The sequence below is a fragment of the Falco rusticolus genome, chromosome 1 (assembly GCF_015220075.1).
Source record: "Falco rusticolus isolate bFalRus1 chromosome 1, bFalRus1.pri, whole genome shotgun sequence".
Lineage (NCBI taxonomy): Eukaryota > Metazoa > Chordata > Aves > Falconiformes > Falconidae > Falco > Falco rusticolus.
This window is the reverse complement of record NC_051187.1, coordinates 4765820-4837908: the sequence shown is the minus strand read 5'-3', so window position 1 is coordinate 4837908 and position 72089 is coordinate 4765820.

Sequence of the window (72089 nt, the reverse complement as noted above, 5' to 3'; positions counted from 1 at the left end):
ACTCCAAAGCAGAGACAGCAAATCCCAATTAAAGACTTAAATTTAAATACCTCTCTCATGATTTTACAAAGGTAGCTTTGGTTTTGCAGGGGGTTTTTTTTTGTTCTTTTGTGGTTTTTTTAACATTTGAGCAAGATGGAAATTTGATAAGGCTCAAAACAAGTCAGAGAAAACAGCCGATGGGACAGGCAAGTAACTGCGAGTGATGAGGACAGCACAACACACAGCAGCCATGCCACAGGCACTTTACTCGCTGCTCAGCATTTTGCAGACATATCTAAGAGCATCTTAATAGGGGATTTCATGCTCTATTCCTTCATTGGACAACCACAAATTCCACTCATCTGCCATCAGAGCAGACCACTGACGATAGGCTCAGAAAAATGCTTTCACAGAGATCCCAATGAGAGCCTCTTCCTCATCCTGACATTACTTGGGTAATCAGCGTGACCCAGTGGTGACTGAGAGGGCCGAGGACATGCGGAAGACTTAAGCCCATGCTTAAGACTGAGCACAGGAACAGCTTTAGTGAAGTTAAGCACATTTATGAGTGATTTTGTAGAGATGGGCTGAACTCTGCAACTGCTCGGCATTTTTGCTGATTGCATCTGCATCAATAAAAGGATTGTTTCAAGAACAAGTATCAGCTCTGTGTTACATGGAAGGGAAAGGTGAAGAGAAGAGAAATCAAGGAGGAAAGTTGGTTGCTAAGGGAAAATCAGGGTCTGAAGAAAGACTTTTTGGCTCTTCCAGCAATTACAAAACCTCCCCAGCTCCCAGAAGGGAGAGCTCAAGTGAGCTGCCTGTCATAGTTGTGACTCTAGTGTTCATAAAGGTCAGCCTGGCCACAGGAAAACGCAGGCCCAGCCAAATGCCAGGCATTTGTTTGGCTTTAAGAGTCACTTACTGCTTTAAGAACTGCAAATGAAACACAGCAAGAAGCTAGAGCACACCAATACTTGAGCTTTCTCCAGCAGCATGGAGCACATGGCAAGCTGCCTCATGCCAGCAGTGCTTGTGGCTCACAGAGGTAAGGCCAGGCATGCATGTGGGCTCCTCACCTCCTCCCAGGCTGTTGCCCAGCCTGCATCACGCAGCGGCCTTAGGAACGCCGGTGAAGACTCAGTGACTTGACAGAGGTGCATCCATGGCAGAAGACAGAGGACAGGACGAGTTATTGATCTGAGATGTGGCACTGGGACCTGATGAGCGGAGCCAGGGCTCACAGGACCTGGTTTTTGTTCCTGGCCTGCCAGGTGATCATGTATAAAAGCTTGATTCCTCAGTTTCCCCCTCTGTAAAACTGTGTTAATGGTATTGACCCTTGTAAAGCTCTATCAGACAGAGATATTCTCATATTTCAGATGAGAGGCAACCATGCTATGCCTGGCATTTATTTACATGCTTTAGGGCATGAATGGCTTTTTCTCTGTGTGTGTGTGGTGCACCATATGATGGGCTGCTGTCTCCACTGGGCTCCGCAGAGCACCACTGAAACAGAAATCACCAGTTAAATGAACAGACACTGTGTGTTAGGGTCTGAACTATTGCATTTGGTCAGTTATTGGATAGATGACCAGATTGCAACAGAAATTTCTTCTTCTTTGAGGGCAGGCAGCCAAAAGATCAGCATTTACCAAACAACGTGCAAACAGGGCATCCCAAGCATTCCTCACGGGAAGCGTAAGCCTCTGCTCCAGCCTGTGCGTGCTGGGGCGGGCACAGCACCATGCAGGGTGCAGGCAGGCCAGGATGGGCCCACACAGGTCACCCAGAGACACGGAGATCGCACTTGACTCGCTGGGCCCAAGACTTGGCCCCATTCCCCATGAGGGTATCCAGAGCATCTGCAAGCAGTTGAAGGCACCGAGCAGGTCCCCAGCTCTCTCTGGCTGGCAGCCCCCCCGGCAGCTCAGCCCCCCCATGCAGGCACTGTACCAACGAACTGAACGACTTCTTCTCTCTCAATATTTTTAAAAACTTGTTTTCTGAGTATTTATTTTTTAAAAATCTTCGCTAATTGCTGTGACCCTTCAGTCCTTTCATGTTCTCCTCTAATTTTGGAAGTCCCAGGGGTCAGGTCCTGCAGGCCCACGGAGCTGGACAGCATCCATCCTCTGGAAGCCAAGTGAGGAGAGTGCGGATGGCAGGGCTGGAGAACACCGGCGAAATGCCCCGCTCCGTGGGGACCCTGGCAGCGGGAAGGCGACAACTCCCCGGCTTCCTCCAGCACCGCAGCTATTCCCAAGCGCTCCAGCCTCGGCAGCGTGCGAGAACCCTGCCATAAAGCTCAAGACAACCGGCTACACGCAAAGCCGGCAGGCAGAAGCCCTGCCACGGCTGGCCCGGGCTCAGCACCAGGGCCCGGACCCACGGCCCTGGGCCGGGGCACCTGCGGGTGCGCGGGGCGGCCGCCAGCCGGTCCTGCCTCCTCCCTCGCCGCCACGGGCAATTCCCGGGTGGGATAAGCCACCCCCTGCTCCAGAACAGACCGAACTGGGGCTCCAGTTTGCCACAAGAGGGAGCAAAGCTGTCGGCAGGGCCTGGCGGGGAGAGCTCAGCCCCCCGGCTGGGGACCCCGGGCTGGGGACCCCCGAGCTGCGGAGCCCTGCCAGCCCCCCGCCTCTGGCCGCACCTCCCGGAGGGCAACACGCGGCACTTCCAGCAGGCGACACAATTTCTACCAAAAAACCAAGGCTGCACAAATACAGAACAGGCCCTGGAATGAGCCATGAAAACCAATCACGCAGGGAAAGCCGATCAGCGTCTCCAGATTTCACAACTATGTATGCGTGTGTATGTATAAACGTATACATATATATAAACATATACATGTCTACATAAAATCTTCCATTATCCCTTAAGGCATTTGATTGTTTTGTTAATTCCCAGGATGTAATCTGTTTTGCATTAAGTGGGATGTTAAGCATCTAATTGTCAAGTGCTGATAAGCCATGGGAAATTTTATTACAAGATAGGCATCAGCTGAATGGAGATAAAACACATCAGATGTTACAGTGCGATTTCCAGGTGAGATCAGTCTAGGTACTTGTGAATACCACTACCCGGGGCATGCCAGGGATGAGCTGCAGAAGAGCTACAGGTGGAAATGGACAAATTGAGGAGTTACAGATCAGAATCTGCTATTACCAGCGGCTCCATGTTCCCAGCTGTGCACAGCACTAACAGTTTGCACCTGGGCTGATGTCATTTGGAAAAGGCCCCCGAACGTCATGCATTTCATGTAAAACCTGTCATTTACACCTACAAGTACCACAGCATCTAAAAATATCACCGAGCACCCATAAGTACCAGAGCAGAGACTGCAAACATGTTTTTCTGCTCCCTTTTATCTCTTCAAATGAGGCAGAATTCGCAGCTCAGCCCCAGCCTGCCATCTGGGAGCCAGTCCCTCACCAGCCAGCCCTGCCATGTGTAGTTCATGCCCTTGTAAGTTAAGTTCAGTCATATTTTTGCAATTCAAACTGAGCTTATTGTCAGCCCAAGTAATTGCTTGATCTTGCGATTGCCATTACCTTCTGCTTCCTCCTGCCTGCGTACATAGCACCATACCTTAGCACAGGCAGCAAGGTCTCTGAGCAGAGACTCTCTTCTCACGTCTGCCATAGGGGCCCCAAGGCTGCGTGACTCACAGCATGTGCCATCCATCTAGTACCAACAGCCAATATTAGGGTGTCACAGGCTACTCTGGGTCCTAGTCCATTGGTTTTACTATTAAAATTCTTTAATTATCAGTAGGCTGTTGAGCAACTTTGTCTGGAGCGGCACAAACCCAAGAGAAAGGAAAGTGTGTTCCCCTGGCACTGGCACTTGGGTAACAGCTCCTCTACCAGACAGAGTTGCGTCAGCTGGGTCCTACTTATCTCCATGACCTCCTGATACTTGCTGCTCTCTGCCATGATTTTGGAACGGCAGAAGCAGATGCAGAGATTGGGTTTTGTGATACTAATGCACTTTAAGCTTTTTAATGTCAAGTACTATTTGTTTTGCTTGGCACTTCCTCTATGGCCAACCACGCAGAGGTTGGTGCTCCGGAGCAGCCCTGCGGTTAGGAGCTTCCGACCAGAGACTGGAAGTGACTGTGAGCCTATCCCTCACCCGCCCCACCACGAGATCTCCGGCTCCTGTTTGATAAAAGCCCAACAGGTAAAGGCAAGGCCTTAGAAGTGCTGTGAACTTTGTGCATTTACTGGGAGGTAGAGAAGAAAAGCAGTATGCTCTGTCTGCCCCTGGCACCTGGCTGGGGCAGAGGCCACCTGCTTTAGCCACCATCCAGGCTCAGCAGGGACAAATCACCAGCTTGTACCCTGCAATGTTCGCACAGAAGTGGGAGATAAGGACCGTCAGGAAAACCTCACTAGCTCCCCCAGAGCTTCGAAGACCAGCCACAAGGGAAGCAGCACAGCTCTGGGGAAGAGGGAAGGAGGCTGTGAGAGCTCTCCTGGCACCCTCCACCTCTGGGAACACACCTTCACCCTCCTCACAGCACCTCAGCCAGCAACCGGTGGAAAGGTACCCCAGAAGCTTTGACAGGGGTAAGAAGGAAACACGTCAACTCTGACTTACGGAAGAGTCAGGAGCTTTAATCCATTGAAACAAAACTTGACACATCATTCTGCACTGCTGTTCACCCCATGTTATAACCTAAGCCCAGCCAAAATGATTCTGATTTCTTAATGTTTTACACCCCTTCACCCAGCTGGGAATGGCCACTGCAGGTCCCATGCTGGGCCATTTCAGGTCCCTGGCTATTTTGATGCCAACTGCATTAGCCCCTCCAGAAGCAGCAACTGCTGTTGATGAACTCACAAACAGCCCTTCCAGAGCATCCAGCTACTCCAGAACAAGTGCTTAGCACATCCCACCACTGCTTGAATCGCACCAGCGCAGTGGAGGGGTGCAAGCCCCAGTCTGGTGTGCTCCTGCGCTGCTGAAACCGAGGTCTCCTCAGCAGCCTCTGCCCTCTTGAGAAATTTCACACCAAGTGAGTCTCCATGTATTAAACCAAAATCATCTTCTCCTCCTCTCTCGACTGCCCTGACAATTTTATCATATTCTTTAGCGACTGGCTGGAATGTATTTCCTATGCACATCTTTTTATTTTATTATGTATAAAAGATGACCATGTTCAGGTTCCTGAAATTTCCTAATTATACACTGTTAAAAAGCAACTGGCAATAAGTTCACTTCTTGTTCTTAAGAAGCCGCTTTTTTTCTTCTACTTTCTTTTCCCGTTTTGCCACAGAAGGTGGGAGAGGAAACCAAGGAGGAAACATTGTAAAATTCCCACATATTTTAGGAACAAAAAGCAGTTGTCATTTCAGAAGGTATTTTTAAGAAACATTCACTTCATCAGTTGTCAGGCGATTCTGTTAGGCACAGTGCCACTGCAGGCAAAGTAACGACACAAGCCAGCATTATATTGTGTGTAAAAATAAGCTTATATTCCCAGCTGAATCAGAGCTGCCTTCAAACTAGGGCTCTGACAGTCCTGACTGGTACTCAGGGCTGGTGACTCAGCAGCTGCTGGTGACTCAGCACCCACGGAAATCGATGGAAGTGCCTCCAGCATTTTTTATAAGAGCTGAATCAGGCCCTAATTGCATTTTAGCCTGATAAGTGAAATGTGCTTCTGACAACTTAGCTTTGTAGCTTCAAGTCATTTTTTGTATCTGCTCTAAACTAGCTTCAACTGTTTTTTGACAAAGACAGCATTTCCCCACTGGCTTCTTGACCTGAAATGGGTTGAATTTCAACACTTGGAGCTATTTGAGCTCAGATCTTCTATGTGTTGCTTGCAATTACTGTAGGGATCTGAAAGACTTTTGACATGAAATCCTCTGGCTCCAAACCAGCATTTACGGACACAAACCCTTTTTTTCCCCTTTCTCTTCTTTTTTTTTTTTTTTTCTTTTTTCTCTTTCTTTTTTTTTTTTGCCTCAAGGTGGAATGTGCATTCTTTGGGTCAGAAAAAGCTATCTACTGCTATTAGGACTTGTGGTACATTGTTACTAAACAATGCAGTGGAGGTGTATGTCTGCCTCTCAGACATTTGCCAATTTTCTCTAGGATGAAATTCTTAGTGGTAAAAGAAGCTTGTTAAAAAATGTGAGGGGGAGGGAGGAAAAATATTCAGTTGCTTTGTAAATAATTTTGCTCTGCTTTATTGCTCCTTATGTTTCTGGCTGCCTGTCTGCAGCCCAGCTCTGTTTCTCTTCCTGATGTACCACCCACAGGAACCCCACAAGCAATGGCTCAATACTGAGGTTACCCTGAGTCAGTTCTGGTAACCCCACAGTTCAAGGGCAAAGCACCACCACAGTGGTGGGCTCCTGAAAGCCATGTGTGATACCTGAGGCCATCCTGAAGAATCATCCTCCTGAGTTACTGACCACCTTTGGCTCCAGATGGAGATCACTGAGGACCTGGCATCAGTTTTTGCTCTGCCAGGGAGGAGCAGCAGCAGCCAGGAGGCAGGGATGCCGCCTCTTCTGCTATTTAAATCAGCAAGGCCCAGCCCGTGTGTTTTGGGCAGCCCCTTGTGCAGATACCAGCCCGGCCACTCCGTGCCAATGCTCACCACTCAGCATGCATGTGGGAAAAACACAGCACACCCACACTCAGAGTCACAGGCTCCAGTCCCAGCTGAGTCAACTCAGCCCCTTATTTTTGCAGAGGAGGTACACAGAATCTGATGGAGCTTATCACGTGTGTAAGGGGCAGGGAGTGGCTCCTTGGCTTCAAAGGGCAGATAAAGCCATCAAAGTGATTGCCATCTTTAAACGCTGCCTACTTGCTCACTAGACCTGATCACCTCTTGAATGAAGACTCAAAGCCTCTCACTCCAGTAACCACGTGGATGCATTTACTGCTTGCCACTCCTGTTCGCTTGCAGAGTCAGCGCAGCCCTGGGGAGAGGAGAGTCATTCCTGCTTTCTGCTTATGCATCAGCAGCACCTCGGTTAGAATGTTTGCCCTGAGATGCAACTGTTGTACCTACACAGTGTAGTACAAGGAGCCTGGGGAGCAGGAGCCCTGGGAGGACCGCCAGCAGTGGGCTTCCTGCCCTTCTGTTCCCCGAGAACATCACATGGATATGTTTGGGAAGTAAAGCAGTTATGTCAGGACACACTGCAGGTCTAGGCGGCAAAGACGGCCGCCTGGGAAGCAGAAGAGTCCTGTTTAATTCCAGGGACCCGTTCGGCAGTGCAAGTGGAAAGAACTAACCAGGCAAGATGACAAGTTCCCCGCCCTGGTGTGAACAGGAGATGGGAGGCACCACCCTTGGAGGCAGACAGGATGCCAGAGGGGAGGCAGAAGTAGATGAAACCAAAATGAACCTTCTTGGTTGACTCAGGGGCAGGAGTAGGGACAAGACAATCTCCTGCCAAGGGCTCCGTTTCACCCAGCACCACCTCGGGAGGACTCAGATGGAAAGAATTTCACTTGCGGGCAGGAGGGCAAGTCAGATACAGTATCTAAGCACACTACCCCACCCTTCCCTAGGCTTGTCCTAGGGTTTGAGATGCAGTGTGCAAATCTGGAATGCATTCACAAATAAATGTCAAATTCTCAGATGTATTACCAGCCTTAAAGAAAATGAACAGACTTAATTAAAAATCCCACTGTTTCTTTGACTCATGACCTGAGTCACATCTCCAGCCTTGCTGCTTTTTATATATTTAACACACATGCACAGAAATATAATCAATACTTATAAACTTAAAGAAGCCAGCAAGATGATACTACTGTGTTTAAGAAAGTCATCCGTAAGCTGTAGCAACGAGGGGATCATGATCTTTAAGGAATCCTTGTGCAATACGCTTATGTGATAATGATACGCAGATTGCCATTTACTGAAATCACAAGATGCCACGAATCCGCTCCCATGTTTCCTATCCAGGGATTATGTATTTTGCTTCATCAGGTGACAGCACAGACCCATTGGGATGCAGATGTCTATTACTAAAAATCTCCTCGTAGTGGGCTGACACATTCAATCCTTAAAAAATGAAGCCCATTTGTTCCAGATTTGTACCTCTATGTTTGACCCATGGGAACGCAACGCTCCCGCCTGGCACTCGGCATTAGAAGGAAGTCAGTTCTGACCACCGACAGCGCAAGCCATTCCCATGGCTGGTGATGTCCCATTTCTTTTTGGTTTCAAAGGAGTGGCCAAGGGCTGCAGACAAGACGCCGTTTGGCAGGGCAGGTTGGGCTGCACTCACCAGCACTGCCCATTCCTCCTCCCGGGCAGCCAGGCAGGCTCTGTCCCAGCACAAAGCCCCAGCAAGCCGCTCCTCTGCCCCTGAGCAGTACCCGTATGCACCTTTCCAACTAGGATAAAAGGTGCTCCAGAATCCCACCCCTGACCACAACTGACAGAAAACAAAACCTGCAGAAGGCACCTAGCACCTTGCCAGTGTTACCCTGTGAGAAGACTTCATCCAAACCACAACAAAGTCCACAATTTCCACAGGCTTCAGCTGAGGACTGTTTTAAAACCCTTCCTTTTCCAGGACGACCTCACTCCAGACCCATTTTGGCTTGTCACAAAGCCAGTGGCAAACCTCCAATGGCTTCAGCAGTAGATGTGTTTTAGCAAAGCTTATCACAAACAGGGTTAACTGGAAGATCACAGACATCACCTAGCCATCAAACACAAAAAATAACCCTCTGGCTGGTGCATTCTGCTGCTGGTCAGTTGGCAGCAAACTCTGAGGAATTCAGCCCGCTGCAGGCAGCGCTGTGCCCGGCAGGCTGGGCAGACACACAGACTCAATGACCTGCCAGGCTCTATTTCAGCCATATTTTCTACTATTAGAGTTTCATCATTTTACTGCATTTTATCTGCTGCTAACAAGGTTTATCATTAAGGCTTGCCACTAGAGAATAGGCACTTATACCTGATAATACACATACAGAAAACAAAGACAACGGGCCAGCTGCTGCTGTGGTGATACCATTTTTCAAGAATGGCAGAGGACAAGTAAGAGCAAGCAGAATACACCTTAGTAATTTTGCAAACCAGGTTGTCAAGCTGCAGTGCCAGGAAATCTACCTGTTGCAAAATGCAACCTAAACACCACGTTGTTATAACATCTGCACTGCCTACTCATCATTATGTTTAATAAAAACTAGCCATCTCCTTTTTCAGTAAAGCAACGTGGTTTGTATTTAGGCCTGTGTGAGGAGTTTAGCACCTCTCTTACGCTGCCTTTCTCCAAGAGATTGGAGCTCGGTCATAAAAATGTTACGGTGGAGTTAGCAGAGACACTGTCTTGGCTCAAACACAAACACCTTTTGGTAACAAACAGAAAAAACCTCCATTCAAGCACCCAAGTGCCCGGGCTGTGGTATCAGTGTAACCATTTTCCCAGAGAGGTTATTTGCCTTCTCATCTGTTCTACAAGACGCAGGCCCATGCAGTAATTACAGCCTCCTTTAAGGTTCACTGAAGGGCAGTTGATATTCTCCCATCACCTTCCAAGACCCTATCAAAACATAATTCACTGCCCAATTTTCATTTGTTTGCTTTTTTGCTAAACATTATTTTACCTAAAGCAAGCCTAAGCTTAGCAGGGTAGCTCGCCTCAGTACAGCACATGAGCTTTAGTCCCAGGATTTAAGAACAGACTTAAAAGCTTGGTTGATACCAGAAATGAGCATCCATTTTGTTCATTATTCATGGCCCCGGCAGTGTTGGAGCTGCCTTCGGAGATTGCCTGCTCCACAATACCGCTTCTGACACGCAGAATCACCAGCCCTTGTTGGCAGCCGCAGTAATCCCCCTCCACTCTGGGAATGCATCATTAATTGTGGAATTTGGATACTAGTGGATGTCCTTACAGTTTCCAGACTCTCACTGTTGAGAAAGCAGAGCCCTTAAAAGGACTTGGTGGGGCTATTTCCTGCTCAGAAAACAGAGAAAATTAAGATTCAGCAATTTAGTCCACTTTGGACCTACTGAAGATTGAAGGTCAGGGTCTAACCTCAGCTACCCCACTGCTTGTCCAGAACACATGCCGAAAAGTTAATGGAATTACTTCAGATGTTCCCCAGCACGGCTGAGATCAGACACTGGTCCGCACTGTCTGGGGCTGAAGATATTCTGAGCCAAACTCTTCACCCTCAGCCTTGGGAACGTTTTCATAATGGAACACGATGTTTGCAAAAACTAGTCCAAAGGTGGCTTCTCTGTCTGTAAATATGTCAAGAGCGAATTGGCAAGGCGACTTCTCCATCCCTGGAATGCGCAGGAAATAGCTGTGACTATACTTATCCATAAAACAAATAGCTTAATTCCCACCACCAAAATGGTCTCTGACATGTCATGCTCACAGTAGCGTTGATAAAAGGTCATAATACACCGTATGCCCTGTAAATGGCTTTTAAATCTCAGCCCAAGCGTTTCATTACAAGCTCATTAAAAGATGACTGTTCCCTCAGACTGGCTGTGGTCACACAGCAGAACAGGAGGTAATTGGAACCACTTCCCCAGTCTTGTATAAATGTGTAACGTAGCAGTCAATGTAAACCTTCGCTTTGGTTGCCAATGTTGCCATACAAATCAGCACACTAGACTTGGCAGGAGTTCAGGCAGATTTGGCACAAGCTCTAAGCCAGTTCGTTTCACAGTTGTTAAGAAAAACAAATCTGTATCATGAACGTGCTTCAGAGCACTCAAGTTTCTGGTTTGTTTTTGGAGAAAAAAAAAAATAAGGGCCAGGTTCTGCTCTGATTTACTTTGGTGCAAACCCAGAGTAACTCTGTTTGCTTTGATTCTTCCAGGTTTATGCTGGTCTGCATTCAATCACAACGTGGCTCTCAATCTGACATAAGGGATGATTAAATTAGGCAAGGTAAGTTCTTTTTACCATGCCATTACCATCAAAATCTTATTCACACAAATTAACAGCATTTTTAGTAGGATTATTGATTTTACTAAATTCTGTGTTGGAACTTTTATTTTAAGAATCTTGTTTAAAAAGTTCATTAACTGCTGGCAACACTCCGCTCTGGATTAAGAAAAGACAAGCAAGAAAGAACATAATTTGTTTTTAACTTTGAAATAATTTTCTAATTTACATCCACTGAGGACAAGTGTTAGTTTTTGACTTGTGGTTTGGGGCTTTTTTCCCCAAAAATATTACTAACTCTCCGTGGAAAACTATCACTGTCTTGAATTTGTGTTATCTTCTGTAAGGAGACAGATACTGGAAATTCACTACTTATATTTTGTAACGTCAGATAGAAGAAAATAAGTTAAATAACTGAAAGTACAAAGTGATTTTGTAAGGGATTTTAAGAGAAATCAAAACTGGATCAAAGCTATGTTCAGTACTACAGCATGTTTACAGCGAGCAATTTATCATTCTTCAATTAAAGTGGGCTAATTTCAACAGTCAATAAAGTAGGTTTAATTTTATTTAGGCTCTGATTAACTTTAGTAGTGAGGACTGGATGTTATTTGAATTACATATATGTTATTTAATATAATGTTAATTAAAGGCCTAATGCTACACTTGGTATACTAGCCAGCCAGTGTCAGCACTACACAGCAGCAGGGAACTCTTGAGAACAGTTAGAGGCTCATGGTAACATCCAACAATATGCACCTCCTTAAAATATCTCATTATGTGTTTCCTACCAACTGTACTAACGTTTAGGAAATGGACTTTCTATACTTTAGATGCTTACAAATAATGCACTGGCTCTAAACTGTGCCCACTTCAGATGCCAGAGCTGAGCATCCTTCTTTGCAGGGAGGGAGGCTCAGGTTTGCCAATCCAGCATGCCATGTACTCCGCAGAACCCAGAGCCAACACTCGTCCAGTTCATGGCAGTACATAGACATACTCCTACTTTACAAAGCAAAGTAAAATACAGCAAAGAAGCAGAAACTCTGAGGAAGAAGATAATCTGAGAAAGCAGCGAGGATGCCAGCCCAAACACATCAAGCCAATCACAAGGCACAGTCACAAAATCTGAGCAACGCCAAACACTGAAGTTCAACCATTAGAAATCCATGTCACTGTGGCTTTCAGGAACTTGTAACAGCACGTGTTGGAGAGGGAATGAGAGCTCACCTAAAATGCAAGGGGCTTAAGAAAAAGATATTTTAAGCATGTGTTCTGTAACAAAAAGAGTAGCATGACTGGAAATCATATGTCATCAGTACAATAACAAGAGAGCTTGTTAGGTGAAATACCAGACATTGTGGTGCTTGTGTGAAACCTGTCAATAGCATTTGTCACAAAATATCCCCCAATACTCAATAACTTGGACATATATCATCTTGAAATGAAGCTATGCCGGAAGCGTAAAATAGCAGTTGCCTAAAATAGGGTTTTCTGCACAGCAGTTGCAGGAAAAGAAGGAATGTGACAGGCCAGTGCCCCGCTGCCTGGCTGGTATGGGCCACTGGATGGGAAGAGACAGAGACTTCTCTGCTATCGCACCCCCACCGCATTACATGGACTCCTTTTTAGCTAAATCAAGCTCCGTCTTAATAATCATTAAGACATTTCTGCCACCTCCCCTTTCACTGAAGGTGGCTCCAGAACCTCTCTCTTCTGTACTTGGAGACCATCCTCTAGTTTCCAGCTTAAATTCACCCATGGCCAGCTTATAAATACTTGTCCTCTGGCCAGAACTGGGGTTCAAACTGATTCAAACCTATTGAAATTAATGAGGTTTTTTCCCCCATTGACTTCAACAGGCCCTGAATTAAGGCCCTGTGTGTGGACAAAAAGGTTTAGGGCAGTTTTTGTAAAAGGAGAGTTTTATCCTGTTGATCTTGGCCTCTCTCCTCAGCCTGCTGTGAACTGTCTGCCTTATTTTAATGCTGTGTTCTCATCCTGCTCTAGTGCAAAACTCCTATTGAAATCCAGGATGGTCTTGCCAAGTTGTTATTAATTACTGTGGTTCTCGAGGCTCAGTCCTGCAAACTGATCTGCATGAGCTCAGAGGTTTCTCTTCAAGGATCTCCTTTCAGGATCTGGGCTTAAGGGCTACAAAACCGAGCACCAAAGGGACTGATCCAATCTCCTTCGGCTCTGCCTGCCACCCTGGTGCCACTGCAGCCCAAAGGAGCACACAAGCCTGCGCTGCTGTTTTCGTTGGAAGGCTTGGGGCCAGCAGGGAAATGGTCCTGTACAGGCAGCCTTGCCTTGAAACAGAGCGTTGCAGGCCAAAATAACCAGCCTTTTTGCTTGTCAGAGTTTAAGCACAATTCAGCTGTGCTGGAGGAGGGCACAGCTGAGCTCTGCTGCCGAGGACGGAGGGAAGAAAGCTGTGTTTCACTGCGAGGGCTGAGGAAGGGAACAACTGCTGCTGAATTTGACTTCTGTGGCTGGAGCACAGAATATTTCTTATCCTAAGAAATGGCAAGATGTCGCACAGGGCGCACGTGAGGTCAGAAGTATATCGATATGTGGGCAATCTACTGTGTTTCCAGCACTGGGAAATCCTTCTTTTATTACAAAATGGGATGTGGATAAGTTTGCCCTGCCTTCATTACCAAACCTAGTACTTAGCAGTGCCAGGACCACATTAAAAGCAAGTTTTGGACACACTTGTGTTGTTCATTTTAGCTGAATGGTGAAAAAAGCTGGAGAAAGCTGCTTTGCAGTGGAAACAGAAAAATCTCAACTAGTTATTTAAAAAAGTTATGAGCTCTTCAATTAGACCACAGGCATTTTATAAGGCAAGCAGGTCAGAATGTACTTTACTTCCTGAACCTGAAATGTTAAAATAGTCATGGTTAGGTATTTGCATAGAGTTATTTAGGATGAGTTTAGATCTCACTAATCTAGCTAGTCAGATGCCTGTAAAAATAAATAAGAACCTAAAAAAGAATGACATCAGCCATAACTGCTTATTCTGCTCCAGATTTGGCAGGTAAAAATCAGCAAGAAACCAACTGCATTATGCTGCCTGGGCTCTGTGCCTATTTCCCATCATGTAGGGAGCCAGGCCAAATCCTTGACACAATAGCAATTTTTGCTCAATGCCAACTATTCCCAGCCTGGCAGTGTGAATGCAGAGCCATCTCCTGAGGTCATGGAACTGTAATGGCATCCAAGCTGCAACAAACTTCCCTGCTTTAGGAGGTGAAATGGCTGTTGCATGTAAGACCTCTTCCACCGAGTCACCGGATTCAAACACAAGCTGTCAGAAGACAAGTTACAGTGACAATAGACGAGGGCACCCTTAACGGAGTCACAGCTCACACCAAGCTGCATGTAACACATGGAGCGGTGGCCTCCAGAGAGCCTGCAAAACAACTGGGCCAGAAGAATTGCTAAACACCTCAGTATCAGCTATCTGTGTGAGCTACGACATAGCAACTGTCAGTCATGTTAAGTGACAACTGACTTCTACTTAGATGTGCTCCACTCAGTCGCTGCCATGATAACAAAAGCACTTTACTGCACTACATCCTTCCATGGGGACAGGGACACCTGACAATGGCACAGTAAAGAGTTTAGCTGCTACATTGCTATTCACTGCAGGCACAGATAGCTTTTCTTCACCTTTATGGTTGATCATCATGTCCTCTATATTGAACAGTGGGTGGAATGACACCGGCTTAATAATATACGCCTACTGAGATGGAAAAGCTAAAAAAATAAAATTATGTATTTATCTGCCACTAACCAGCACGCCCTTGCATGTGTTCTGTCTGTAAAAGGAGACCCTTGTCTTCATGCTAGAGTCACAGCAACAGAGAGGAACTTGCTCAGCTGGGAAGGTGCCAAGCCCTTTCTAAGTAATTCAAAGTCAAAGTGTCCTTAAAGCTCACTGTGGTATGGACTTACGGTGTCCTCAGAGGTATATGAATGCGCTGGAGCACTCAGGCAAAATATAACACCGCTGAGCACCTGCATCCACAACACACATGGGCAGCACACACTGGTAGTACTAACTACGGGTATTGTCACCACAAACCACAGGACATCCCTCGCTGTGCAAAGTCAGACCTGTGCTAAGTTGTGCTCAGGGCCACAGTGCCTCCACCCTCCCAACACCACCGACTGACACCAACAGTGCTCCTACCTGAAAAGCAGTTAAAAGGCTCCGTCCCACTGCGAGGCAGACAAGCCACAGCAGGACAGGACAGCTGCAATTTTTGGGAGCATTGCTATCTATTTTTTTATTCTAACATCACTGATGATCACTTATCATGCACATTTTAAGCAGCACAGACTCTGCAATGCTGCTTCAGACAATCCACTCTTCTCAACCACTGCTGCCAAGCTCTCCGGCTCTCTTCAGCCATCCTACTCGTAAGCCCTACTGCAAAAGCAACATTCCTTCCTGTCTTTGTCCCCAGTTGCCTCTCACTGTCCTTGTGCCCTCCACCGTAACACAACAAGGTAATGCCGGAGCAGCCTAGAGCATCACAATTAAATATAGTAACCAACAACAGGCTGTATAGCCGGTGGCACAAAGTATTTTGATTCACATCCCTGTGAATGGCAGTATCTGTACAGACTGGACAGAATGGAAATCAGGTTCTTCTCCATGTACCCTGGCCCTGACAGTAGCAGTTTGGAAGGTTTCTGAAATCCCACGGCCTAGCACCAAGCTGGTAAGAGAAGAAATATCCCCATCACTCTCTCTTAGCAAGGGATGCAATCTATATTCTTCCGCAGTCAGAAGAGAGATGAAAGAAGAGTTCTTGGAGCTTTGTGGAAAGTGGATTGAAAACTATCCAACTGTTTAAAAATTACTTTAAGAAAAATCCGCAATAGCAGCTCCAGTGATGAGCCTCTGCAGAAAGCTCCTGCTGCCCGGGCAAAGCACGTGTCCTGCCCAGCTGCAGGGACTCCTCAGTGGACAGCCCCATCTCACACGTGGGCAGTGTGACTGCTCCTCAGCTCCACGAGCAGGTTACCGGCAGCAAAACAAACACTGAACACATGAGGTGACCCCACAGCACCTGTAATGCAATTCAGGGTAGCCTGGCCAGCAGAGATAGCGGGGTAAGAATCTGCACACAGGGGAACAGCGAGGAGTAGCTGGGACCCACCGTAACGTGTAATCTGAAAGAGCTGATTCACATGACTATAATCTACTTCCACTTACAGGACTCAGGGCGGTTCTTTCCAAAGATTAAGCAAGAGTATTACACTTTATGGCAAAACTATCTCCCACTGGCAGCGTGGAGCACTCCAGCATGCAAACTAGTCAACTGATGGCATATGCTGGCCCCGGCAGGCGTGCATGAGGCTAGCCCATGCTGAGAGACCATAATCTGCCCACATGGCAGAAGGCAGCGGACAGGCTGCTCACATCTCTTGCTTCCAGGGCACAGCACCCACGAGGTGCTCCTCTGCCCCCAATTCTGAAGCTTCTGTCCTCCACTCTTCCTGCTCAGCTGAGTTAGGTGGGAAAGAATTCCCAACACCAAATAAGCCTTAGGCAGACAGCCAGGTTTCCAAGGCCGAAGGGGAGACCATGCTTCTGCTTTTTTAAGTGCTCTGTGATCTTGCACTTGCAAGGCTTCTAGAGGCTTTTTCCTCCCACTGCACATTAGCAATTCATTAAGTGGTTTCTACAGGTCTGAAAGGGAACAGATGGCCAAACTTTTAACGTATGGAGAGATGGAGCGGAAGAATTGCAGAAACTTCCCCAAGAGACCATCATTAAGCCCAAAGCAATAGGGTCAATAGCCTGCTGCACTCTCCCCAAAAGATGGCACACCCAGAGGGAGCTAAAATGGTCACAGGTAAAAAGCTGGTGTCTCCCAAGGAAGAGCTGTGCATCTTCCAAAGCTCCCCAGACGTCTTATGTGACCTCAGGTAAGTCACTTTTCTTTCCCATTTTCCTTCTCTGTAAAGCAGTGATAAAACTTCAGTTCAATTCATTAATCCTGAAGACATTCCAATACAACAGCAAAGATTCTCCATAAATATGCAAATCTACAAATAAATCAAGTATTCATAGGGCAGGAAAAATCCTGGGTGGGGGCGAGAACATCCAGAATTTGAAACTTCCCCTAGCAAGCTCCTCCCGCTGCAGTTTCCCAGAAAAAGGCTTTCTGATACACACACTGCTCTTGTAATGTGAATTTTGTTCAGAAGTCTATATTATTATTTCTAAATTTACTAACACTGGATACAAAACCATCTCTATTCATGAAAACTTGCATGTTTACAAGCTCTCACACATACAAACAGAAGCCATTCCGAACACCGTGCTGTATTTAGAAGGCTGCTTTGAAAATGTGGCTCTTAGTTATCACCTTTGGTTGGTAAACAAACCTGTCTGGAGATTAACCACAGCCCGCACAAAAATAGTTACAAACCATTTTATGACTCTGAGTAGAAATGGGTGTTGGTAAAGAAGCATGCTTGATTTTTTTTTTTCACTGAAGTTGAAATGTAAAAAAAATACAATATAAGCTCTGTAAGCAGATTCTTCATGGTAAATAAATATGCAGAGATGCAGAGAATGCTAAGTGATCATTTTTAGAACATTTATTTTTGGCAGGATAAACACTTTCAGACCCCAAGCAACTTCTCTGTGTGTACAGAATCTCCAACTGTGAAAAGAAAACAAATAGCAGAGTTTCATTTGTTGTAATCAGGATTTTTTTCATGACTGTTTAGAATAAAGCTGGATCACATTTGGAGTGGCTTAGAAATTCATTGTTTAGACATTAGTCTCCAGTGGTAAACATCCTACAATATGCGTATAATACAGCAACTATTTTTGTACTTCAAAGTCTTTCCTCATAATTTGGGAAGGTGCAGGATACAAACAACCTCTTTTCCCTTCTAGGGAACGCTGGTTTCATTGCTTGTCTTTACTGAGCTGAGATCCCTCATCATTCTGCACTGGACTCCATCTACTTGTGTAGAAATTAAGACACACAAACACCAGACAGCAAATTGCACTTCAGAAATGTAACTCTCTTGAGACATAGTATAACTGGGGGGGCTGTACAGTCCAGGAGCCTTATTATTCCCCCACTCCTCTGGGCACAGGGTTTTTTTAATACAGGAACTCCCTGTTGACTCTTCAGGATTAAATATCCTGCAGATGAGGAAATCTGGAACAACAAGGACAGATGCTCAGCTGGTATGAAAGATCACAGCTCCATGGCCAGCGCCCAACTGCAGTCCCAGCTACCATCACACCCTTCTCAGAGGAGGTAACTTTCATCACTCTAGATAGAGGAATGGAAAGCTCAGGAGCAGACTGGAAAACGTATCTTCTCATTTTGAGCAACCTCATGGAAATCTGGCTGTTCAACGCTTCTGAAAACACCCGTCTGAACTGTCCCACACTTTAGTGTCCAAGGAACAAACAGCCAATATTAGTCAAGGATCTGGGAAATACTGGCTTGCCAAGGTCACGTAAGTCTGTGGCAGGAGAAGTAACAGGATCATCTGGCTCTTCTCCTGTTTCTCGGCCACAAAACTTTCTTCCTCCCCTAACAATTACATTTGTGGGTTTCCTTAACAGTTTCTTTTTACATTCCTGTTTAAACAGCACAGGGAAAAGGAAAAGGAGACTTGATGTGGAAAATTAGTTTTGGAAATGTCGAGCAGTGTGGATTTGCCAACTTCTGTTCCTCCAGTCAATTCATTGTAGACTCTCAGCTCTCACCGAAATGCTATTTTTAGGCTGTACGTCAGTTTTCACAACTGAGACTGACAGGATTTTTCTAAAGGCTTTTCCCTGAGCATTAAAAAAGAAAAACAACATGGAAATTCTGCTTCCCTCTTTGTGCTGCCGAGGCTCCACCACAGCTACTCCAGGACAAAGCTTCAAAGGGAGCCAGCCCCACAGGAGTGGCTTTTTCGGCAAGCATCAGGAGATTCCCAGCATGAGGAAGATGTGCAGGTCTTTTACATCTAGAGAGACACACGGAACCTGAAAATGTTCTGGGGAGACGCTCTGCAGCACAACAAAGCACAGACATGTGGGGCTTCAGAAAATGCAGCTTTCTAATAAAACCCTTCAGCTGTTGCCAGAGCTGCCAGGCAGGTCCTCAGGGGCAGAGGCAGCTGCAGAGCCGCAGTGCCAGGAGTTCCTGCTGTTGCCCCCAGCCCAGCTCAGCACGAGGCTCCCCAGACCTTCACCACCACCTTCTTCACGCTGCTCGCTGGTATCCACTGAGCTGTAGCCTTTAAATGAGAAAGCCAGAAATGCAGAGGTGGCACCTTTTGTTACAGTGAAATACCAGTAATGCCTCTGGCAGCAACAGCCGTCTCCATTGCATTATTTGTTGAGCACTTGTCATGCTGTTGGACATGCACATTAAGAAATTATAGTTTCTACACAGTTATTTCCTGAAGCTAACAGGTGTCTAAAGCCAGCTTCCAGCGACACTTGCCATCCAAATACAGGGAGCTTGACACAGGTTAACTACTGGGGCTTTTTTAGAGACAGACTCTGTGCTTAAGATCTTTGCTATGGCTATTTTATATTTTATATTTATATTTTTATATCAGGATATGTATTGACAACACATATTGACAGCCCTTGCTGATGGAACGGGGCTGCAGTGAGGACATCTCATCCACACATAAACCCCATGGCTCAACCAAAAAAAATACTGCTGTAAAAGATCTGCTATTGCAATGTTGCTAAGCGTTTTTATTCAATATCCACATGGATATTTGAGAATGCCTGATGATAATGCAGATTGTTTCAAATATTCCAGGGCCATTTATCCGTAAGAGGCTTTGGACAAGTAATCCAGCTAGATTTCAGTTTGCAGATCAATGTGTCGAGGTATTTGATCGCACAGTTCTACAGAGCAAATGCAATGTCACTCTGCTAGCTGAGGGTGGTGAGTTCACACAGGTGTAACTGAGTGCAGAATCTACCTCCCAAAGGTTTTCTGGTGCTTCCTGAAGCTGACAAGATTCATTTAGTGATTTGAAATCTGTTGCCAAGCCCAAGTCCCCAGAAGACTGCAGAGCAACAGGAAGATTAAAAGCAGATGGTTCAGCAACCAAGGTTTTATAGTTAAACTTTTAACAGACTTAAAATTCCTGTGCTTCATATCATCTTCATTCCTTCCTTCAATACAGTGTGTGTTAGTATCTCTTGAGCACTTCTGTAGGATGTGAAGCCAAGCACATCATGCTAACAATATGACCTCAAAAATATATATACCCTTACGACAGACTTAATAAGAGGTTAAGGAAACGTTGATTCTAGCTCAACCAAGGCTTTATGCAATTAGACCATCTCCACATCATTGTTCATTTCCACAAAAGGATGCTGGAATTTAAAATAGGAAAAGAGAACATTTACAGGAGGTGCTTTAGCAGCTAAACCTGTTAAACACAATTTAAATGCTATTGCAGTTGACAAAGAGGCTCCTTCATTAAAGTGAGGCATTTGAAAAGGGTTACGGGTTGCTCCTGTGAGCCGATGGCCACACACTGCTCCTGAGTTCCCATTCCCAGAACTGCTGGAGTCCTCTGTCAAAGGTGGGGGGAGCAGGGGTGATGTGGGTCAGGCTGTTGGCATCCCCAGGCCTCTGAAGATCTCCAATGAAGGGGAGCAAGGCAGGAGCAGCTAGAAGCAGTAACAGTTTGGAAGTTACTTAACAAACTCATAATTTTTCTGTCCAGCCCAGGCCAGGCTCTCATCTTCCACTGCCTTGATATAGCAACCATACAGCTTTGACCCACACGAGGCCAGCCACAGCTCCATCGCCATTGTGCCAAGGCCCCCACCTTGGGCTCCCCTTCAGGTAAGCAGGATTTAGATCCCGACCAGTCCAGCCCTAAGCCTCAGCACACTGGGGTGATCGCCTCTCTAGATTTTTCAGTCTCTGGTGCTAATCCTGAGCACTTGTGTGAGTGGGACAGAAAACGAGGCATGTCCAAGCAAGAACGTGCCTGGCTGAATCCTCAGCAACTTGCTCCGAACTCCCAATTAACATCACAAGTGAAGGGAGGACAAGTGTCTCCCATTTGCCTACTAGAAATCTTTCCTCTCTGCAGAAGCAGCGGCTAAAACAATCCCCCAGACTTTCTACATGAGGCCCAACAAATACCAAATACAAATCAAACACACTGAATCTGTATTGGGCATTTCTTCCTCTCCAGCACCTTAGAAAACATCTTTATAACATAAGCCCAGGATCTCAGATAACTTCATGGCCACCCCATCCAGAAGCTGAATGCTGCTGCAGAGATACCAAGGACACTTTCTTCACATCATCTGCACTGAACAGCTTCAGGATTTGCTTTCTAGAGGTCATTTCAGTTAGCTGGTACAAAGGCACTCGGGGGGACCAACAGCAACTCTCCACGAATGACAAAAATAACTTTGCATTAACAGCCTTTCTTGCCTAGAGTACCCTGTGATACCAAGGCAGCCTTTCACACTGCCAGCCTCAGGGTCCCTGGCTGCCAAGGCCAAGGCAATGCAGAGACTGTTTCCATCTTTCAGGTCAGGTGTGCTCCCCACTGAAGAATAAAGCAAGAGAAGTATCCACAACACCTGACACTGAAGCCTCCAGCCAGAGAACACAGCTGGCCTGATTCTTCCCATCCCTGAAAAGAGACTTGCAGGAGTGTTTCAAACCCATCCCACATTTCTGGGTGCCCACTGTGTTGTGCCGTTCTACATGCTGCAGTGAGTCCCACTTTACCCTCTCCAAATATCATTTGGAAGACAAAGTTAGTTGCAAGGACAAAAAACGGCACCTGCAAAAGCTGAGGAGTCCTGCTTCAAAAAAATCCAACCCCAAAATACATTTGGACACATGAATATAGCAGCCAAATCTCAACTTAAATCTTCCATATGAGGTGTAAGGAATCAAATAATCATCCAGAAAAGATGTCTGCAAAATAACTTGGCTCATAATATTTTCATTTGGGTTAAATTAGAATCATTGTAAATCTTCAGTGCACAGCACGAGAGCTTCATTCTGTGTAACACCGTACGTATCCCATTAAGCTTTATACTCAGTTCAGTCCTACAAAAATGCTTTGAAAACCAGACCAAGGTGCCTTTCCTTTGGGCAACCAATTGCAAAAACTGCATGAAATAAGCTCTGTGAGTGAACTTTCTCCACTGCCGTTAACCAGAGCTAAAAGAGGCAGGGGAACAGGAGGGGCAGAAGAAACATTCCTTGGAACGAAGTGGAAAAGCATTATTATACACTGATCTCTTGAAGCTGCGTTAAGCCTCAGCTGTGCATGAATTAGAAGCCAGTGCCAAGTTGACTATCTCACACATAAACATGGTTTATCTAATGATCCATTCATAATGACTTCCAAGTTGTGACTTCCTGGGCATCCTGGAGATTTCAGGAAAGAAGGTGTCTGGCCTTGAAGGCTCCTCACACACAAAGCACTGAGCCCTGCTGGCTGCAGCTCAGCTCTGTGGGGAGCAAGGAACTTTGGACATCATTTTCCAGGCTTTTTGCTAAATTCAAAAGACCAAGAAAAGCAAAGAGGTGAAAAATCACCTCCATTCATAACCCTATTAAATCATTGCTCATCACTACAGATCACGCTTTGATAATGTGATCAGAAAGCTCAATTCACACATTGGGATGGGAATTTACAGCACAACACATGCAGTTGCCTGTGAAAACCATGCTAATTCCTGCTGTTCCTCCCCTCATTATGGATCATTTTTCCTCCACCACTCTGTCTTAACAACCCAGACCCCTAAGGGTATCCACATAGCTGGTGTGAGCAAAGCATGGGAAGAAGGGTGTTTGCACACCCCGCCTTCACTACCCAGGCTCAAGGATGGCCCCAGCTGGGTGAAACACAGGCATGTGATGAGACTGCTTGGCCCCTTCCCATACACAGCACAGTTGCATCTGAACGCATGGGATGAATCCACAATGCAGCTGCAAAGGCATTGCCCATGTGGTACTTCTGGACCACCACCAAATCACCTGAGCTCTGGTCTCCACCCAGTACAGGAGCTGTCGCAGAGGCCAACATATACTCTGCCCTGCATAGCATGGGAACTCCTGCAGGCTCACCACAGTGTACTGTTCTCAGGTGCTTCCACTGCATGGAGACATGCATCTAGCTCTGGCAGTGAAACATGCTGGTCTTCACTCCCAAGCATCAGTCTGAGCGCTCCTGGAACCCCTCAACTCCTCCTTTCCACAGCACTGCATTTTGTAGGAACTCAGCCCTAGCCACGTGGGACAGCAGAGCTGTCACTCATGCTAGGGTCCTATTGAAGCTCTCACTTACTTGCGAGGCTTGGAATTAATCACTCCATTTCTCCAGTCCAGCTGTAAACAGAGTATTAAAATTCCCACCTCACAGTTGTATTGGCACCAAGTGCCAACCTTAAGGAGGGTTTAAGAATCTTTGCTAAAGGTGGCACAGAAAGGCAAAGGTTAATTATTAATTGGCACAGTTCTGCTCATTACTTCTTGTAGAGGAAGAGTTCAGAGTAAGTTAAACCCCAACACATGAATTTATTTCCAGAGCTCTTTCTGAAGTTGCTCCTTCATATTGGTGTTAATAAATCTTACATTCCAGCCATGCTTCTCTAACAGATACAGGCATAAATTCTTATTTCTATTTGGCCAGATTCACAACAAAGAAAAAGGGAAGAATAAAGCAAAAGCTGCAGCTAGCATTTATCTATCTCTATCCTGCAGCCTTCTCTCTCATTACTCCTGCAGCTCTCCTATTTAGAGGCAGCCAAGCTCTCTACATGCAGTTTTAATGGAACACCTATTCCCCAGCATCCAACTGCAGTGTTCAGCTGGGACCGCAGCTGCAAATAAAAAACATTGTACGTTTCCCGAACAAACACAGCAATGGTAGCATAGATAATACCTTGTACCACTGAAACAAGAGCTATTCAAAGATTTCAAAGTGCTTTACAGACATTCATAATTTAAAGCAATCCACATCCTTCTAAAGGTGATACTGGATCCTCACTTTGCAGACGAAGAATGGAGGCATTAAAAGATTAAGGGATTGAGGGGCATGAAAAAGTAAGGCAGCACTGAACAAGGTCCTGCTCACAAGTGCATACATCACAGCAGCTGGGCTTTGTGATGGTTTTTGCAGGCACTGTAAGCATCGCTGTATGCTTCTGAAGTTTGCTTTACCAATTTCTGGTTTATTTCCTAAACTAAACTCCTGGATATTGCTGTCCCTATTACCCTCATCTTTTTCTCTGATCTGAACCCTATTGTTTCATACCAGTACCAATTCCACAGTCCGTATTACACTGTCTGGTACTCAGCAGTGCCACTGGAAACCAAGGGCATCTGCTATTTCCACATCATTCAGGCATGACCTGCTTTGGAGAAAGAGCTACAATGTTTTATCTCTTTTCTATACATTAAATATTACTAATAACTTATTAAATATACCCTACTTTCCTGCCCAGGCTGTATACTTTCTGACACTGTACAAGCTAGGGCTTTAATGAGATGAGCTATCCTTTCCAGAAGGAATCTGGGGTACCAATCTTGTTAACCAGGGTCTGTTCTAGCCTAGGGTTTTCATTCAGCAGAGGTTCTGTTTACTGAATAACCCTCAAACTTTCAGACTCCGGTTTAAAAGTTTTAATTGATGCACACAAAAAAAGTTAGATGAGGCACTGTCTCTCCTGATGGACCTCTCCCTGCAGATCATGAGACTGTGGAGTTTAAAAGCAAAGATTCTCCTCTTCCACTTCACTGCCATAAAACATCCATTCTCACTCTATAATTAATCCCAGTGAAATGAAACAAAGCAGCCTAACAGATTCACCTGTTGTGGTGCAAAGAGCAAAAAGGCTGACTGAATACACACCTTCAGAGGTGCAGTTCAACTTTTCTAATGTACCTCGTTAATGAGAATCTTGTACATGAACATCACAGAACACAGGACAGGCCAGAGAGATGATGACAACAAAAAGCTTCTACAACACTAGACAGAGGTGAAGCAGCGCTGCGGTATGCTGAATTATAAATGAGAAAAGCAAATGTAAAGATAGTCTGTCTCATGAAAAGCCAAAACCAAATACGAGGCTTACTCCAGCCAAAGTACAAACTGAAAATAGAGAATCCAGTTTGCTTCTGAGCTGGCCTGAAACAAAAAGCTAAACTCACACCTAAGGAAGAACGCTGGAAGAGAAACCAAACCTAGAAAATGCCAGGGAATACAGTGGTATTCTTGCTAAGTGCAATGGTTTTCCTTGCTCCAAGTTGTAGGTGTATCCAGCTGTAGTTGTGCTGAGAGGGGAGGGACACGATCCCTGCCGCAGTGCTTTCATTTGATGCGTGCATGGTTCCACCTTTGGGGAGAAGTCCTGGGTACAGTTAATACATCGTCTGCAGTCCTTTCCAGTTCTGTGATGCTGAAGCCGTCACTGGTAACTTTTAAAATTAGATACTTATAAAGGCTGCCGGAGGACTATCAAGGGCGCAGGCAGAACAGCTTCATGAAAGAATGATCATTACAGCTACTTACTTAAGCTTTCCACTGAGTGTAAATAGGTGTAAATCACAGCAGGCAGAGAACCACTGCACCTCTAAGCCAGCTGCTGGCCACCTTTCCCCCTTTCTGCCCTTCCATGGTCAACAGCTGAAGGCAGGCAGAATCAGGCTCTGCCTTTCCCCACCAGTTCACCATCGGAATAACCCCTGCACAGGGATTGTTCTAGTTAAAACGTCAGGCCCACGACTCTGGCTGAACAATGGAAGCGATGTAGTCCTGGTACAAGGCCATGAAGGCACAGCTTATCCGGTCTAGGAATGTCCAACTTCTAACTTGTAGGTCAAGACAAGGTCACAACCAAGCATACACACCAAGGACTAGAGGAACAAAGCAATGCATGGTGCTGAGACTAGGGACGTGTGCTTTTACCTGCACCTTCAGGTGCCTCTCTCGAGCAATTCCAAGCATGCCCTATGAACTAGCTGCTGGCGTCTCCTCTTATCCAAAATATATCCCTTCAGATTCCAGTTTCTTTAAGAGAGAACAGTACCTGAGACCAAACAGAAATCAGTTAGAAGTTCATGGAGCTTGAGAGCAGGGAGATCCTAAAAGACAGAAATTTCCCCGCCAGAAATCAAGAAAAACAACTTCCTCAAGGTTACGTAGCACTGTGCTCACCAGGTAAGCCACAGGCTGACAGCTCAAATTCAAGTGCAATACTTAAGACTTAGTTCTTGATAAATATACACACAGAAATGATAATACTGGTATTATCTGGTAATGATGCTGGTAAATAATCGTGCAGTATGATTGAGAAGAGACGAAAGATAAACAGTATTATGGAGATGTGGAGATGAAATAATATTTTATACTTCAAAAGAATAAGATACAAAGCTGAGATTTTACTGATGGACTTTGGTTAAGGAATTAGTCATCATTATACGACAGCAATTTTACTATTCTAGCACAGCACATGTCACAAGAAAAGTCATTCAAAATTTGGCTGCATTTTAGTTGTATCAATTAAAGTTGTACAACACAGTACGACATCAGATAGCAAAACTTACTCCAAGCAAGTATTTATATAGTGCTATTAAAAGACAAAGATTTGGTTTAATTGGTAAGTAAATGGAGCTGGAGCTTGCAAACTAGTCTCTAGCAACCAAGAGGATCACTGGGGCAGAACAAATTGTTTTACTCTGATTTGTGCCTGATTTTAAGCCTTCCAGACCTTATAGTAAATGTAATAATATTGCATAATGAAGGTAAGTTGAAATAATGAGTTTGGGGTGAGAGGGTGAAACAGTGACTGGTATAACAGTATTTCAGCAGAAAAGTAGAGAGAAGTTGTCAGAGTTTCTGCCCGGAAAGGGGTAAGAAAAGTGGAGACACTGCAATAAACTAATGGAAATCCCCCAGAAACAAAGCTGGCACTTCAGGTATGTAGGACAGCTTTACCCAAATTCAGTACCAAGAAAGATTAGTGGTACTGTTGGCAAGACTCAAAGCTTTAGGAAATGGTGAAAGAGGTTTGGAAAGCACAGACAAACCCAGATTTTTTCATAAACTTTCATGCAACACTCACATGAATGGACAAGGCACTGCAGCACCACCCTTTCCAACAGAGCCTGACCCAGAGACCGCTCTGGCAACATAAACATGTCCTCACAAATACTGAACACTTCCCTCAGCATCTCTGTTAGCAAAGCTTCACTACTCCATGTCTCCAAAAGAACGTGCAAACACCGTCTGAACAGATCTATGGGCCAGAATAATTTACACCAGCTGGAAATCTGACCCACCTATTTAATGCAACGGAATCGGCATGACTTCTTTCCTGCTGCATTGACTAATACCTCCCCCATCCTACTCTGAGAACTCTAGGCATTGGGATATCAACCACAGAAAACTGAGTGGAAATCCCCAGCCAGGAATAAAACATATGTTTAATAAATGGTTCTTCAGAAAACACACACACAAAAAAAAAAAAAAATGAAAGAGGGGGAGGCGGAAGAAAGGAAAAGGTTTGTAGTTGTGAGATCATGAGTCCAACCATGTAAGTGATGACTAAGTGTAATCTTGTGTTTCAACAAGATGAAGAAAAACACGTTTCTTGAACTGTTGAGTGTGGTGTTCCCAGCCAACAGATATTCTTCTATTGGCCTGTGAGTGACCCTTTCAGCTTGGGCTTTCCTCCAGCCTGTGGGTCCACAGCAATGATTAGAGTAGAAAATCCCTGCTACTGGCCAGCTGTGCTTCAAATTACCTTACTCAACCATGCCTATAAACGTAATTGCTTGTTTCCATAGAATTGCATCAGAATGACCTGCTCACCCCTCGCATAATTAATGTATCTGCGACCTCTGTCTCTGTGATAAAAATCTCTTTCTTCTGCACATGTATGAAAGCACTGTGAGGACAGAGACAATTCTTCATTAACCAGGGGAATGGAGGGAACAAACAACCAGACACAGCAAAACTGTGAAGAGTGCAAAACACAGGTAAAGTACATCCTAAAATGTTTAATAAGAACATGGAAGTAGGGAAGAGTTTAGTGCTGCTGCCGACTACAGACCATGTATCAACATAAACCAGCAGGTCTACAGCAGGCAGCACAGCCCTGCTGGCTGTGGCGTGTTGAGCACAGCTCAACATCTCCAGTAGTTGATTACCATGGGGACAATCTGTCTAGGGATAACTGCAGCTCATGCTGGTGGTGTACAAACAGTGTGGACAAACACTGAAAAACCCCAAGTCCCAGTTCAGGTGAGAGTGGGACCTATGGACTCGCAAGAAGTGTCTTCCAAACCGAGTAACTGAGCACTCTCTCCTGCCTCAGCTCAGCCCCTCCTTCCCAGACTCGGCACTCCCTCCTTTCCATGCCTCTCTTCTCCTCCCTGGCTCTTCTGCCACAAGCTGAAGGAATTGGTACTTGTCATTTCTATTCTAAATAAGTGCTGTTCTGTCCCACAGCAGAGCAGGCTTTCCTGTGGCCCAAGCAAAGGGGAAAGTCACGTACAAGCAGAGGCATAGGAGGAGGTTTTGGTGACTCCAATGACGGAAGGGTGCCCTGGTGTGAACTGTAATTGGGGCCACAGCATGGTAGGGAAAGGAGAAAACTACATATCCTCAGATGGCTAGAGGACAGTTGGCAAGAGCCTAGGTGACCTAGGTGGAGAATTTTGGATCTAAGACAATGGAAACCCATGGTTTAGTTTCAAGATGAGTCAGGTCAGCCATGAAGAGAGATACAGACAGAGAGGAGGATAGGTGAAATTCACCTCCTTTCCTTTTGAAGAAAAGCCAGAGAAGAGGAAAATCAACTAGATCTAACAGCCAGCGAAATTTGTAAAACATCTGGGAGGCTAGTCTCTTAGTAGCAAGATAATGTAAGTAGACCTTTGTATTAGGACACAAATGCCACTTCCGCAAAGATGTAAGTGAACTCCCTTCGTTCAAAGGCTGCTGTAGGATGGACAGTCTCATGGCACTCCCTCCGTGCCCCACCGGACCCATCACCAGTTCCTGTCAGGCCCTTCACACGGCAGGACAGTCCCGCTCCTGACAATGACTGAGGCTCAGGACTATTGTAACCAAAAAATAAAATATGTTCCCATTAAAAAATGTGGATGATAGCAATTAATTCCACATTTTTGTGAATAAATATAATGTGTTTTGTGCCAGAACAATTTGGCTTGTTCACAGAAGCTAACAGTGACACATAAATCTAGTTTCCCTGTTGCTCAACAGACCAGCTCACTCTGCTGACCAGATTTTGCAGCAGAAGAGGTTTTTTCTTTCTGTCTTTTGGTCAGCACCTCAAACGATACTTGCTACCCATCTTCATGCCAACCTCTGGGTTACAAAACTTGCTCAAAGGTACTGGAGTCAAGGTCGTCCTGTGCCTGCCTGGGGTTTTCACCAGCCACTGACAGTGGTTATTTTGTTTCCAAGAGCTGCCCCACCGTGTCCCAGGAGTGATTCAACTGGAGTCAATGACCAGGATCCCTCCCCTCTCCTGTAGCCAAACGCAGCAGAATGGATGTGCCGTGAGCATCCCTGCCACCACAGCTATGCTGAACGACCCCATCCTGCTCTCGCTGTCACACAGCTAGGGAACAGCTCTCCCCAAGCACCCATGAGCCTGGGTTAGCAACAAGGACCGACCAACAACTGAGCAGAGAACGGTCAAACGATCCAGAAGAAAAGCTAATACACCCCTGTCTTTTCCCAGCTGTGTTTACTTTGCTTTACTCCACTTACTTCAGTGTATTGAATTGTAGAAGTGTAAAACCAAAGTAAAGCTGTATGGATTCTGGCTGTTTTGAAGCTTCACAGATGTTTGCCCGCCTGATGTGGGAGAAGCATCGCTGTTTTATTGACCAAAGTATTTTTTGTTTTAATATGGAAAATCTCAGTGGCACTTCACTCCATTTGTCTTTTTTTTCTTCTTTAGTCATATGATAATGTACACTTATAACCGGTGAATCATCCCCCCAAAAAGTCATAAAGAGAAAAATAGCTCGTATGTATGCCTCAGCGGTCAATGAATCATTGACGACAGGTATAATGGGAATAATTATATACTGCTGAGAAACTTTACCCAAAGCCCAGCTCAGAAGGCTAGTTTCAAAACTTCTGAGTTATGCAGTTGGATCCAAGGTTGCGAGTGCCAGGTTAGGAAACAGCCAGGAGAATTTCAGATTTGTGTTACTGCAAGAAAATATCCTCTCCAAGCGTCTGTTATGTGTTGACAAATTGTTTATACTTAACCAAGCAATAATAATGAACAGTCTAAATAGACATTGATTTTTATGTTTTTAATTCACTTTTAGTGGGAAAATATCCTGGCAACAGAAATATGGATGTCAAGCTTTGGATGCCAGCCACTGCTTTATAACTATGCTATTTTAAGCAGTAATATGCATTATTTGGTATAACAACATATATTTTTAGGGTCTAATCCTGGAAGTTCCTACTCCAATGAGCTCCAGACTTCCAATCAAAGTTTCTAGGATTACACATATGAATTTGTAGCAGACACTGTCCAGACAAAAAAAGGTTTCAGTCTCAATGCACTTTGCCTGCTGCCTCCTAGAAGTAGTCACAATACAAATGTGAGGCACTTGCTCCAGAACACAAGTTCAAAACTCTTCCCTAAGCCAGCTCAAAGAAATGTAGCAACTACGAGACAACGTGTCCATTGCATGAAGTCCAGCTATACAAGAAGGCTTTGATATCCCGGTGCAGTGACCATTCTGAAGATTGTGTATTATTACACAGAGCAGGCAGTCTGTGCAGGCTGCTGACTCCACTTTTCAGCTGGATTTGTAACCTGGCAGCCCCCAAGCTTTTGTGTATCAGTGTGGAGCCAGGTCCCACAATCACCCTTTGAGGGCTAAGATAGCAGCTATTTTGTTCTCAGATCTGCTGAAGCCTGTTAGAGAGAAAAGATGCACAAGTGTGCTCCCTCACAGTACTCTACCTCTGTCTCTGTGTCCACTCTCATCAGTGTATGATATTAATTCTTTTAAAGTGCAGAATTCCTCACACAAGGAAAACTAACAAAATGGATTATGGATGAAACTGATCTGCTGTGTGCAGCATGAGCCCTGCCATATGCCAATGGCAAACAGAAATCCCTAAGCACCAAATATCCCCATGGTGCAAAAACCCGGTGATCAGCACCATCCTGCTGATGCCACAGCAGTACAGAGCGGTGGTTACAGGAGTCCTTCCTTCACTGGATAGAAACAGGCACCTTCTGAGAGCAATTAATCTGATCCATTTTAGATGTCTGTCTTAGGATAAGCTGAACCACCCTCTGGAGGTTCCATTTCTCCTTGTCAACTGGAAAGGGAGCATGGCTCCAGCCACAACCAGCTCAAACATAAATGTCTGACTTCTGGATGCCTTGAGATAGAGCAGAAATATCTCACCCTTAGCTGGTAAAGTAGTTGAGAAGAGATGAGTGGCTGCTGTTGCATTTCTGGGAAATGTGAGATATTATATGACCTGTTAATTTATTCCAGAGTTTCCCTTTATGCTTTAACAATACTGTTCAGTATTCAATTCAAGCCATAACATTTAATGGTTTGTGGTCAGTTAAGCTTATCCTGCATTTCTGTGCCAGCTTAAAAAATAAACAAAGCTGTGTCTACTGAATGGCACAATTAGAGGGATTTATCCTGCTCCTACCCCAAAACCCATACCAGAACATACAAATACTATTTCAGTTCAATTCAGTGAAGATGGGAAAGTCCTTTACATCCTGCTGTAGGAGGCTGTGAGAGTTGAACAGTTTGTTGAGATAAGAACATCACTATTTAGAGGACCCAAACACTGGGGACAGCTTCAAATTAACACTACTTCCACTTCAAAAATGTCTACTGGCATCAGAAAAGATTGGAGAGTCCATGTGTTAGAGGCTGCACAGTTACTCAGGACTTGTTTCCACCACTGAGTTAACTCAGCTAATAACATGAGTCTTCTTCTCGCTTAAAATACCATTTTGAGTTTGGAGGGTGCTTTTAATAGAGGCTAGCTGTCCTATGTAGGAGCAATGTGGCATCATTATGTATGAGCCGCCCCTCTCCGTCAGTTCCCTGTACAGCGCACTGAGGAAGAGTTAACTCCACTGCAGAGTTAATTCCATGCTGCAAATAACCACTCTGGAAAGAGATAATCCCTGTCCTGAAGAATATACAGCCAAAACCCCCATACAAGGTGTGGCAGGAGGCACAGAGACAAAAAGAGGTACACCAGCTCTTACAAAAGCACATTGGTTGCACAGTCAGGAACAGTATTTAATACTTAGCTTGTTAAAAAAGTAAAACAACCAACCCTCAAAACCCCAACAACTTGCCAAAGATGCGCCATATCTTGGGCAATGGGATCAAAAAAGCCTCTTCAGCCTAGAGATATTTTTCTCTCTCAGTGTTGCCAGCTCTTAAGCAAAATTGAGATTACAAGATTGTTTGAAAGTAAGGCCTGAGGTTGACAAGGTTTACTCTGAGGTTTACTCCTAACTCCCTGGGTTTCTCTTGCAGGCCTCTTCTACTATGCCCAGTTTCAGGTGTCAGTGGAACAGACCCTTCCCATACTCAGCTGGGTCACTGAGTAGTCATCCTGTATTGAGACACTGCCTGAGCATTAGCTTGAGTGTCAGCGAGTAACACAGCCAAACCTCAAACTCTACGGACGTCTGAAGATATAAGAGCGGACCAGCCACTGCAGGTGCCAACAACATATGGAGCTCTCCCAGATGCACAATGGTAAATCTTGACAAAGTATGGTCCATGCCAATCTTCTCTGGGTAAGCTCCCCAGTAAGCCTTCCTCCTTGGCATCTGCATCACCACACTTACAGGGTCTATGCACACTCAGCTGCTTCCATCACAATTGATGAAGGTAGACAGTAATTTCTTTGGCCCCAAAACAGTTCTCTAGACATACCCAGTCTATGAATTGGCAGCATGGACCTTCTCCATGTACTCAGCTTCCTGGTTTAAAAGCCATCAACCAACTTAGATGTCTCAATTTCTTTAAAATCCTATTTTAATTTAATTTCGGCAAATAGGACTGTAACTATTTAAAGCTGTTTTGTGGGTCATGTGCTTTGAAGAAGAAACCACTGCAAGAGACTTTAGAAAATCTCCATTTATCCTCTATTGTTTCTCTGCCCTTATGCACCTTTCCCACCAGCCACTGGAATGCCGCCTGCCATCCCACCTCCTCCCGCTCCCACATTCCACATTCAATGGGCTCCTCTGCAGTCAAAAGCTTTCCCCTACCTTGTGGTGCCTTTATGAAAGCCGAGTAATTTGTTTGTTACATTCAAAAGGGAATTGCTTGGCTCTGTCTTTTAAAATGTACAGCATATTTACAGAGCCTATCTATCTTTTTTACCCATTGCTTGGAAATCTGTACAATTATGATCTTAGAATGAAAGTGCATTTTTTAGTAGATCATGCAGTGAGACAGGCCATTTTATCATAACTGCCTATACAGAACCCTGAGTGGTTTCTTAAATCTATCATAATAAAAGCACAGAACAAAACTATGAGGCCATGTCCAAAAATTCAAACTTTTTCCCTATCTAAAAGAAACTCTGTTTCTGCTAAACAGAATGGAGTTGGCTGATTTGCAGGCAAGAGGGTGAGCAAGAAAGGGAATATCTTAAAATATATATTCTACATACCCTTCCATATACTAAGCTATATAGTTCAGGTTTCACCCAAATGGAGGCACTTCCCATTGCATGCTATCCTCTTTCCTTCCTGTTCCGTGAAAAGCAGTAGTTAACTACTGAGTCCTTTGCTTCCTCCTTTAATGTCTTCAGCACTACAGCTCCTGCAGTTACGTCCTTGTAATCTACAGATTCACATCTAATAATACCAGAGTTTTTCTGTAGCATCTTCTGAAGCAGGATTTCCAAGCTGTGCGGTGAATATACATTAATTTGCAAATGAAAACTGTCATTATTATTGCATTAAAAATCAGCTTGGTCAATATTACACAATGTAGATTCAGCACAACCTTAACATCCAGCCCTATGAAAGTCATCTGGTGAATAACTTCATTTCATAGAGGGGGCTCTGAAACTCCTCAGTGACTCCTGCTAACCCACCAGCATCGCTGCCTAGTTATGGGGACTGGATGACACACTGCAGTTCTGTCCCATGACCAGTATGTCCAAAGGGAAAAAAATAAATAAAAAAGAAAAAAAAACCCAGCCTGTGGAAGGGCTCTTGCTCAAATATTGGAAGAGCAATCTTTCTTCTCTTCTGGAGGAAAATGTGGTGCTCAGAGCCTGTGGCAAAAGTGTCACACAAGCAGAGGAGATAAGTGAGGGCATCTAGCAGCAGTGTCTGATATGACAACATAAACCCAGGTGCTGCTGGCACAGCCCCAGGACCGCACCACTGCCAAGGCGGCAGCACCAAGAGCAGCAAACACGGTTACCAGCCTTCTCTTACACCTCCGCAAAGGTTCAAATGTGATGAGTTTTGTCAGAAGACCCTCGGTGCAAGAGACCCTCTGTATCGGGGGGCAAAATCCCAACCAGCCTTTGCTCATGTTTCCTGATTGCTGCTAAAATCATGTGCTAATCCTGTCAAAAGCTTTCTGCACGCACTGGCAATGGTGCACACACAAATCTGCTTCGCGCTAGCAACCACTACAAACACACATGCAGGAGAAAGTCTTTTTTAGCACGGCTCTGCTTTCAGGTTACCCTGCTGGGTTATGTTACATACCCAGTCACAACATGCTGAAATACAATATCACACCAGAACAGATACACAACAAATTCTCCTTCAACCACCCAACAAGTGCCTTATCCCCATTCTGGTCCAAAAGACAGTGCTGCAGTGCTCCCCCAGCCACCCCAGGGGCACAGCCACACAGGCACGACATGAGCTTGAGGGGCGGATGGCACTCCAGAAATTGGGTAGGAGGAAGAGATGAAAGATATATCCTCTCGTTTATCCAGGTTTCACCTGCAAGCTCTGTTTGGTTGTGAGGAATTCCATTTCCTTCATAAAAATGGACCAAGGACTAAGCACCTGCCAAGGAGGGTGGCTATGGTGTGCAGCAGGAAGAGGAAAGGATGGGAGCACCACCAGCATCCTACTGCACACTCCACAGCTGCTAGTAGATTAGAAGCTGTAACAAATCTGCTTCACAACACCTATTGCTTTAAAATAGAAGAAAGGCAAGGGGCTAAAGATGTAGGGAGGACATCGTTAAATACCAATGACATGCACAGAGGCAGAAAAGTGGAAAAAGTTTCATCACTGAGAGTCAAGGGGTTTACTCTGAAATCCTGGCCCCATGCACCAGGTTGCTGGAATTCCTCAGCTTGCCATTGACAGCTGTGTGGCTACAGGGCGGGCAAACCTCTGTGACTCAGTTTCCAAACCTGCAAAGGTAGGAATATGAGCATTTCCCCTGCTTCAGCAGGGCTTGTTGAGGCTTGGAGGTTTTCAGTGTGCTGCAAGATCAAAGGATCAGAGTAATAATACATATTCAGTACAGGTCCATGGACTATTTGCAACGTCTAGAGGTGTGGCAGGTTGCTTAGCTTGCAAAGGAAAGCAGGGAAACCGAGATTTCACAACCCCTTATATTGCAATTACTTGTGCTGGAATTGGTCCTCTATGAGATGGGCATGCAAGGCTGTTAGCTCCCAAAAAGCACTTACCTCAGAGGTACCAAAGTTTCCAGATTTGCCCTAATAGTACCCCTAGAAGGGAAGACACAGAGCTGATTCTTTCCTTTGTGAAAACACAGGGGTTTTCTGAAGCTTGTGAGTTCCCTCTAAACCATTTGCCCCTTGCAAATTTCTCTCTCTTTTGGTGGCCCTTCAGTTTGTTGGGAAACATAATATAAATCCTGGCATTCACAACACTGCCATAGATTGTGGTACTCTTGAAAGGTCTCATATTTCTAGAGAAGTAACAACTCTTTTGCTTGTCACAGTAAGCCAAGGTCTTTCTTACAGCAGACACAAATGCAGAAGAAAATAAATGTATTCCAGGAAAGCACAGGGACGAGTTCACAATTACAAATGGGAATCAGTGTTTTTGTAAACAGACAAAAATATATGACACACATCTCTTGTTCCAGCTACCACAAAAGGTCACAAGTTAGAAGACTTGACTGGGGACCTGTGATAGCAGATGGACTCTGTTCTTCTTCCTCTTCTGCCTTCAGAAAGTCATGCTGCTGCCAGTACACCCACAGCGGGTGGGCTCTGTCCTCCCCGGGGCTCCTTCAACCTGCAGTCCCCCAGGCTCCTGCCTCCCAGTCAAACTAGGGGTTTGCTGTTCACAATAGTTTCAGGATTTTTATATTTCTTAACTTGTCTATCATAAGTGCTCACAGCGCACACATCTATCTTGCTAAAACCAATCTCCTGCTTGTTTTTAATTCTTCCTACTCACCACTCATGACGTACAACAAATGCAAAAGGCAGCACTGCCATTCCCACAGACACACACACGTATGTCCACAGATCTTTGGTCCATCTAAGGAGGTCCAGCAGCCACACCTCTCTTCTTTTAAGTATCTTAAAATGTTTGGCAGTAAAGTGTTTGCCAAAGAGTGAATGTTGATCCAGTGCTCAACAAAATCAATGAGAGCCATTCCATTGACATCAGCAAGCTTCAGAGGATTGGGCCTCGAATGCCTCACACAGCTCTGAACACACACAGGTCACGCGGACTCCAGCCGCAGCACTCAGCACTTGGCAGGCTCAAAACCTGGTCTTGCCAATGCAAGCAACTAGGACAAAATGGAAGCAAAAATCAGGACAGGTGTTCTTTTATAATTTACCTAGGCTCCTGATTTAGGGCCGAGACACACAGAGAAAAATTTGTAAAAGGTACAGAAAATGCAATGAAATAAAACTGCAAAATGCAGCTGCCAGGAAAAGTTGGGTTTGGTTCTTTAGAAAAAAGCACATTATCAGAAAATATGAGCAAATTGTGGAAACCTGTGGAGGGAACCTGAGATGGTGGAAATGACTAAAACTTTTACACGAGTAGTGCAAGAATACAAAGCCTTACATGAAGAAAAAAAAAGCAAGAAATGTCTTTCTTGCAAAACCTTGGAAAAGTAGTCAAATAAAAACACATATTAATGCCAGCATTACCCGAGACCCTCATTACTGAAACAATGCTCGTGAGCAGACAACAGCAATCCTGGATTACACTCAACAGCAAGGACAGCCAAGATTTTATAAAAAAGTTTCTCAGCTGATGTAGATAGCAAATGAGCTTTTTGGGAATGATGCCAAATGCAAGAGTAAGGACAATGAAAACAGATCCGAGAACCAGGAAAAAAAGTTTACATGGATACTGCCTGCAAGCGTGACACAACACCCTGCACCCCATGCGCGCACAAAAACCCATAGGTAGTTCCACATACCACGACCTGAACTGGTCATCTCCCGGCTGGAATGACACTGGAAGTTTTCACCATCAAGGGGCCCAAAGTGGACCAAGCTACATGGCGTCTTAATCTGCTACCTTAGCTTAGTCAAGCAGAAACAGCTCAGTGACTGCAAACTGAATCAAAAACTACTGAGACATGAAATAATGCAGAAGCTCTTCACGCTAATTAACAATTGTATATGCAAGCTGTGGGACATGGTGGCTGGTCCCTCACCTGAAGTCTTTCAAGTTGAAGTACTCCAAGGCTCCTGTGCATATCTGGAATATTGGAAATTCATTTCCTTCTAACTCTATGAGGTCCTTTTTGATAAAAGAAGCTTAAATTGAGATTGGATTTTGTTCTCAGAGACATGTTCCAGTTCAGCCACATGTTAATGGCTGTAATACAGAAAACACTGGATGAAATGCCACAGGCTGTAATATGCAGGTGTTCAGGCAAAAGAATCACAGGGGTCCCTATGGGCCTTGAAATCATTGAACTGTGCAGAGAGCAATTAAACACTCTCACAACTGGAGATGACTTCGGTTTCCTTTGTTGAAAGCCTCAGAGTGCAGCTGGTCACCTCTTACTCTGAAGTTTTGCTCAGCACCCTGAGCATGAAAACAGAACAGAATCTGACGTATATATGCATATATATCTGCACACACATGTATAGATATGGCCCTTTTGCGTGACACCAAGTGAAAAGGGATCAGAGAGATAAAGGAGACTATCTCATGGAGCATTTGCAGCTGTGTACCACAGCACAGTGATTTACCAATGTCATGCTCCGTGGTGATGCTTAAGTCAGACCTTCAGCTTCACAGCCAAGTAACAGCTGAAGAGAAACTACTGGTCAAGTAAAGTAAGCCCTGAGACTCCAGGAGCTCTCTGCATCCCTTCTACCTGGCTGTTACTGGTAAGTAGTTCTACCAACTGAATCAGATGAGCCAGCAGTCCAACCAGAACATGTTCTTACTCCCAGTGACTAAAGAAATGAAGCTCTGCTAGGTAGCCTGTACGTAAGTATTATTCCAGTTTGGGAAAACATCTCTATTCACAAAAGCACCCAGAAACATGCTTAAAATTACACTGTGTTTACATGCCACCCTGAATAATGAAGGTCTTCAGCGTACACTTAAGAGCTTTCTTATGCTGGGTATTTGGACATATACTGGGGAGCCAAGGAGAAAAGGAATATGCTTGTGCTCCTGGCAGGTCTTTTAAGGAAGACCAAAAAAACCCCAGACATCATTAAATAGTAATATCATGCTGTGAACATGAACTAAAAAAAAATGCGCCAATAGAAGACTGAAGCACCGAGATTTACAAAACTATATGCTCAAATGAGGGACAAAAAGAACACTGCATAGTCTAATGAGTACAAAGGAATGTTAACACTGCATCTGTACAGCATTTCTCACCCTAACATTGTGAGAAACTGGTATCCTCATCTTCCAGAGAGAGAAACTGAGGCAAAGAATGGTTATATGACTTGCAAAATGCCCTATCAGATCTGGAAAGGCATTCTGTGAGGCTGACTCATTGATCTCTACACCAACACACCACCAAGAGGAATTGTTTCTAAGCTAACACCCCAGGTCATTGAAGCTGATAAAGAGCCAGGCCAGGGACGCCACTGTTTGCCGTGATCGCAAGCATGTGTTCAACTCTTGCAGATACCTGTTTTAGTACAGAGGGTGACTATTTCTGATAAAAAGTTTAGAGTATAGTACAGCAAGCCCACACATCTTACAGATCCCAAAGTCTCATCTGGAACGAATCAGTATCAATTCAGACTTTATTTAAACATATTGTTTAAATACAGTTTATCCCTCTTGATGCTGGGTTGAGAAGTTCAGTCTTTCAAGTATACCCTTTCTTACACTGAAATTTTCTTCTATTTAAGAACAACTTGAAAACACGTGAACACAGAATTAAGTGCTCAGATACCTTAATCCTATTATCAATAATCTGCGATGCTTTTCACAGGACATTAGACTGACATGTCTGTAGGACTATACACACCATGCCACAGCAAGTACAGCAGTGTCTGGGAATAGCTACAACAGCGACTGTAGCAGCTAACAACATACTGTGCCACATGCATAATATACATAGCTTCGTATCTGGAAAGAAAGCTCCCAAACTTCCCAAGCCAAAAGAATTAAAAGCAAAAGGTATAGCTCAGCTATGTATTTTTATAACATTCTGTGACAAACTAGTGTCTTCCTAGAAATTCACAGTTCAACTTCATATAAGTTTATCCTCTGAACAATGTTATTTGCTGTTTCTCCTCAAAATCATCTCCCATTGTTCCCTACATTAATTCCTTCTTGGTAAAATACCTAGTATGGTCAAATGAATGACGAATGGCAAACTTTCTAAATTTGAGCACAAACTTGTCCAGGAGTAAACCTTTTAAGGACACTTTAAGGAGATAGAAGCTTAAATCCCGTTTTCAATAGTAATCTGGGGCCAGATTGTAAGGCTGCATTGGCATCTAAAGATTTACAGCAGTTCCTATTTTTATCCTAAATGGCTATATACCCTTCAAAAATGTCTGCTACAAACCAAAGACTGTGTTTGCCCTGACTGAGAGGGGAGGGCACAGAGATCTCAGAAATAGCTACAGAGCCCAATCTATCCACATGCTGAAGGAAAAAAACATACAGGACTAGAGGCTCAGGCCTTGCAAGCCACACAGCCGCACTAGAGGGGCTTTAAGAACCCAGGACAACTGCTCGGTGCCACAACTCTGCTTTCCTGAGTTGGGCTGGCTGGTGCTGCGCTTCACTGGCCCCAAACCCTTCTGAAATGGGCTGCCAAAATCTCACACCACATCCATCAACCTCCTTCTCTACTTAGTACAGCTGAGGGTCGTATCTTTTAATAAAAGATATCTAATAAACAGTTAATAGAGGGTTTATACATGTTTATCAGCTGTTATGAACATTTACAGGTGTGAGCTGTGTGCTGCTGAATCTCATCATCAGTAGATGATTTACTATAAACTTAATTTTTAAAGGGATGACAGAGGACTGTGGACACTACCAGTTTCAGTGGTGTGACAGGTCCCAGAGAGGAAATACTGTGTATGGGGCTCTGCTGAACAAGGGTTAGAGGTGTTCCTGTCCTTTGCAGAAGCCAGTATCAGACAACACAGGTGTTGCTGTGCCCATGGGCACTCGCTTCTCCTGCAGCTCCCCTGAGTGCCAGTGTAAAAATGCTGGTTGTACTGATGGTGCAAGATGCTCAGCCTGAGACAGAAAACCCTTTCATCGAATGCACTTACGCCTTATCCAGAGAATGAATGACCTGCTTGCCCAGCTCTAGGGTCAGCACATCATGCAATTCTGTTTGTCCCCACTCAGCAAAGCAAACACACAAATACTGAACAGCAATAAGACTAATAAGCCCATGCCTCAAATTAACCATGTGCTTAAGTATTTCCAGATTGAATCCGGACTGCAGCCTGAGGATCAACAGAGCGCCTTATGCCACCTCCCAGCACACAGAAGAGTGTACCTGGCTCTGAAAAGCAAGTGCCTCTACTGATTTTCACAGCACTTTTCCTCTTGGGTAAGCATGGGCAAAATCCAGCTCAAGAGTACCACCTAGCCTTCCTACAACATTTTACAAACACTATCCAGTGAGTTCAACATCACCAAATTAGGTAGTTACCAGCTCTTGCACCTGTCCTACAAAAGACAGATTTAAAAGACTGACTGATGACTAGGGCAGGTCTAACTCTACCACAGCATTCAGGAGTGCAAGAATTACAGATGTCCCACATAACCTTTGCTTACAAGGTGAACTCCCCCCTCTCCCCTCCTCCCATGCTCGCTGCAGGAGCTCTGCCACATGTACTCCTTCTGAAGAGCCATGCTGGAACTGAGCCGATGTGATTGACTAGGTCAGCAAGGGATGCTCAAGCCTTTGCTTGGTGTGAGACACACCAACACCGGTCCCATGGCAGTGGCACACCTTGGAAAGCAGACAGCTAGCTACAATGCTTTCCCCCCCACAACAATAGACTGGAGAAGGTTTGGATGTTTCAGGAATAATCACAGTATAGAGTAACAGCTTACACTTACTATTTTACAACCCCTGAACCCCTTTGATTCATACACACTCAGAGTGATACCCAGCCTCTGCAAAGGCTCACTATCTCCACCAGCAATTGCAGTCACTTCTGAGCTGAAGCAGAACAATGGATAACATCAAACAGCAGTCTCTTCTTATAGTTTAGCCTAGGAAATAGGGAATATGAGCCCACTCCAGGAAATACAGGGCATGTCCAACACTACCGGGTACCTACAGCCTAAATGCACAGTCTTCCCACGTAGCCTGGTAAGTGGGAACTACAATATAAAAGCACCTGCATGGTGTGCTGCAATTGCTGCATCATGCTGGCCAGAGGTGAGTCAAACTGCCTGGCAGCAGCACAGCTGCCCTTGTAACAGCATGGTCACAAAGCAGGAGCAGCCAGGTGACTCCTGGGCACAAGTTAGGAGGCCTGAGCAATGCTGGTTTTGTGCCCTCTGGACTTACTACTGGCTGTAATCTCTGATCTCTCAGGAAACCTTACTCCAATGCACAGCATAAACACCCCTCCGGTGTATTCCAATGCAGAATCATGCCAGACCTCTGGCATGAAATCTCTTACTTGGGGGGTGGGGGGTTAAAAAAAATTAACATGATCTGAGTGAACAAGAAGGGACATGTTGCAAAGGCAACACAGGAGATTTGAGTTTTGCTCTTAGCTTCACCCAACCCTGCTGATGACAATCTTTTGTTTGCCTTTTTTCTCTACCTAGATTGTAAGTTCTTAAAGACAGAGACAGTCTCTTGGTATTTGTTTATACAGCATTTATGTATCAGTCCCAGGGATTACCGCAATGATTAGAATAATCTTAAATGACCACAAATCACTGTGATCCCTGCTTTATGAATCCTCTAAGGACATGCACATCAAATAGGTGTTCAAAAAGAGGCTCTGAACTAATTACAAAGTATAAGATACACACTACAATATTTCTCCATGCTAGTTGCTGACCAGTATATCCAGCTAGGAATCAAATCCCTGTATTATTTGCCGTAACCTACTTTTAGAGGAAACTGGCAAATGAGCCTTAGCCTGACTGGGAACTCTGTGCCTTTCCTCCAGCAGGCTCACACTTGACAGAATTAAGAAAAGTCACTTCTCTTTTTGCCCTATTAAAAAAACAAAACCAACAAAACAAAACACCCACGCCCACCCACCCCCCAAAAAACCCAACCCAAACCCCAAAACTAAACCAAAAAAAGCCGTACAACTAGAGACAGAGAGAGATTCAACAACACTTCAGGGGAACTAAGACAGACAGAACCTTCTTGTAACTGGGAGCTTTAAATTAAAAGTAGGGAGTCCGATGCAGGGCTGCTGACTTTAACTGTCTACCTGGGGCACAGACAGGAGGAAAAGCAGAAAGGTGCCAGGAGTGGGAGGGATTCATTGATTGGCATCTGTTAAACCCAGAGCTGCATTTTGAATTTGCTTTTCACTTCTGAGTCTCTGCATCAAGAGGAAGTGCCAAGGGATGGGGAGGAGAGGAAACGAGCAGCAAACTGTCTCTCAGACTGGCAAACCCTGACGCCAGAATGAGCCTTTTTGGCAGATTTGTTTCTCCAGGATAGTGTGCCTTTCTCCAATGGCTGACCACAGCTCCTCCAGCTTAACTCATCTGCTACAGATTACTTTAGCATAGTCCTAGAGCTAGAATATATTAATAACTGAATTCCCTAGTTACATGTTTTTTCTAACCAACAAAACCCTGGCTCGGAGAAGTTTCCACCCTGTATGTTCTCCAGGAGAAGTGCCATCATGAACACTGCAAGCCCTGTTCTTGAAGTCTGGTTCCTTGCAGCCACTAGCTGACCTCTCTTCAGTAACTATTGCCCGGTTATGGGTGGCAAGTCCTTCAGCATATCCAGCCTGTCGCTGCTTAGTCAAAGGCCGTTGGGAGTCACCAAAAAGGCTTTCATTCCCTTTTTGCAGGCTTTGGCTCAGGCCATGGAGAAGCAGCTTTTTGCTCTAATGACTTGTGACACCTATTTCAGCTGCTTCTTGTACGTCTGTGGTGCTACCCTTCCCCTCGCACAGCGCAGTCCTGCGGCTGCACCAGCTCCTGGGGAAGCAGAATCAAATCCAAACAGAGCTGTTCTGAGATTGCACAGATGAAATACAGATTGGCCTGTGTGCAGACTGCGGATCCAGGATTTGTTTAGAAAAAGGACTCTGGTTTACTTCATGTGTCCATCCCTACATGCTCTTCTTCCACTTGAGATAATTAACGTTCTTGAGGAAGCATTGATTGGTGCCTAATATTCATTCAGTCCTGTAGAATGAAGCTCATTTTGGTTCTGAAGTCAGTCCTGTTCAAGTAAAGTGTTTGTTTGCATTTAAGATCTTACTGGATGTTAAGATGAATCAAGGTGCTTGGGGCTGTCAAGTTGAAAGCTTAATATCTTCAAATTGCTGCCCAGGTTACTTTGAAATATTTATGTAATGTACCTTTCTTTTCTGGCAAATTACCATTAATGGGAAAGGAGCTTAGAATTACCTAATAGAAGCTCCAAAGTCCCTTTAATGGAAACAACTATTCATTCTAACCTTTTTTATATATTATTCTTCCTGTAGTATCTTAAAAATACCTGCAATTCCAAGCAAAATGTTTTATGTTAACCTAAACTGATTCCATCTTAGTAATTTTTCTCAAAGCTGCTGCCTTGAGGAACCAGACAAAGCAATAGATAAACACTGATTTCACTCTTCTGAGTACACGTTTGATTTGAAAAACCCTTTTACTAATGTAGGTTGTTTTTAAAAAGGCTGAAACCACTTCAGTTGGAAAGCATACTATCATGGTCTCAATCCAAGACCTATTGAAGCCAAATAGAAAAATTCCAAAAAGTACTCCTCAAAAGAGTTAATAAGTCAACAGCAGATATTTTCATGAGGAGTTACTCAATTCTAAACAATTATCATAGAAAGGTCAACAGGCTTTCTCTTAGCTACCTAAAATACTCAATAACATGTTTATTCAAAGATCAGTTTGTTTAAAAAAAGCATCAATTTGAACAAAATAATGAGTTTTCAGTGAAATAATGAAGAACAAGATATTTCCATGCTGAAATGCCTACACAATGCCTCATCTCCTCCTCAAGGGGCAAAGTCTCCTATTGAAACTCATTTAATAGAACTGCAGGAAACTGGGGAATCTAAATTATAACGAAGAGGAAAGGTGGTTTGGGACTGTGCCAACAGGCAGGACATTCATATGATCTGGGTTAATTTCCCAATATTGCTGCAGACTTCCCGCATGAGCTTGGCCGAGCTGCTTACCCCCTGCATGGTACCCACCCATAACACAGCCATATCATCACCTCTCCCCTGCTCCAGCCCTCTTCAGCCTTCCATTTCTTTGGAGCAAAGAAAGACTCCCTCAAAACGTATCAGCGCAATATTTTTTAGCACAAAAAGGTTTCATTTTGGAATGGGAAGCTGGCCGCCACTGTAATTGAAACAGCAGCTGCTAAATGCAGTGCAAGTCACTGCCCTGGTGTGAGTGGTGCAACAAAGCCAGAGAATGGCAGAGTTCTGAATGGCAACAGTTCTGCCGTGTTATCAGCTCAAAGCAATTCATCTAGTATATATTTTTTTTTATGTCCCCTAGGCAATTTTTGCAAGGCCCACTAACTCAAATTGTGGTCACAGAGTAACTTTAGCAGAAGCAATGAGACAGACCCAGTTCTCCTGGGCCAACCAGCCCCATGCTAGACTGACACCATGGCATAGCATGGCTGATGCTCCCTGAGGGACTAGGACCAAGGTAGAGAAAACATCATCTCCTGTGGGAGTTCAGCAGGTAGCACGTGGGTGATGCTGCTTCAACCCACATGTGCAACACCAAACTGCTTTCAGTCGGTATGTCTGAGTCTCTGATCTATGGAGTTCTTCATCTGCCCTGATTTAAGGCCTCCCATGCTATGGAAAGTCTATAAAATTGCTAGGTCCTAATATGGAGGTTGATGAAGCTACCGGAGAGGTGTGGAAGCCAAAGGGACAAATCCCTATTTGTTGCCATGCGATGCACTGTTTACTGTTGTCTTGATATTCTGCCAAAGCATCAGGCTGGGGCTTTTTTGATTCAGTCCAAAACAACAGGGAAAAGCTGCCTGTAAGTTACTTGCCACTGCTGAGCTGGAGAGTATTATAGAGAAGATGGAGACCTAACAGGATAAACTCTCATCACTGAAGGGTTGCTTGAGAGAAACATGGGCAATTCAGGTGCACAAGTTCCAGGGACAAAACAAGCTCTTGCACACATGGATGTGAAAGCTAGTATTACTATCCTCTAGGACAGTAAAAGAAATGTGAAGATGGAAGAAAACAGAATAAAGTTTTGGGGGAAAACACTGAGCACTGCAACTGCTACAGGCACATTGTAAATAATCAGGCAAACAGCCAGCTCAATACATGCTCTACTTTCTTCCTTAAGCTGATTGCAATGAATAGTAGGATGCTAAGATATTTTCATATCAGAACAAAACAAAATAAAACCAACAAAAAATTGCACCCCTCCCAGGAACTGCTGCCTGTTTATAAAAAACAAATCCATTAAGGCTCTTAGAGAAATGGAATATTCTGGTCCCAGCAATAGTGAGCAGGTAAGTAGGAGGCGAGATCTAAAAGCTATGTAGGACTCTGCAGCAGAGCTGCAGCTCTTTCAGTCGAGCATAAGTACTTACCTTTCCCAGTTATTGGTTTCAAATCAATCTCACATGCCCTATATTTACCCATCTGTACTTGTGCTCTGGCCTCTCTCAGACTGCAGGAGAGACCGACCTTTTCTTTTTCTCTCTCTCTCTTTTTTTTTTTTTTTTTTAAATAGATGTCTAGACAGTTGTCTTCACATCAGACAAAAGTGGTCACACAGGAAATTCAAAGGAAAATTGATGCTGGCTGCTGCAAAATAGAGGTATTCAGGATGAAGATGGCAACTCTGTTCCCTGTCAAGGCTCCCAACGTGGAGTGGGTGGCCCACCTGCAAACTCCGACCACCTACCACCACCCCTGGCTTTGCCCCCACGATGAACAAAGTCAAAGGAATCATTCAATTCTCATCTGAGCTCCACAGAAACCAGTGAGAGATGCCCCATATAAAGCACCGCTATGACACTAAAGATCAAAATCACCCACATGGGTCTCAAGTCAGTACTAAAAGAGCGAATCAAATGGAAGTAAGCGTAATTCCCATCAATTGGTAGTGAGTTGAACACAGACACTAAATTGAGCTTCTGCTCCTTCCCTCTCTTAAACATAGTGTGTACTAACAAAATAGATCTTTGAATCATCTTATGATTCATCATAGCATAATATGAAGTGTTAAGTTACCTATCTGGTTACACGGACAGGTGACAGATGATTGGAGCAAAGTTTCAAGACCAAAGAATCTGGCTATGTAAATAAAGCAGGTGTGAGCTCGATTCATTTGTCTTCATAGTAACCATACCTCTATATGAGCTAATAAAAAATTAGAATTTTAAAGTATTTTAGATCTTTTTGGAGCTACACAAATAAAACAAGAGCAGCTCTGATACATATTTTATGTTCTGATTTTTTGTTTTCTGCCTCAGGATGTATTACAGTCAGGATGGGCAAAAATCTGAGACCATCTAATCAAAAATTGTCCAAGTTGTCCAGTGTATTAAATGGATGGATTTTTTCAGGTTTTCATTGCTCTTCTTTAAATTTATATATTATTTCAAAATGTTAATGGTATTTCTCTGTAATGGAAGCTATCTATAGACTTCGGTGACATTTTAAATGAAAACTTAAACTACAGTCAATATAAAACACCCAGTTCCGAAGAAAAATGCATTTTAGTGATTTTTTTTGTTTGTTTTAGATGAAAGATTGTTTCTTAATGAAAATCTTTCCCAAAGAAAAACTCTGTTTGTGTTATGCTTTCAAAATTCTAAAAACCACTTAGGAAACATGAGTGGAAGGAATCAAGGAGAAAGAGGTTCCGCCAGGAAGTGGGCCCCCTCCTCTTTAAAGACTCTATCAATTTCTCTCAAGTTCTCAAGCCAATCTAATTTACAGTGGTGGTCTTAAAGACATAAAATTCATCTTCAAACATAACCATAGTTAACTATGGAGCATTTGCAAATAATAATAAAGTGCTTAAATCCCGCAAGAAAGCCCTATTGTACTAATAGGAGCACCAAATTAATATGACCATTTTAAGGCAAAAAAGATTACTGAATTACTGCTGTCACCCATATGACAGTATTTTAAGAGACTCTAGGAATAACTCTTCCAGAAGCAATTGCTTCATCTTCTGTAAAAAGTCGTGCAAGGCATTCAGTAGGGCAGTATTCGTATCAGAACAGCTGAAAGTCCCAAAGCAAACATGAAATGAGGATTCCTCACGATCCTTTTAATGGTACCATAACATTTTTTTCTTGCCTTTTTTGGTTTTCAAATAATATACATCATTTCTTACTGCCAATAAAGTTTACTGGTATTTTCAGGGCTAACGGTAACTCATAGTGGAAATCAGAGCCAGGGATTAAAGAGGATGCTATTTTTATAGTTCTTCTGGCAGAAATTGCTTCTCCTCCATCCAAGGAAGTGAGCCGTGGCTGGCATGCTCTCCTACAACAGGTAAAGCCTGGCTACAGGGGACAAAACCAGAAAGCTTGGAGGGAGGACTTAGACTTGGGGGTTGGTTTTTATTAACCATGGTGTGCCACACAGGGTGAAATCCATCCTTTTAACAAGAAACAAGCAAAAAAATTAGATAGTATCACATACACCTTGTTTGGAGAGCTTAAAGGGGAGATGAGTGGCAGGCCAGCTTTGATTTCATCTGACTTGAGTCAAGCTCAATTAATAAAAGAACTGCAATATCAGAGTAGCGGGCAGAAAATCCTCATTTCCTTGCAATAACTCCAACAGGGGCAGGCAGGGCAGCAGCGCGGCAGTCCTGCTTCCAGTCACGTGGGTGCTCCACATTGGGGGTGCCAATTATTTGTTCATTCAAAAAGTAAAGTAAAAAAGACTTCTGTTGGAAACGATCATGCTTGGAAGTCTCTAACTAAGCAGTGACGTGATCACACCTGTGCTCCCATGTAGCTTTGTCATTTTCCTTTCCTTTTCTTTGTCATACATTTGCTAAACTTTCTCAGTCTTTTGCAGCTGTGGCTGTTTCCAGTTCCTCAGCCAGCAGAGTCCTGCCTAGGTCACTGTCTTAGCAGCAGCAACAAAGACAAAACCCATCCAGTTATCTCAGGAGAAGTATTAACTGCTCTGGTGTTGAACGAATGTGAAAAACAAAGATCTGAAATACAAAACATATGGTACTAACAGTGCATAAACCAAGGAATCACGATCAGCCTGCCAGCACCTTGCAGTGGGACAGAGCCCACGCGGGTGTCCCTCAGTGCTTTGCCAGGCCCTTTAGCCTCTGGTGCCTCAGTTTCCTTGGCAGGAGCGAATGCTTGCCTTGCCTTGCGTCTGGCCACGTGGGGAGTCTTGGTCAACACTGGGAGGCAGAAAGGAGCTGGGGTAGGAAATAGGTGGAATTCCTGAGCCTGTTGGAAAGGCTGGTGGCAACAATCCCACAGACTGCGTGGAAACAGGCATGTTGCTTTGTTTACCTCAAGCTTTATTTTTTAAAGCACCATGACAGCTCTGAGACTCGTTCTGTCTCAGACTAATCTATTTTCCCCTCAACACCTTGCAACAAGCCGTCTGCCAGCTTCCTGTCCAGACCAGGGGTCAGAATCTCCCGCAGGGATGTACCCGGCTGCTGAGCACTGGATGAGCCATACGGGAGCAGCAGGAGCAGCACAATCTGACCCTCTGGTGTCACCTCTCAGTATTCAGCAGCTCCCCAGATCTCAGGCTCAGTACTCGGCAGATTCCAAAACTCAACGTACAGAAGTCCCACCTCCTCTGCAAGCAAGGTTTTGAGGAAACAAAAGCAGCTGAAATTAAATTCTGCCTCGTTTGCTGGCACTTCACTTTTGTGCAGGTTTGAAACAGGAATCTCCTATTTCTGCATTACACTGAACAAAATAAACTGTGAGGCAGAACAACGAAAATCCTATTAGGCAACAAGGATTCATAAGCCTCGTGTTACGCTGGATTTATCTCATGAGCATTTTACCAACATTTCTAACACTAGACAGTAAAAAAGTCGTGAGTCAGGCTTCTTAAAATCACGAATCGGGAGTTTTTCAACATCTCAGTCATGTTTTCAAGCTCCTTCAAAAACCACAAAGACAAGAAACTTGCTTTTTTTTTTATGTGAAAGCTGAGTCTCAAGCAACATCTTAACTCTAGGTGCTGGGACTTTCCAAATAATACTAATTAACACAGCACTCATGATAAGATCCTGAGAACTGATCCTATAACTTCTGTAGGATAAACAATAATAATATTAATCATTACTATAATTATAACTAGATGTGGGGCTTCAGATATTAAAAAAAAAATAAATCACTCATAAATGGGAATCCTTTTCCCAAGTTTTGCTTAATCCCAGTTTGTTTTCTGTTTATATGGTAAACTTGCTTGGGCTGAATCTTTCCCTGCTGTTTATACAGCATCTGGCATACAGGGATAGCGAACCTGTTGGGAACTTCTGAACATTGACATAAACCAAAAAAATATCAGCGTGCAGGGAATTTTATTCTGGATCTCAAAATATGGGTGGAAGTTCCCTGTTGAGAACTATCAAGGAGTTATTGTGCACATTCAGGTTTTTTTATTAAAGCAACTTTTTTTTTCTGGAGGTTTTGGATTTATCAGAACACAGCCAAGAAAAGATTCTTTCACTGCAAACAAACAGATCAAACAAAACAAATCTCTGCCACTTGGGATTTTACAGCCAACAAGCCAGAAAAATGTGCTTGAAGCAAAATAATTTTCTAGGTGTTTACAGCTCTTCTTGCACAGCTGCCCCCCATTTCATGCAAAAAAGTTTAAAAAATACAATCTAACTTGTGACAGGGACCTGTAAATATTAGCACACCACCAATTAATACCCATAATGTGATAACTGAGCTTTGCTGGCATAGTGCTGGCATAGGTGGAACGCTAATTATGTCATTAGAGGAGGAATGGGTAAGTAGATTTGAGCTGCAGGACGCTGGCAAAGGCTGGGAGGAGGCGCAGCGCCTGACATGGCCATGGCAAGCAGGCGCCGGAGGTCGAGTCTGTGCTCAGAAGAGTGCCAGAGCTGCCCTGCTTTTGCCAAGGCACGTGTTGGCCCTCCTAGACGCACCTCCCTGCCAGACAGAAACGACACGACAAACACAGCTTCTTTCCCCTTCCCGTTTGGCTGGGCAGAACTGATCCTTTACCGTTTCTATGATGTGGCACCATGAACTGTCCATGGAGCACACACAGTTAACCGCTCAAGTTAATAGTTTAACCTGAAAAATCCTAACATTTCTCAGCAATGGATGCAATGCAGACACAGCAGGGTTTGCTAATTAGGTCATTCTTTACTGGACTTAAATTTGAGTGGTGTTTTGGGTTCTCTTAAAACTGCAGCTTAATGAAGCAATTAATAATTAGTATACTTTCATCACTTAGAAAGATCATTATTTCATTTACAGGATTAACAAAATCTAAATTTATGTCCAATATTTTTCTTTAACAGCCACATAATCTCAAAGCAGTGAAGCTCACAGACCAGCTTCCTGCTCAAATTCAAATTTATATACCAGTATAAAAGGTAAAAAAATCGAGCTGGCAGCTCACGCCATCAACATCCTCTCTGCTACCACAGCCCAAAAGGAATCAAGCCCAAGAGAGATCAGAGTAGGAAGGAAAAGAATTCAGTACCATTTAGGGGACAGAAAAGCCTATAAATGAAGTAAGGAGCATGCCAGGTCCTCAGCAGGACTGGTACCAGGGCCGCTACCGATGACATCCAGCGAGAGTCCCTGCTCTGGCTCCTCTCAAAGCCTGGATTTCATCTGGGAGAATTCAGAGCATTTCCATCCCTCTCCAATATACATCTGTGTTTATTATTTTTTTGCCTGCATGACTGACAATGAGCAACCCTGTTCACATATTTTCTAAAAGGGAGCACAGTTTGTTTATCTGTCAGCTATAGGTGCCAGTACTTAATATGTCTGGGACGACAAGAAAATAAATGGACTTACTATGCCATATTTAGATCCCCTTCCCATCCCTCACCAGTCCCCCAATGTGTTTGTCTCCTTTTTGCTCTCACGGGGGACTTGCAGCACACACTGTGCCCTCTCCTGTATTCACTTTGATGGTCAGAGGGCATTTTTTAAAGTATGGGATATTTTTTCAAGGACTTGACTATTTATCATCCCAAAGGAAAAAGTTCTCTGTGATTTCTTGAGGATTGGTCCTTCGTCAACGACTGAAACAGCTTTCACAGACAGACCAGATTCTGCCACTTCAACCACTTCCTCACACAGAAGCAACGGAAGAATTTCATCAGATTTAAGGCCTGAAGCGATTTTTCTTCCTGGCATAGGAACCAGCCTGAAGGGAGGTGAAGGTCCCTGAGGTGTACTTACGGAACAGCTCAGACTTTTTTCTGAGCATTCAATTCTTAGACCTGTAGCCTAAAGCCTGACAGGAGTGCATTTTTCCTCAAATGATTTTTTTTTTACACATAAAATACGAAGAACTCTAAAAATTAAAATTCCAAGTCAGAAAGCGTCATGTCAAAAAACTGGCCCTGGCTGCAGGTTTGCACTGCATGCTCCCCACGCATTGGGGCTCCTCTGCTTTGGTGTTTTATAGGGACTGGCCTGAGCCGAGGAGTGCAGGACCTGCCCCAGTCCTCCCAACAGCCTGTGGCAGCGAGGGATGCCTGGAGCACAGTCAGAAATGCCTGCTGCATAGATATTCAGCTAAAGGAGAATTAAATGTGTCAAATACTCTATTTTCCCATCCTTAAGGAAGTGTTCTAAAGGTCTGTCAGTCACATCCCTCTAGATTAAACTCATGTTTAGATGTCCACTCTTCCTTTGTACTAACATAAGCAGTAAGTCTAGTGTCAACCTACAGGCTAACACCAATGTGAACATGATAAAGGAAAAATGCTCTGAATCAGTTTTTGAAAGTTACTTACAAGACCCAGGGTCCAGGGGGGAAGGAAATTCAGCAAGCAAAGTTAATGAAAACATTCCCAAACTACCAGCTTAATTAGCTTCAGCACAATATTTAATGTGGTTGAACAGCATGGGACAGTTTGGGAAACTCAGCATCAGCTGCAGCAGGCATGCAGTGCCTCAGTGAGAAATGGATGAAATCTCTTTCTGGTACACAGCAAACTTGCTGGGAAATGTTTTGTTTGCTGGGAAACAGTATCTGGCTGCAGGATGAATCTGCTGCCCAGTTTTGGGCAGTGGAGAGGACGGAGGACAGCATACATCCTTAGCTGGCCATCACACAGGGCTGCAGAGTCCTTTCTTTTAATGTCCCAGCATGACAAGCAAAGTGGGGCACTGGAGAGAGCCTAAGCAAGTCCCCCACCTTGAAAGGGCTTGCAGCCTAGTAGGAGGAGATTAGGACATCTTTTAAACAGAAGGCGATCAAACCTGGGACTCCCAAATTAGATCTGAGCCTCTTACCCAGTTAGTCAGAGCACAGAGCAAGAGCCAGCATTTCATCTGCCTCAGGCACCTTTGCAAATCTTGCTTCCCTTGCCCTAAGTGCAGCAGCCCAAAAGTGAAACATCTTGTTTGGTGTGGAGCAGTAAATGGAATGTCTTGCTGGACACAAAAGGAATTACGGGTGGGGTTTTTTTCCTTTCACTTTTTGGTTGTCGAGGCAGAAAGTCATGCATGTATACAGAGCATTAGCGAAATATGCAAATTATTAAAAAAACCTGTAGCATTGAGACCAATAAACTGGCACTATTTTCTACAAACCCCCCCCCCCCCCTTGCAAACAGTATCAAGAGATCTTTAAATGATAAAAACCCTGGCTTTGTAAAGGTAAGAATGTAATGCCAACCAAGAGTCCAGCCCCAAATTGCCCCCATCTATGCAGTTTCCTAAGGAGACTTAAGAGGATCAGATTAAAAAGATCTCTGCAAGACCAAAACTTTTATCTTATAAACTGGCGCCATTTCCTGAAGACATCCAGAAATGCTAAGCTCAAGCAATTTGTCTTCTCTACAGTCATTTGAAAAATATGTAAAAAGAGCCATTATATTAAAATCAAGATTAAAATGGCTGAAAACTTATGCAGCAAGCATCTTCTGGTGGGGGGAGGGAAGCTATTGAGCAGAAACAGTAAATCCCTGCTAAAGTAAATCCACAGCGACATTTATGCTTTTGCACCATCTGAGGATTCTGGCCACATAGTTGTTTCAAAGGAGGTCAAGGAACAAGTCTGAGAAGCTATGTACCAGTTTCCTAATAAGACTGCCTTGTCTCACATTTCTGCTGATTTCTTTCATACCTTCAAAGTTGTTACAGCAGCTCATAAAGAGAAAATAAAGATTAGACACAAGCCTTTGCCCTTGAGACCATCCCTGACCTCTGGTTTGCCATTTACATTTATTACAAAAGAGCCTGAAATGTTTTCAAGTCACAGAAAAGCATCTGATGGTTACAGAGGGTTTTGCACCAATAATGCTCTGTTCACCGGGTTTCCTCAGACAGAACTTTGCAAGGATATTGAAACTCCCTCAGTCACAGGCAATAAACACAACTATGCCAAAGTTGGGAGGAGGGGAAGGAGGGGGATGATTCCTTGCACACCACTGTTTTCTTATCCATCTGGAATTAGGAAAGCATGCCTGGAAAGAAAGAGCCAACAGCTTTGGATAAGGCAGCCCAATTCCTCGGCTATGACATACTCATTGTATGCACGCGGAAGAGAGAATGCAAGTAACTAATTCGTCTGTATTCAACCATTATTTAAAATAGAATAAATTAAAAGAGTCACCATGGCAGTAGCAAAAGCCTTCTTTAAAGGATCTGCTAGCCCGCCTGATCTGGGCTGCGTTCCCCTCCTGCAAGAAGTGAAGCAGTCCTGAGTTCAAAATCAGATTTAGGAGAACTTCAGAGTGTTCACATCTGGTAAAATCTGACCCCAGATCAACACTTCCCTGCAGGCTTGTGCCGTTGAAATCAATAGGAATTACGCTGGAGACATGAGTGTGGTTAGCTGGGAGTCACAGCAATGACAGGGCAAGAGTGAGCTGCCATGACGGGTGGGCTCCTGAAAAGGAGCATCCTTCCCTGCTTCCCGCCTTTCTAGCTTCAGTTTTCTTCATTAAACTAGCTATATTTTGTCCTTGCAGAGAGCTATAGCTTTCTTTCTGTCTGCCACTCACAAACTGCCCATTGCTACCACATGCTGCACTACAGCCTAGAGGAGAAAGCCAAACTGTTTCTCAAGAGCGTTCATATATTCGTTTCAATTCAATTTAAATGTGAGCTTCATTATGACCTTGTTAGCACCCCCTCTCCTGTTTACTTTCCATTAACATTCAGTCTGTCAAACTTTATTAGCACAAATGACCATAGAAATTGTGAGCTGCTTGAATTCTCGCAGTTTGAAACATATTTAGTGGGTGAAATTCAATCTGTCCAGTAGGCCAGGGGAGCTCTCTGCCATGCCCCAGCCTTCTGCTGACTTGCAAATTTTAGAAGTGTTCACAAGCAAAATGTGATGACAAGAATAAGTCTCTCTGAGTTAGGGAAAACAGAAATGACACACGTGACTCCCAGGCAGCCAGCCACAGGTACGCTCATTCGGGATTGTCACAGGCTGGAGAAAACGTAAAAGGGAAGGAGCTGAATTTTTCTCCCCACAGATTAAAAAAAAATAATAAAAAACTTAAAAATTAGGACAAAAAAAGACCTCAAACATAAAGATATTCTACAAAGAGATAAGGGGGGGGGGGGAGTCAAAAAAACTATATGATTCGTAGAGCTCTGCAAACCACACAAGTATTTTGTATGCAGCCCACACTGTCACCGCTGTCTCAAGAGAAGATGACTTCTTTACTGAACTCACCCTTCCCTTTAGTCTCAGCTAGATTTCTTGTCCCCAGAAGAATATTATAACATATGGTTGGCTTTTTCACATAATACCTAGTTCACAATCTCACACAAAAACTTCCACAATATATGTCATTTTGACATGGATTTAAACATGATAAACAGTGTAATACAATCTCCAGCTGTTTGAACAATTCTGGTCATAAACTGCCTCACTGCACTGTCATCATGCTCGTTTCTGCATCGAGCCTTTGTTCTCTTTTATTCCCTACATTGTTTCCCTTCCACTCTGAGATGTTTTGAAATAAAAACGTATAAATGCAACACTAAAACCAACATTCCCTTGGGTCTTTTTATCTCTATGCAAATAAGAACCTTGATTTTAATTTTTATTAAAGTCAGAGATAGAAAAAAGTGGCTTTTTTTTTTTTTTAATCTGGTCAGGACATTCTGCAACGTTATGCGTAACTTTTCAACAAATGCTCGTACAAAGCATTTTGAGAGTGAGAGAAAGTATATGAAAAAAAATGCAGGAAAGTAAACCACTCCAATTTTTTAGTTCAAAATATCCAGGTCAATATTTAGTTAACTTTTATTAAAAAAAAAAAATGTATCAAAAAGCTTGCAAACAAAACATTTTGTCTGTTTATTATTTGTATTGTCACAGAAAAAATACTTAGCTTTCAATCAATTGCAGTGATTTATTTTTTCATTTTTTGTAGCGTAGCCTATAAGATCAGAGAAAAACCTTCAATTTTTCTGTGTCGTTCTAGTAAAATAAATTTAACATCTAACAGTGAAGCAGATGTCGATTAGAAGAGGTTAATACGCACTGGCATGTTATTTTCTAAGCCCCATTTCTGGAGGTTCCCTGCGCTTGTCAGTTATGAAATACTATCTGCCTCTGCTCTAACGACAGACAGTCCTGGCAGAAAATGCCTCTGCTCTGAATGCTCTTGTGATACTTGAAAATTCTGGACAATATGTGTTTTCTTACTATTCTTCTATGATAGCCCAGGATACGCTGAAACACTGAAAGATGAAAGGAAACAAAACAGCAGATGATTCCCATAAAGGCAAGCCCGTATCTCAGTCTACAACCGCCTGCAGTTGCAGGGGGTTTATTACAAACCCTTTCCCATAGAGTTACCAGTTTCTTCAGTGCTCCAGCCTGGCTGCAGAATTAATTTAAATCCCTCCCTGCCAATCCAGGTGTGGAAGAATATATTTTAATATCATAAGAAACACAGAGAAAAGGGAAAGGAGTATTTCACTTCATTAGTGTGCTTGAAAAAGGAAAGATCTAAGATAAAAGATGAAGGGAAATTTAGGGGTAGGCTAAGGAAAGAGTTCCCGAGGGAAACCATAGAAGCCCCATCAACTGCGATGTTTAATTTTAAACTCAATAAAGCACGAGAAAATACATGGCACAAAACAACCCTGCATCAGCAGAAGTATCAGCCACACAAAGTGTCTTTTTTCACTCCTGGTTCCTGTTGTCTCCTCTCACTCATGCCCGAGTGTCCTGGGAGCATCTGCTCCCACCCAGCACCCCGTCACTCCTCAAGAAGCTGGGGCGCAGCTCCAGTTAATTTAATTGGTTTAGCTTCATGTTAAATTCCTATCTATAAATGCATATGGACACATTATTACGGGCTTATTTGAGCTGAGTAACAACTTAACTCTGGCTTAGCTTGTAACTTTACACTTTGCTCTGAATAAGGACTTCTCAGGGAAGAAGGAACTGAGGCGTCCTGCTAGTTCTTGCCCTTTTCATCTCCCTCTGGCCATAAGACATCATCTCGGGGACCGCCAGCAGGTGCCAGGGACGAGGCTTTCAGACTTCACGCTGCTGTAAGTCACCAGAGACTCAGTGGCAGCCCCTGACAGCAGGCCAGCAGTGAAGAAACAACGGACAGGTGCCCGTGCAGAGAACTCCCTTTCACTGTGCAAACCTGGGATAGTTCTGGTTTGCAAATACAATGGGGTTATTCCTAGTGTAAGAGAAAGAATTACCAAAATCAAATAGATTAAAAACCATGTTGGCTCATGCCAGGAAAGCCATTTATAACTAAATACTGTTGACAGGGAAAAAGATAAAAATCACATGTCAAAGCTGGGGAGAGGAGGATTTGATTAAAGATGGCCTAACTGATTCAGCAGCAATTAAGGTTGCTCTTCAAGTGGTGCATTTCATTCCTGCCAGGAAGGAGGCAGCAGGTCTGACTCTCTCCTCACTTGCACCGGCCTTATGCTGGTGAAAGCCACCACCTCTGCTCAGGCAGCTGCTGCCTAAACTCAGCGCAGAGCAGAGCAGAATCCAGCCCCCAAAGGCCTGTGGCAATTGTACAGGATCAGATAAGATACCTCAGGAATGCGGCACTGAGTGGAGCACTTCGGTAATGCTTTAATTTCCATCCTTGGCTTACTCAGTCCCAGCTTTCATTAAGAGACTACACAGTGGTTAGAGAAAAAGTTTTTACATGAATTAGTTTAAAGGGCAGGAATTACGTTCGCATTTTAATGGTGTGGAAATGAATAATCTGAACAGGGAGCAACAAATGTGGGAAGGGCTGCTCCATGCTTTCTGTTTACCTAATTAAATTAACACTCGATTTGCTTTCTCAACTACCTCTTTAGTTAGCTGGCAGCAATCAGGTAGACACTGAGACTCCAGCCCTGCAGAGCGCAGAGATGCCCTCTGATGCAGTCCTGGGGTAGCAGCTGGGAGCCCCAGTTGAACTCAGACCTGGCTGTGCTGGATTTTGCCCCACCACACAATGTCATAAGTGACTGAAGGGTCTGGTCCAACACAGTGGGTGATGCAGCTGCAGGAGAAGCAGGTAGCACCCTCTCATGTGGGAGGCAAAGCAGAGTCATCTGCCCACCTTCACACTGTAGCTCCATCGACAGCCCCCTCCCTAGTACAGCATCCAGACCAGATTTTAGTGAAATGCATCAGAGGACCAGAACGAATCACACCACTTTCCAGGATAACCTGTATCATACTGATTAGTCTAGAAGTGCTTTACAACTAGTTATTAATTCCAAATGCACCCGTTAGGGAGTTAATATTTTTATTTCCCTTTTATCAAAATACAAGTTGAGGTCCAATGCATTAAGATGTTGCAGTGATCAATGGCAGTCTCAGAAACAGAAGCTGGGGTCCTGCTCCAGCAGGTGGTTGTTCATCAGATAAGTATGTGTTTGCATGTTTGGTTTATACATGCATAAACTAAGGGAGACAACACACTTGCCTGAAGTTTCACAAGTCACTGCAAAAGCCTGGAAAGGACCCCAAGAATTCTCTTTAAAAACAAGAAAGCTTTGCTTCATTGTACACATAAGTCATGTGCAGCACCCATCCAAAAGCTGTGTCCAAGACGGAGGCTCATTATGGTTCAGTCAAGAAGAATCCCACAAAGAGGCCATGATTACATGTCGCTCTGGCAAAACAACATGCTGCTGCTAACAGAGACCAGGCACATACGGATGACGGGTTTCCTGAAGTAGCTGGCAAGAATGAGCAGCCAAAGGGAGGGAAAGATCTCGGACATGGGGCAGTGGAAGCTCCATCCTTGTGCTAACAGAGGCAGCCACATTCTCCTTGCAGTTTGCCCTCCATGGCCAGCAGTGCATCAAGCCCTCCAGTAGCCCCAGGAAGCCAACTGGGCTCCAGGGTCAGTGGCAGGGCTCTTCCAGTCACTGCACAGAGTTAGATTGCAGTTGCTATCTTCTCATCTACTTCTGACATGCAGCAATGAGCCCGTTTGAAACATCCAACCCTTGTGTTTCTATAGTGGAAGGTCCTGGGTGGAGCTGGTCTATTACTTCCTTCTTTTTGTTGCTGTTAAAGCTCTCTGGACTTCTGAAATCACACCACATACACTCAGGACACAAGGCCATAGACAGCTGTTGTATCTTATTTGTGCCTTATTTCCAGTCAGGCTCCTGACTGAAACCTCAAAACCACAATATCTGCCACTTGGAAATACACAACAGTGACCAACACGGCAGAGTTCCTTGTTTAAGACCAATAAAATATGAAATTGGATGTATGCCTCCCCCCCAGAGTTGATTTTCTCCAACATTTCCTAGACAAAAGCCTACCTACTGACTTCAGCTGGAATTGTATACATGTATGGTTGCAAAGTCTGAATTATAGTTCCTGGAAATGAGAAATAAAAATGTGTCTCCAGCATCAGAAATACAATTTTGTGGTTGTGCAGGTAACCAACCTGCACGTACACATGCCTGGTCTATATGAGAAAGTGGACAAACCAGCCTCCCCTCACACCCACATAGCAGTTTCTCTTTAGAAAGGAAAATGGTGCCATCACATCTGGAGAAGGGGGTTGGTTGGTTGTTTTTTTAGTATAACTTGATTTTGGTTGCACTACAACTCTTAGCCTTTGAGGAGAAACGATCACAAAGAGCCTGCAAAAAAACTCAAGCATGACTGCCTGTTCCCCAGGGAGCTCTCTATCACATGAACTGAATCTACTCAGACAAATTAAGGGAACAGCAACTCTTGCGCTTGGCTAGCTCTCCCAAAAGAGCATCCCACCCTACAGCAACACCACAAAGGATGGAAGTGTGGGTGCACATGTAACAGTGCCATCTGGTGATGGCTGCCCAAGCCAGGCATGTCGTTTGCATATGTGTACTTACATGACATATTCAGCACACATGTACTGTAATAGCTTGTATTCAACCAGCATTTCAACTTTTTCCTAGCTGTGCAATGGTCTTAAGGTTGGCCACTGGCAAAGACATCATGTAATTCTACCACCAATTTTTTGTTGTTGACAGATGCTTCACACTAAAATAAAAGTGCCAGATTGACTTGTCTCAGGGGTGCTGATTCCCTTTATACATCAGTATTCCTTTGGGGATGAGGCCTCACTGGCTGAACGTCAGCCTCATGATTAGAAGAAGCAATTTTCAGCCAGCACAGAGACACACCCACTACCTGAGAAAGACCCAGGGACACAAGAGGAAAGAAGCAGGTACAGCTTCACTTACTTACTAAAGTTGCTCTCTGTAAAGTGATGAACATGAGCTCTAAAACTACAGGCTATAACGGAAACAAAGAGACTTGAGAACAGCAGAGTGATCTGGAATAGATAAAGGGAATTTTGTGTTTACAAAGGGCAAGGACAGGAACAGCAACTACGTGAGCTGGGAAGATGTTCTAGGATGGCACAGAATATGTAACTGATGGTCATTAATCTCTGCAAGAGAAGGAGCTCTTTTTTTGTACCATCCGTTTCTAATTACTGCCCCACTCAGCTCTAGGCCCACATTGTGCAATTCAAACTCAGCTCCAAACCACCCAAAGTGCTAAAGGTTTTGGAAGGCACAGGAATGGGAGTACCGGGCATAAATTGCAGGGTTTATGGTATTTACACAAGAGCACCCAATTAGTTCATGCATGACTGCCAAAACAATACACACAAGCACCCCATCAGGTCACGCATGAGTGCCAAATTACTTCACCCATGCGCACCAAATTAGCTTATGCAGGAATACTCTACTAGTTCACGTATGAGCACCCAGTAAATTAATGCATGAGTGCCCAGTTAGTATACACGAGTACCTAATCAGTCTGTGCACGAGCAGCCAATTAATTTATTCAGAAGTGCACAATTAATTCATGCATGAGCATACAATTAGTTTATGCATGGGTGCCCAGACTGGTACATGCATGAGCACCCAATTAATTTGTACGTGAGTGCCTAATTGGTATATGCTTGAATGCCCTATTAGGTCATGCTTGAGCACTCCAATGCTTCATGCATGAGCACCCAAATAACTTACACTTGAGGGATGTATTTTATGCATGAGGACCCAATCAGTACACGCATGAATGCCCAAGGAATTTATGCTCAAGGACCCAAATAGTCCACGCATGAGCCCCAGTTAGTTTGTACATAAGCACCCTGTTAATTTACCCCCGAGGGCTGTGTTGGCCATGCATACAGGTTTTCAGTAGCTGAAGCTGCACTGCTGCCTCTGCCAGGTGCTGGTCACAGCCAGTGCACAGCCAGCTGTGAAATGGGTGGAAACAACCAAAATGCTCCAAAGCATCAGCCCATCAGAAGAGGCCCCAGTACCCCAGCTCAAACATATTTGAGAAAGAACAGCAGCTGCAAGCAGTGGAGACACTCAGAGGGAGAGATGGCTGAAGAGATGTGGGGCTGGAGATGCGCTCTTGGAAGGAGATACTCCATGTGCAAGGTGCTTCTTACTCCAAGGGACTGGCTTCAGAAAATTCATCAGTATTTTTAACTACTGTACTTCTGCATGTCTCTTGCAGAAGTGTCAGAAACATCACATCTGGAACCAGGAATAGAGCTGTCTAGAAGCACCGATAGAGCTCAGCTGCTTGTGATTCTGCAGCATGCCCACAAGAACTCAAAACCAGAGAGTAATGGGTCGTAGTCTTCTCGAGAGAAAAGTCTCACTAACAAAATGTATTGGCTTAAGGAGGATAAAGGATGAAGCTTTACAGCCTGTGCTACACAGGAGCTCAGATAAGATGATATAATGACACAGTGGCCATAAAGTCTATGATCTTATCATTCTGACTTATCATTCATACTTCGGTCTTTTAATCACTGGTAAGTCCAACTTGCACAACTTGCCTTGTTCAGGCACAGAGAAAACAAGGTGGTATGTATTATGCCTCACTCATGCCAATAAAAATGTACTACAGGAATGAACATATTTATTAACTCTCAGCAGCGATGCCAATGGTTTTGGCTCAAATACAGTTTCCTGGCTTTGGACACAGGGTCACAAATTTCTAAGACTGTTGAATCTTGCCCTGGAGTAAGGAAAGTTCTAAAATCTGAGCTGGAGCTGGCTGCCACAGGGGACAGAAAGCAAAGTCTAGGTGCCCTTGAAAGAGTATGATCATTTTTTCAGCATTCAAACAGAAGAATTTAAACATTTGCAAGAACAGGGGAAAGGCTGGCTTCAAGATGTTTTGGATCATCTCTTTATGCTTACATGCAGTTAGATGCAAAGAAAGGGCCCAGCGAGAGCACTCTGCCTGGGAGACCCTGCTGCTCCTGAAAGGGGAGGCTATTCCTGAAAGCACGCAGCAGTGTGTCAGGACAAGGCAAGTGCAGGACTGGCTGTAAAGCAAGAGGAAATGTGTGTCTACTTGGCTGGGAACCAAACTCACAAATGCAAAATTATTTATTATTTATCAGAAACAAATTATCTCTTGATGTAACTGACAAAACCTACAAATTCAGTCCTTTTAGCATTTTATTAAATATTCAGAAAATTACCACAGAAGAATGGCAAGAAGACATCCTTACTACATAGAAAACAGCAGATGTGGGCATAAACAAGTATCACTATTATGTATCACTTGGCCATGATCATCTCGTAACTGTAAGAGTGTTGTCATTAGCTTCAAACACCACCCCACCCCTTCGTTGCACACCGGAGCTCTCCTGTCCTTTGGACCAGGACAGGACATTATTTGTTCATTTGATTGCATATTCAGTATCAAGTGCAATGACAGGCAGATAACTCTGAGACTACTCATGCTCTAAACTAACAACAATACATTTAGCATTTGTCCATGGCCAATCAACCAGGGTCACTGTCAACCTCAGCATTTTGAATGTGTTCCAACAGGCGTACCATACACAATCGTAATGCTGCCGCATCACTGAAAATAACTCACTTTGGAGTCCTATTTCTAAAGGTGACCAAGTTATAGAAGCACACATCTCTGTGAAAGACAATCAAAATTATCTTCCTAAGGCTCAGACAATCAAAATTTTACATTAAAAAACCCGATGCCCAGTGATTCCTCTCTGTAAGGCATCTCTTTAGGTCACACCCAAACAACAACAAATAGCAGGCACAGGGAGTACATACTGGCTGAATCTGGTCTGAGGAATCTCTTCTGAAAATGGGTCTTGGCCTCTTAAATCCCTAAGCTGTTACTGAGAAAGTAAATACAATATTAGATTCAGAGGTAAAAAGACTATATATGGCTGCAGAAGGGAATTAGTCAATGGGTTTATGCAGGAGCATTTGGAAAGATTCAGCACATGCTCCAAGCAGAATTTGCCAAACAAGGTTTACTGAGGCTCCTGCTCCGCTCTGAAACCAATCCTCTTTCCTAACTGAAACCTAGGAGAACTAGAGATAAGTTTCTTCTAATCCAAGCAGGAGCTGCACTTGGGAAGCCATTAACCTCACCAGATGGACTATTCAATGCATTTTACTGGAAATTTTTTCAATTGAGGTTTCATTTACACCTCTGTCAGCTCAACATAAGGGAGCCTTTGCCCAGTCTGTACAAACTCTGGCCACAGAAGCAACAAGTTTTACCTTTCTCCAAGAAGCATAGAAGCTTTTTTCATGTCTAAAGCAAAATCCATAGATATTGAACATTTCTTCACGTGTCGGAATCCCTGCTGTTAGTGCTGAAATTTAACCTATCAGAATTTGCATTTAAGACGACCATCAACAGTCTGTATTTAAATCCTCAGGGGGAGATAAGGTACCTGAACACCTGTGAATGCCTGGATTTATAGACTTTCAGCAGAATCTCTTTCTGCCCATATTGAATGTAAACATGAGCTGTATGGAGTGCCACTGAACACCTCACCTTTTTCAAAAAACAGCTTTCTTCTCTTGGCCTCCTTACCTGCATGGGAAGCTTTCAGGGGAACCTTGCCAATCATACTGTAAGCTAATAACATATTTTGGACAAAGAGCAACGCTAGCTAGGGGAAAGTAAAATGCAAAATAAAAAAAATACACATAATTAGTCTAGGATGTGATGTCATCAGTGATATGAAGCATTATTAAATATATTTGGCCCAGCTAATGAATTGCAGGCTAGTTTTGCAGACATAGATAATCTTTATATAACTAAATGGTTCACAAATCACTGGCATTAAATCTTAGATTTGACTGTCAATGAGTTTCCAGATGAAACAGATGGAAAGGATGTTGCAAGAAAATCAGCAGGATGACGTAACAGCCTGCTGTCTTGATTGTTTTTTAAGCAGAGTTTTGCAATTAGGCAAGAGGATGCCCTGTTACATGTAAACTTAGCGGGCAGAGTCAGTGGTTGAGAAATAGTATGTCCTATAAATGGAGGTTCAACCTACTGCATACAGATGGGCGAGAGCCCACACTCCCGCTCCCTCTCAAGATGAAATAGCAAAATTCAGACCACGCACATGGGGAGCTTCTCTGTGTGCCTGCAGTCTTAAGTACTTGCTTGACCCCGACTACCACATCTAATCACTGCTTCGCTGTGCAATACATTCTAGATGCATTGGTCCTCACAATAATGCTGTAAGGTGGAAAACGCTTTCATAGCGATTTCACAGATATTAAAGGGAGGCATCAAGAGATTAATCTACTTGCTGAAAGTCACAGACAAAACCTGTGGAATAGCAGGGAACTGAACACAGGTTTTTCACACTTCGGATCAAAGTCATAAGTTTGTACTTCTCTTCAGAGCTATGCGAAAGACATCTTGGCTGTAGCTGTTAAATTCTCTCCTTATCATAACAACTGATTTGTTTGTAGAAAGATGATGCATGTGTGCAAATGTGCCCATAAACTATGATGAGGTTATTTCATTTTCAATCAAAAATTCCAAACATTCCAGAGTTAAAAATAAAAGTTGCATTTAGCTCTACAGCGCATGTTTTTTGTTCCAGAAAAGGTTAGTACTGCTCTTGTTTCAAGAAACTAATAATTTTGGTTTTATCATTTGTATACAAGGTGTTTCTGAGGGTGTGTTTGGCCCCCGAACAGCCCTGGATCCAGCAGCAGTGCAACACATCCTTGCTGGCAAATGAATCTCTGCACATTTGGGAGCTACAGGCTTGAACGAAACATAAATCTCTTTCTGTGTGAGTGCCTGGACTCTTCTCCAGGTCTGTTACCATGCAGATAACAAGAGTGGTCACTGAATAGTACAGAAGAAAAGTTCGCATGGGGCTGGAATATGTCAAGCTTTACAATAAGACATAAGCTTTAAGAGATTTGTACTTCCAGTGCACTTGGACTCTTCTAGAAGCATCAGCCAAGGGACAAAGACAGCAAGGAAAAGATTCAGCAACTGCCTCCATGCTGCAGAAAGCCGCAAGGCTGGGTCGGCAGAAGTACACACATTATTCTGTATTAGAGCTACACAGGCTAACGATTTCCCAGAGCTTCAGCAGTTGGACACTACCAGTCCCGTGGCTGGAATGGCTGCTGTGTACCCGCTTCCTCCTCACTATGTCTTTTGTTCTTCTCAAGGAAGGATCCACACAAGCATGAAAGAGTGCAAATAACAGCTCGAAAGGAAACGCAGGAGTGAACCTCTGGTGATTCGCAGCTCTACCTTCCCGCTGTTACAGAGCATTCCTGAACAAGGATCCCAAGAAGAAAATACAACCATCTCTAACACAGGCAGTATTTTAAAACCTCACCACAATCCATGCACATTTCCAAAAAACCACAAATCTGCTTCACACTGACATACTTTTTTATTAAACCTAGCTGAAGCAAACTGGATGTGTTTCCTAGTATATACTATCTGACCAATGTCCCAGTACTACTTATTGCTTTTCAAGGCGCATTGTGGCTATTACGTCAAATGACTGCATTAGGCATTCTGAAGAGCTCTTTTCTTTCCACATCTGAAATTCCCTGTACAGGGCAGATCTTTGGAAAAGAGAACACCAGCAAGAAGTGAAATACTTGTCAGAGGGAAAAGAATCACACACTCACACTTTACTAAACCTGCTCTTATCAAGCAAACCTTCTTCTACAAAGAAATATTCACCGCTCTGTAAAAGGAAACACACTTATCAGACCAGTTCTGTTTGCAAAGGAAATGAAAAATGGTGAATGTTTATAACTTAGAGTGTTTCTAATGAGCTTAACTGCTGTGTTTTAGTCTTGGAGGAAGAGTAAAAATACTTAGAAAAGTAAGCAGTACAACAGAGATTATGAGATCTGCTAATACCCCTTGAACCACTTTGTACAAGTATGTATTCTTTCACCATCTTTGCCAGTCCTGTTTTATGGCATGTGGGATAACTGCAGTCTGGCACGGAAGGAACATGCCTTTTGCCAAATGCAAAAGTGAGCTACTAGTACCTGTCACCTCCCTGTGGGATTCAGTAAAACTCATGACTGAATCACCAGCCACTTGCTGCCAGCCTGCTCGCTACATTTAACTTTCCAGTGGGATTCTTGCATGACAATCTCTTGAAGGCAGCAAAGCATGTTCCTATTTTCTTGCTTCTGTGGCTAAAACACATGGGCTGTGTTGCAGGTAACAGCGCAGATGAATCAAAGTTTGAAACCAGTTAGAGACAGCAAGTTAGAACAAGAATCTGGGAGTGTAGCAATTTCATTAATCATCTTCATTATCTTGGCATACATCAGGAACTTATTAGCAAAAGTTAGGAGCTAAGCAAAGGGGTATGAAGACTAAAAAAACTGCAATTAAAAGAGGACAACACACACCCAAGGGAAGATCAAATAAACACTAATCTGTTAAAAAGGAAAGGAGAATACAGAATATTGGAAAATAGGTCCTTATCACTAGTATATACCACAGCCAGATCCTTCTGCCTCCACTGCACCCAAACAACTTTCACTGCTCCCCCATAAATGCAGAACTGGACTTGAGTACTTAGAGAATCGTGTACACCACAAATAGGCAGAGACTGACCATAAAGTAGGGTTGACCCTAAGCAAATAGTAAAAGACAAAGAGAGCAGCTGGGTCAACCTATAGAGGGCTCAGCATGAAGCCTGGGACCTCAGCACGTTTCCAGGTTGCCAACACATCCTTAAACACTTACTGGCCTCTACAATAAATGCACTTACAGACTGAAGGGAAAGTCCAGCCCATGCTGTCGGTCAGTATGAATGACAGCCGGAGATAGAGAGAAATCTCCAACAGGATTTTCTGGAAGAGAGGTTCCCTGACAAGCATTAGGAAAAAAAACCCAACTCTCATACAGTATGTAGAATTGTGCAAATTTGGACACACACAGAAAGCCAACTGGTTGGGGATTTTTGTTTTGTTTTTGTTTTTTTTTTTCAAGATGTAGCTTAAAACACTATTCTTGCTTAAATTTTACTAACTGAGAGAAAGTCACAGTACCAACCTGGTTTTAACACAGTGAAACCAAGGCCTGTCTGTTTACATGAAAACACAGAGACATGAAGGAACACCAAGCCATCGGGAGTCCCAAGGTACTACGATGGCAGACGCTGAACTCTGGGCAGGCCAGTTTGTTGTAGAAACACCAGATGCCAATTTTAGCTGAGCTACATTGGCACATGCTACAGTCTGACATCCCTAAATATTGCAAAAATTTCCTTTGAATGCCAAGTGACTGGTGTTGCAAGGACTTTTGAAAGCCCATAGCAAAAGAACCCTTATTTCCTTCAACATAACAGTACAACTGGAAAAGAGAGAGATGCCTCCCCTTGTGACATACTGAAGTAAAGATGGAAGGGGGATATTCCCAGCAACACAAGCTGAGACACAAGGCAATCTCATGTACTGGGATTTCAAGTGTAGGACATCTTGTCTTTCAGGAAATAACAGGCAGGGTTCCCGTTAACTTCAAAATGAGGAGAGCAGGCATCCCTCAGAACATGTTCCTTAACCATGACTAATGAAAATTTCACTTTCTAGAAAAAGCTTGAGAGAAGCAGTTGGGCTGTTTCTGATTAAGATGAAGTCAGACATCCAAAGAGAAAATAAAATAGCAGAGGACATCTAAATTGGCTTATACATAAAGACAATTAAAAGGAAAGACAACTCCCATTCTGCTTCCTCCTCCAAGTACCCAACAAGTGAGTGAAATGCTTAAACATTTCAGATCTAACCTCATATTTAAACTCATACCAGTTTACACCACCTTGGGGGTACATAAAATGGCCTAAATATAAGTATAAATAATTATGTGTAATCAAGAATTCAGGCTCCCTTTGCCTGAGGTGGAAAAAAACCCATCTTCATTCCAAATCCAAATTCATTTTGGAAATGAATTTTCATGACTGATCAGCATATCTGCTAATCAACATATCTACAGTCTAGCCCCACAGCATGAATGCCAAGAACAGACAGTACCGATGACAAAAGATGATACAATCTGCATGTTCATTGAATTTATCAGAGTTTGACAGATACCCTGTGCCCTGGGCAGATAATTAAATGTGATTGATTGGGGTTGAATGGACCAAGTGGAAATCCATTTCAAAAATCTGTTTTTTTTTCTCAAAAGCAATAGCTGACAGCAGCGACCAAGTCCCCAGCACATAATCCTTTCATCCACGGCAGAATTTCAAGGTCGTTCTGCTCAGTCGGAGAGCCACAGGAAGACCTGCTGTGCCTGTGTAACAGCAGGTCGTGACTGCAGACGTGAACGCTAAAGATGCAGTCTCAGAGCATCTTGCAGTGATGACAACAGTGCTCTCACCACCAACTTTGACCTCTGACAGATGTTGCCAAGACAAGGCCACCTGAGATACTCAGGACTTGGCTCCTGGAATCTCTTTACCTTACGTGTTGGAATAAAACCGAGGTAAGCTTCAGAACACAATAGGTAAGCAGTACAGACCTTCCCTGCTATCCAGCCCTGATCTCCTGCAAACACTGGTCTCAACTCTGTGCCAATAAGGTTCAGTTACTGCATTTTAAACTCCTGCCACACATCCTCCAGAGACTTTTAGCCTAAATCGTTGGCAGAGAAGCATTTATAATGAGATGATGGCTGTGAAGCAGGGCCTGGACATGCCTTAGTTTCCCCAACGTCATTAGGAGAGTGATACCCTGCAGCGGGTAGGCAGCCCTCATCTGTCAGAGCCCTGCACAAGCGATTCCTCCATCCATTAACTCACCTGAATTGAGAGCCCCCAAAATCACACAAGTGCTTTGTACAATTAGAAAGACAGCAAGGAAGCAGGCAGACAGATATTCGTAACATATTTCTGAATATAGTTAGAGCTTACAACCAAGGAACCATAAGAGAAGGTATCTCTAGCATAAACCTTAGCAATTTTGCATAAGCTTTTTGAAGCGTTAGCAGCTGAAACCTAGAAACTCTTAACTACAAAACGCAAGCCAAAAGCATCTGACTAGTTCTCACATGGACACCATCGATGATTAATTAGGATTTAGAATCTGGCCTTTGTCACTCCTTCCCAGTTTAACTACCTGCTCATTACAAAGGACTAGTTCACAACTAGAAGGTTCTTGTTAGCTTGTCCTTGACAAATCTCCCTTTGGGGTCTACCATTTTCTACACATTACTAAGGATGAAGAAAAGCTGGAGAGAGAATATATAGATGAACTTTTGTTTTGCTGCCTCTTGCTCCCCTTACTTTCTACAGCCTCATCAAAGGGGGTTTGGAAGGCAAAAGCCCAAACACGTGACAACATTTCAAGAGTAATCTAGTTAGTTACTGTAGGTCTGGATCCTTTGCATTCTTGGCATCCAGCATGTGCAACTGCATATACATGAAAACCAGCACAGAGAAACAGGGATTATTTTTCCCATGGCACTTCAAAAGAAGGTAAAGGTTGAATACTGCCTGGAAATTCACACTGGATGAACCCATCTGTCTGCAGTGTTCAGGCTGTAAACATCAGTGCTGCTGAGAAACAGGAAAATTATTATTTAAAGGAAGAAATAGCCCAAGTGTGGTGATTTGCTGCACTGTGCCTGGGTTTTCTTCCAGTACTAGCAGACTGCAGCAGTAAATGAACACTTACTAATTATTTAAATCTAGAAATGGGAAGGCAACATCTACTGGCCTAATTCCCATGTCTATCTACTCTGTGGAAATATTTTACTCTGAACTTCGACACCAGTAACTCTCACAACAAACTGAGTGCTAAGGTGCATGATCTTATGGGTGCTCAAATTTGGCTCTTACTACTTTACTTGTTATAGCAAGCATAGAGATGTGACAAACCTCCTTTCTGGCTCTTCATTCCCATCCACTGACCTCGGATCTTGTAACGCACTTGCTATGTAAAGTCATCCATTATTCAGTAACAAGGATTAGCTGCTACAGCTAAAACCTGTGGGCCCTGACATCAGACCCAAGTGCGAAGCCATTGAACTGGGAAACTAAAACTTTGTACTATAGTTTACAGTAGAGATAATTTAAGCAATCACTCTGTATTTGAAAAATCCTAAATAAACAGGAGGAACGGGTTCAGCATACCCACCTCGCTCCATATTGCTGGCCACTGTCACAGCTCTATCGGCACATCAAGGCAGCTGCACACACAGCCTTTAAACAGGTACTTCTGAGAAAGAAAAGCTCTCCCTCAGACAATCCTGGCCCTGGCACAGAATCCGCCGTTAGCTCTGCTAGCTGAGCACACTGCTGCTTATCCACTTGGCACAGCCAAAGGAAAGTGCACTTTATCCTGCATCCGTCAGCATCAGTGACAAGCAGATTCCACATAAGGGCATGAAACAGCACATATCAGAGACTAGGTATTCATAAGAAATGTGCAAGATTTAAACAAGAATTTCCATCTTTGCACTTCTGCCCTGGGAGAATGGACTTGAGATGCAGCTCAGGAAAAGGAGAGATTTTTCCAGAACTGCCAAAGAAGCTTCTACAGAGTGACAGCAAAGTTTCCTCTCTCTGCACAGTTCCTAACATACTTACAAGTGCTGTGAACAGTGCTGAGCCTTCTGCAGCTCACCTGTGCTCTCTTATTCATATCAGAAATCTCTGCGAAAAAAATGCAAGCTCCCGTCTTCCCAAAGGAAGAAGCCCAAATAGACTAGCAACACCTCAAGCTGAAGTGGAAGTTTTCAGAGACCAAGGTCACAGACAGACCGACCAGACTGCACAGCAAGTGCCTGGGCTCTGAAATGGTGCTTGGGTTCTGCTCCTGAGCTCTGCCACCAAACAAATGCCATGTCTGGAGCAACCCATTCAGCTGGGCTGTGCCTCAACCTGTCTTAACAGGTCTGACAGCACTGCTCTGAGAAGCAAATCCATGTTTGTTCTGAAGCCCTTAATACTGTCATACAGAAACCTGTTCTTTTTTAAACAGCAGATAATTACTAAGATACTACAAAAGCCAACAGTTACTTTTTTGGTGGCTCACGTCACCCTTTATACACACGCTAGGAAAAAAATAAAATACTGATTAAATTAATGTATTTGCAAAGGCATGCATGTTTGTAAATGCACACATATATATATGGACACTGCTGCCTGCCTTTCCTCTCAATTCCCAGGCAATTCCACAAGTTCTTAAACCCCTTTTGCTGAATCAGTTCAGACTATATATGGGCAGCCCATTTCTGGAGTAACAGATGCTCCTCATTTATCTCAACATCACGCCTAGAAATTGTCACAATCGGAGGCCAGAGTCCCTAATTTGGAGCGTTGCCTGTCGGAATAGGGATGGCCATGGAAGAAGCTTCAGAGCCACTCTGCCATTCAAAACAATGTAAACTATTAAAAAGGAAAAACAAAAAGAATCAAGCCAGAAATCACTGCTCACTAACACACACTGCAGGGAGAGGGCAAAGCTGCAATGACTTAGCAAGAGCTGAAATTCATGCAGAGGAAAAGAAGAACCAAAAATAATTTATTAGTGAATCAGAGACAAAGAAGGAAAGACAGTG